Below are 72089 nucleotides of genomic sequence, written 5' to 3' on the forward strand. Positions count from 1 at the left end.
GAACCCATTAATTTAACACAGGTAATATTGACTGTTGTGAAAAAATCTTCAAAAACAAAGGGTGATAATAGACTTTAAAAGACAAATTGGTGCAAATAACAATTAGCATCTCAAAAACATGCATAAAAAAATACAATTTTCCTTCACCCAGTGCATAAAATAAAAAGTGTGTATATAACTGAAACAACCTATATAGCACCAGGTGGAGCGCTTAAAAACAAACAAAGTGCGAATGGAGGAATAAGCTTACCCCTATTTATATATGGATATGTGTACCTTCCAAATACACATGAAACATAAAAAAAGAAAACCATATATAGTGTATTCAGTACCCTAAAAAATTTTCCAAAAAAACCCAAAATTTGGAAACACACTCACATGGAAATATGTATGGCTCAATACAAATGCTGTAGTGCACTTAGGGTCACACTCAACCTTTCTTCCATGATATTCACTCTCCAGTAGAAATAAAAGGTAAATTATGCAATATTGTCAAATCAGATGAATATAAAAGGAAATTATATGGCATCACTCACCTAATTCATAGCCCTTAAATCCTTGACTTTGAAGCAGAAGGCTTGCTGTACAATTAATGTGAGGTGACACTCTCCTAGTCAATGGAACTGGAACTCAATTGATCTGTATGACTCTATATAAAACTTCTATCACAACCAAATTATATTTTACTTACCGTACATACTCGAGTATAAGTCGAGTTTTTCGGCAAATTTTTTGTGCTGAAAACCCCCCACGAGACTGATACGCGAGTCAATGTCTGTATTATGGCAACTTACATTGCTATAATACAGACCAGGACTGCCGGGCTCATTACAAGCCCGGCGGTCCTGTTGGTGACTGGCAGAGAGCTGTAACTTACCGTATATACTCGAGTATAAGCCGACCCGAATATAAGCCGAGGCCCCTAATTTTACCCCAAAAAACTGGGAAAACTTATTGACTCGAGTATAAGACTAGGGTGGGAAATGCAGCAGCTACTGGTAAATTTCTAAATAAAATTAGATCCTAAAAAAATTATATTAATTGAATATTTATTTACAGTGTGTGTATATAATGAATGCAGTGTGTGCGTATGAGTGCAGTGCGTGTATGAATGCAGTGTGTGAGTGCAGTGCGTGTATGACTGCAGTGTGTGTGCGTATATATTAATTGAATATTTATTTCCAATGTGTGTATATAATGAATGCAGTGTCTATGAGTGCAGTGTCTGTGAGTGCAGTGTGTGTGAGTGCAGTGTGTGTGAGTGCAGTGTGTGTATATGAATGAAGTGTGAGTGTGTGTGATGCAGTGTGTATGAATGCAGTGTGTGTATGAATGCAGTGTGTGTGAGTGCAGTGTGTGTGAGTGCAGTGTGTGTGAGTGCAGTGTGTGTGAGTGCAGTGTGTGTATGAGTGCAATGTGTGTGAGTGCAGTGTGTGTGAGTGCAGTGTGTGTGAGTGCAGTGTGTGTTTGTGTATGTGTTGGTGGGGGTGGGCATTTAATATATTATTAATTATTATTTTTTTTATTTTTGTTATATTATTATTTTTTTTTTGTATTATTATTTAGTGTCTATGAGTGCAGTGTCTGTGAGTGCAGTGTGTGTGAGTGCAGTGTGTGTGAGTGCAGTGTGTGTATATGAATGAAGTGTGAGTGTGTGTGATGCAGTGTGTATGAATGCAGTGTGTGTATGAATGCAGTGTGTGTGAGTGCAGTGTGTGTGAGTGCAGTGTGTGAGTGCAGTGTGTGTATGAGTGCAGTGTGTGTGAGTGCAGTGTGTGTGAGTGCAGTGTGTGTTTGTGTATGTGTTGGTGGGGGTGGGCATTTAATATATTATTCATTATTATTTTTTTTTATTTTTTTTTTATTATTATTTTTTTTTTGTATTATTATTTAATTATTATTTTTATTTATTTTTTTTATTATATTTTTTTTCGTCCCCCCTCCCTGCTTGATACATGGCAGGGAGGGGGGCTCTCACTCCCTGGTGGTCCAGTGACATTGGTAGTTCAGTGGGGGGGAGAGGGGGGCTGGCAGAGCTGTACTTACCTTTCCTGCAGCTCCTGTCAGCTCCCTCCTCCTCCGCGCGGTCTGTGCAGCTCCCTCTGTCAGCTCCCAGTGTAAGTCTCGCGAGAGCCGCGGCTCTCGCGAGACTTACACTGGGAGCTGACCGAGGTGCTGAACGGACGGCGCGGAGGAGGAGAGAGCTGACAGGAGCTGCAGGAAAGGTAAGTACAGCTCTGCCAGCCCCCCTCTCCCCCCAGTCTGTATTATGGCAATGCAAATTGCCATAATACAGACTATGACTCGAGTATAAGCCGAGTTGGGGTTTTTCAGCACAAAAAATGTGCTGAAAAACTCGGCTTATACTCGAGTATATACGGTACCTTTCCTGCAGCTCCTGTCAGCAACCTTCTCCTGTGTTCCGGTCAGCTCCCCTGTCAGCTCCCACTGTAAGTCTTGCGAGAGCCGCGGCGTCAGAGCGTTGCCACGGGTTACCGTGGCAACGCTCCGCGCGGCACTCAGACCGCGAGACTTACAGTGGAGGAGAAGGTAGCTGACCGGAATGCAGGAGAAGGGAGCTGACAGGAGCTGCAGGAAAGGTAGGTTACAGCGCCTACACAGCCCATGCCACTGGACCACCAGGGAATGAGAGCCCCCCTCCCTGGCCAGCTAACAAGCAGGGAAGGGGGACGAAAATAAATAAATAAAAAATGTAATAATATTAAAATAAAAAAATATTAATAATATAAAAAATAATAATAATAATAATTTCAAAAATAATAAAAATGCCCACCCCCCAACCAAGGCTCTGCATCACATACACACACTGCACTCATATACACACACTGCATTCATACACACACACACACACTGCATTCACACACACACACTGCATTCATACACACACACTGCATTCATACACAAACACACACTGCACTCATACACACACACACACTGCATTCATACACACACACACTGTATTCATACAAACACTGCATTCATACAAACACACTGCATTATATACACACACACACTGCATTCATTATATACAAACACTGTAAATAAATATTCAATTAATATAATTTTTTTGGTAATCTAATTTTATTTAGAAATTTCCAATAGCTGCTGCATTTCCCATGTACTGTCAAATCTTGGGTGAGAACCTAATTCCCTCAGTCAGGGCATTGAAAATGGGTTGTGGATGGGTATTCCAGCATGCAAATTACCCAAATACACAGCCAAGGCAACAAGGGAGTGGCTCAAGAAGAAGCACATTAAGGTCCTGTAGTAGCTAGTCTCCAGACCTTAATCCAATGGAAAATCTGTGGAGGGAGCTGAAGGTTCGAGTTGCCAAACATCAGCCTCGAAACCTTAATGACTTGGAGAGGATTGGCAAAGAGAAGTGGGACAACATCACTCCTGAGATGTGTGCAAACCTGGTGGCAAACTACAAAAAACATCTGATCTCTATGATTGCCAACAAGGGTTTTGTCACAAAGTACTAAGTCGAAGGGTCAAATACTTATTTCACTCATTTACATGCAAATCAAATTATACATTTTTTTGACATGCATTTTTCTGGATTTTTGTTGTTATTCTGTCTATGTTATTCTGGGGCTAGTCTGAATGGCCCCATACAGACTGCAAAATCTGGATATTTTTCACTCTATTCAACAATGCCCGGAATTTGCAATTCAGATTTCACTGCAAGACTGCTGAAATCTGGACTAAATTTTTCAAATCCAGTTCCGGATTAAAAAAAAAAAAGAAAAAAAATCCAAACTATTTTAAAATAGTTAAAAATACTTGGTGATGCAATAGATAGTTCTGTGGTGGCTACAAGTGTTTGCTAGTCAGCCATCACATTAACAAGGTTTGTGCATATCTGCTACACATTTAAAACAGGTGGCTGTCAGGGTACCTGTAGTCTCTACCTCAGAGGAGGTGAGAGACTTAGACGTTTATCCTCCCAGAGGGGTTGTTTCTTCCGTTCCTCGCGGTTCTCTCGGCCATTTACAAGCCGACCGCGAGGGATCCACTTCCTTATATGACGCGACGCTCAGTAGTTGACGTCATGACGCCAACCCGGGTCGACCTGTCAGTCAAGTCCCGAGCACTAATCAGGACTCATCGGGGGCGTGATTACCCTCTAGAATCAAGGTATAAAGTAAGGCTTTCGGCATCTGCTCATTGCCCTGTCGTGGTTCTAGCCTGTCTAGTCACTCAGTGCTCTTGTATTCTAGTTGTCTCTTTGGTTCTGACCCGGCTTGTTTGTACTACCCTGTTTATCTCTGTTACCCTTTGACTCGGCTTGTCTCTCGCTTACCTGTCCTCTCGTTCCCTCGACCTCGGCTTGTTCCTAGACCATTCTCTACTTACTCCTTACATTAAGTCCGGCCATTCTAAGGTCCGGTATACGTACCTACCACCTGTTTGTACTCTGCGTGTTGGATCCCTGTCCCGATCCTGACATTACGACAGGGCCAATGGATCCTGCAGGTACAAACACTCAGGTTGGTCCTTCTGACTCTAGGTTCGACGCCATGGATCACAGAATGGACCAGATGGCTCTAGCACTACAGGCGTTACTATCTCGTTCTGGTAATCAACCAGAGGAGATGCGTAATACTTCTATCTCTCCTGTGAGTTCAGGTCTAGAGGTAGTCACTGTAGGTGCTTCTTCCCGTATCACTCCACCTGTATGTTATGGTGGTTCTCCAGAGAAGTGTCGTGGTTTCTTAAACCAAATAGGTATCCATTTCGAATTACAACCCCGCTCCTATCCTACAGATAGGGCGAAGGTTGGATTTATTATCACATTACTTGTTGAGAAAGCTTTGAGATGGGCCAATCCATTGTGGGAAAATGATAATCCGTTAGTATATAATTATAATGCCTTTGTAGCTGCTTTCAGAAGAACTTTTGACCCTCCAGGTAGAAAGGTCAATGCAGCTAGATTACTGTTGCGCCTTAGACAAGAAAACAGAACACTTGTGGATTATGCACTAGAGTTCAGGTCCTTGGCGGCAGAGGTTAAGTGGAATGAACAGGCTTATATAGATGTATTTTTAAACGGGTTATCAGACATAATCCTTGACGAGGTTGCTACTAGAGAGCTTCCTGAAAATTTGGAGGATTTAATTTATTTTATTTCTCGCATTGACGAACGTTTAAGAGAGAGGCAGAACACTCGAGAGAGAAACCATAGACCTTCCTTTAAACTAGCTCCTTCATTTCAAAGTTCTGAATCCACAACCTCACTTTTTCCAGAACCTATGCAGATAGGCAATACTCGCCTCTCAGAAGAGGAGAGACAGTACAGGAGAAGGGAGGGGTTGTGTATGTACTGTGGAGTCAGAGGTCATTTACGCCTAAATTGTCCTAATCGCTCGGGAAACGCTTGCACCTAAGTTTCTCTAGAGGACAGGCCTTGGGTGTTTCTATTTTGTTGTCACGTTTAAACATTTCATATGAAGGAACACAACTGCAGATTTCTTATAGTTCGAATATTTATTAGGAGTAATTGGTATTGACTTTAATTCCAATATACAGGTACTGTAGCATTAAGTATTAAACGATAAATGAAGTCCACAGTTATATGCACTGTAGCTTTAAGGAGTAAACGGAACTGAAGCAGCAAGAGTCCTTTAGTAGTATTAATTAATTAGATGATAAGAAGTTACAATAGCTGTTCCATAGACTTTAACTGAAGAAAGATAGATGCAGCTAACTGAGACAAGTATGTGTTGAAGTTAGCTGTAACGGTTGGCTTTAACGAAGGACTTTGGAGACAGGAAATAACAGCTTTAGATGCAACGTTTATCAGAGAAGTTTTACTTAGCTTCCGGCTTATAGAACACTGGTTCCCGAGATTCCTCAGAGGCAGATTATCCTGCATGGATAGAGTTCAGCTTTAGCCGTGGATGAGGAGAGGCGAAGGGAACTTGAAGTCTTCTATTCCGGTCCGGTAACAGCAGGTTTTCACAACTAAGTTGCAGCCGGTTCGTGAGTACAGAACGTAGTTCATTAATCCAGCCTCGATCAGCTGGTGCGGTCAGATTAAATAGGGAGACCGGGTCATGAAGGGGTGTGGCTAAGCTCCGTGGAACCAGGAAGTAAGGGGATATTATAGTTAAGGCATGACATTTGTCCTCTAATCTTAAATATAAAGATCACAGGCTTCTGCTACCCGTTTCTTTAACTTGGGAGAGGGGAGTACTAGAAACTATGGCATTGATAGATTCCGGAGCTGCTGAGAGCTTTATCGACCAAGTTTTTGTTACCAAACACGCTATCCCATCCCAGTTAAGGGAGACACCCTTGGCCGTTGAGGCCATAGATGGTAGACCTTTAGTTGAGCCTGTTATTTTCCGTGAAACCATACCCGTTAAATTAACTGTTGGTATCTTACACGAGGAAGACATATCTTTATTGCTTATTTCTTCTCCTTCTGTTCCCATAGTCCTGGGGTACCCTTGGTTAAAAAAACATAACCTTATTATTGATTGGGAATTAGGGGAGATAATCTCATGGGGTCAGGGTTGTCAGGACAGGTGCTTACGGACAGTGTCACCGCTTTGCGCAGTTAACACACCGATTAATTCTACCTACTCTACAGAGGTACAACTACCGCCCCTGTACCTGGATTTAAAGGCAGTATTTGACAAAAAGAATGCTGATACTTTACCTCCACACAGGTCTTTTGATTGTAAGATTAATCTACTACCTGGTACTATGCCCCCCAGGGGTAATGTATATCCTTTGTCCACTAAAGAGAACTTAGTCTTAGAGGAGTATATTCGTGAGAACCTTGAAAAAGGATTCATTAGGAGATCCTCCTCTCCTGCCGGGGCTGGGTTTTTTTTTGTTAAAAAGAAGGATGGTACACTAAGACCTTGCATTGATTATCGAGGTTTGAACAAAATAACCATTAGAAATGCCTACCCAATTCCTTTGATTACCGAGCTCTTTGATCGTCTAAAAGGCTCCAAGATTTTCACCAAGTTAGATCTCAGAGGGGCGTATAACTTGGTGAGAATTCAGCAGGGACACGAGTGGATGACGGCGTTCAATACCCGTTATGGGCACTATGAATACACAGTAATGCCTTTTGGCCTCTGTAATGCACCGGCAGTATTTCAGGACCTGATCAATGAAGTTCTTAGGGAATTTCAACATGACTGCGTTATTGTATATCTGGATGATATACTTATACACTCTAGAGAGATTGAGACTCACCACAGACAAGTCAGAAGGGTATTGCGCAAGCTTCTTCAACATGGCCTGTACTGCAAATTGGAGAAATGCAGCTTTGACCAATCCCAGATAAACTTTCTTGGTTATGTGATTTCTGGGGAAGGGTTTAAGATGGACCCGGATAAGCTCCAGTCCATTTTGGATTGGCCTTTACCCAGGGGCCTCAAGGCCATACAGAGGTTTATTGGATTCTCCAACTATTATAGGCGCTTCATTAAGGGTTACTCTTCAATTATAGCTCCTATTACCAATATGACCAGACAGGGGGCTGACACTAAGAACTGGTCTACTGAAGCCCTTCTTGCCTTCAAAACACTCAAGGAACTGTTTGCTTCTGCACCAATTTTAGTTCACCCTGATACGACTGCCTTTCCTACTCGAGGTAGACGCCTCAGAGACAGGTATAGGTGCTATCCTGTCCCAAAGGTTAGGTGTGGATAAGCCCTTACATCCATGTGGTTTTTTTTCCAAGAAACTATCAGGCCCTGAGAGCAGATATGACATTGGTGACAGGGAACTACTAGCAGTTATCATGGCTTTAAAGGAGTGGAGACATTTATTGGAGGGCACCTTACATCCTGTTACTATTTTGACAGACCACAAGAACCTGTCCTATATTGGGGAGGCCAAGCACTTGTCCTCCAGGCAAGCTCGTTGGTCTTTATTCCTCACGCATTTCAATTACGTGCTCACTTATAGACCTGGTTCTAAGAATTCTAAAGCCGATGCTTTGTCTCGACAATATGACCCTTCTGCGATATCTGAGCCGGTTTTGTCTTCTATAGTACCCAGGTGCAATATTATCGCCAACACGAGTCTTAAGATTCACTCTCCGTTGCTTGGTCAGATCATGAAGTTGCAGCATCTGGCGCCTAGACAGACTCCTGGGGCAAGGCATTTCGTTCCTCCTGAACTCCAACTGGAACTCTTACAGTGTTTTCACAACAGTAAGGCGGCTGGGCATCCGGGTATTCGCAAGACATGTTCCTTGATCTCTAAAGATTTCTGGTGGCCTTCTTTACGGAAGGATATTAGGGATTTCATCGGAGCATGTGAGGTCTGTATGAAGACTAAGCAACCTCATACGCTTCCATGTGGGTTGTTACATCCCTTGAACATTCCAGAGAGACCATGGTCCTGTTTGGCTATGGACTTCATTGTAGATTTGCCTGTTTCTAAAAAACAGACTGTGATCCTCACGGTGGTTGATAGGTTTACTAAGATGGCTCATTTCGTGCCCTTAACTAAACTCCCGACTTCTCCTGAATTGGCGGAGATATTCGCGAGAGAGATTTTTCGCTTACATGGGATACCTTCCGAAATTGTTTCCGATAGAGGTTCCCAATTTGTTTCACGTTTTTGGAGATCCTTCTGTTCTCAACTAGGCATCAAATTGAATTTTTCTTCTGCCTATCACCCTCAGTCTAACGGAGCTGCTGAACGTACCAATCAAAAGATTGAACAATATTTGCGTTGTTTTGTTTCTGAACACCAGGACGATTGGGTCGGTTTGATTCCTTGGGCGGAGTTTGCACACAATAATCTCGTTTGTGATTCTACTCGTTCCAGTCCCTTCTTCATGAATTATGGCTTTCATCCTTCCATTCTTCCCTCGGTTTCTCCTTCCCAAGGGGTACCGTCGGTTGATGTTCATGTTGCCCATTTGAGGAAGTTGTGGGATCAGACTCGACAAATTCTCCTACATAATTCCATGTTGTTCAAGAAACACGCTGATAAGCACAGAAGGGCGGCTCCGGTTTTTGTTCCAGGTGATAGGGTATGGTTGAGTACTAGAAACATTCGTTTGAAGGTTCCTTCTATGAAATTCGCTCCTCGTTACATTGGCCCTTACAGGGTTCTGACTCGAATTAACCCAGTTGTGTATCGCTTAGCTCTTCCAGCTGCCTTACGCATTCCTAACTCCTTTCATGTTTCTTTACTGAAACCGCTAGTCTGTAACAGATTTTCCTCCACTATATCCTCTCCTCGCTCTGTTCAGGTTGAGGGTCAGGAGGAGTATGAAATCAACTCCATCATCGATTCTCGAATCTCCCGGGGGAAGTTACAATATCTTATTGACTGGAAGGGATATGGTCCTGAGGAGAGGACTTGGGTACCTCAGGAGGATGTACATGCTCCTCGCCTCCGCAGGGCTTTTCACTCCCGTTTTCCATCTCGTCCCGGTTCCTTCCGCCCGGTGGGCGATTCTGAGAGGGGGGGTACTGTCAGGGTACCTGTAGTCTCTACCTCAGAGGAGGTGAGAGACTTAGACGTTTATCCTCCCAGAGGGGTTGTTTCTTCCGTTCCTCGCGGTTCTCTCGGCCATTTACAAACCGACCGCGAGGGATCCACTTCCTTATATGACGCGACGCTCAGTAGTCGACGTCATGACGCCAACCCGGGTCGACCTGTCAGTCAAGTCCCGAGCACTAATCAGGACTCGTCGGGGGCGTGATTACCCTCTAGAATCAAGGTATAAAGTAAGGCTTTCGGCATCTGCTCATTGCCCTGTCGTGGTTCTAGCCTGTCTAGTCACTCAGTGCTCTTGTATTCTAGTTGTCTCTTTGGTTCTGACCCGGCTTGTTTGTACTACCCTGTTTATCTCTGTTACCCTTTGACTCGGCTTGTCTCTCGCTTACCTGTCCTCTCGTTCCCTCGACCTCGGCTTGTTCCTAGACCATGCTCTACTTACTCCTTACGTTAAGTCCGGCCATTCTAAGGTCCGGTATACGTACCTATCACCTGTTTGTACTCTGCGTGTTGGATCCCTGTCCCGATCCTGACAGTGGCTACCCAGTCTCTAAAAAGGCCTCATCCCAGGGGATGTCACCTGTAAAATAACTGAGGGTGATATAGTACGGGAACGGAATGTGTTAGAGAATGTGTGTCAGATGGTTACAGACAAGTCATTCCAAAAGCATTGAGGAGAAAGAGAGTAGAGATATAAAACAGTATGGTGGGTCAAGATTCTTTGATGATTTTTATGATGAGTTTGTTTAAGGGGAGTGGGGCAATGCTAGTAGAAATAGGGCTTTTAAAGATATGCTTTAAGGACAACACAAGGCAAGGGAGAGAGATCTGATAGCATGATATGGAATAGGATCAAGGGGACACGTGGTTGGGAGAAAATAAAAGGAAATAAAAAGTGCAGAGACCTCTTATGCAGTAACTGAGGAAAATACCAAAATCTGGAGAGGAATATTTCAAGTCAGAGAGAGAGAGAGAGGGAGAATTATGTCAATAATATAGCATGCAAAGTTATCAATTTTAAGGTTAGCAATAAGGGTATTCCCATAGAGAGTTGAATGTATCAAATAGATGCCCGAGATTGTGTTTAGCAATAAAGAGGGCTATGCTGTATGAACAGAGCATACATTTGTAATGGAAAAAGTCTGACAAGGTGCAAGACTTCCTCCAGCAGTGTTCAGCTGACCAGGAGCATCTTTAACTTAGTATGCCATGGTTAGACATGTGTCCACTTTGTAAGGTATGTTTTTAACAGGGATGATTTCCCCAGTGGGAGGTGAGGGTAATGTTGGATAGCAAGAAAGGTAAAGGGGAAGTAGAGATGCATGACTGTTTAGAATACAGATCATATGACAGTTGCTGAAGGGCTAGAGAATTAAGATTTCTTCTATGATATGGAGGCTTTGGCTGAGGATGTTGGGAAGGGGATTATCCAGAACAAGATGGTGATCTGACAGAGGAAATGGAATTAAAACAATAAATGATACCGCATTCAATAATTTTGAATATATTATGCTCTATTTAATGCTCTATTTAATAATTCATAAATTTCATAAGTATTTGAATATATACAGAAAAAGAAAAAAATAATTTCATAAGGATAATATATCCTGTAGCAACCAATGTAACTCCATGTATAAAAAATCCGTACAAGAGCCGACTCACTTATGTACAAAAAATGCTGAACTGCATTATATTATTGGAGAGTCCAAATTGTAGTATAGATGATTCTGACAAGAAAATATATATAATAGTGGAAAAAAGTGAAAAAATTTTAAAAGATGTAAAAAAAATTAAAAAAATTAAAAAATTAAAAATGAAAAAAGAAAAAATGTATATACAGTCCCAGTGTGTACACACTATTATTTTTAGGTGGATCTCACTAAAGTATCCTGTTGGAAAAAGTCCTGTTCCAGGTAGAGTATCCACAATGCACTATTCTCACAATGATCCTGTTCTTCCTTGCTGAGTGAGGTGCTGAACATCTTTGTCAGATGTCTGTGAAGTGTTGGGCTCTTGGAGTTTCGGAAGGGTGCTGGGCTGCGCGCTCGGGACCTTAAGAGCCCCTTCGATGGCCCTGTGCAGGTAAGGAAAGAAAAAGTGTCCATATTTATATCCTAACATGGTGCGCCCACTTGATCGCGCGGGTCGCGCCCGGATGACGTCATGATGCACACATCTTGTGATGCTGGCGTGCGGCTCCTAGAATGCGCATGCGTATTAGTCTCTTACTGCGCATGCGTCTCCCTTTGAATGCGTTTGCGTGTGCACCTGCAATAGTCATACACTGGAGGCCAAATATCATGTAGCAGGGATTTAAAGGGATACCGTCCACCCTCTATATGGTCTATTACCGAAATCAGCAATAAAACAATTCCTAATTTACCTAAAGATATTGTACAAAAGAATGCAAAATCACACTTTTCCATCCTATATGTATATAAAATCATAAAAGCAAACATGAAGTGATTAAACTAACCTGCTGATTTAGCAGGATACACAAGAAGGCTAATGAAATATAGGAACACTAACTCCTGTTCCTTCCCAAATGTATCTAAGGTACAGAGATAGGACAAATGAATCGCATAAAGAAATCTAAGATCTCAAATGTAATATTGTATTGTAAGGGGACACTATCTCCAAACAAAATTCATTTAGAGACAAAGATTATACTAGCAATCAAGAAGGGTTTCCATTTATATTAAATGGCTTTTCTCATGATTTTTTATAGAGAAATTTTTAAAAAAGTAGATATTATTATGAAAATGTACTATACTCAACATGACAATTTTAATAAGATGTATTAATGAATAATATTGCAACAGGTAATCAGAAGTTAACCGTTCACTCTTCCAAAAATTATAGATTTAAAGAAAAAGGCATACTCACCAGCAGTGTAATGTGTGAAAGGTGCCCATGGTTTCCCTTACGTTGGACCCCACTGTCAGTCGGGTTACGGACCACAATTGGTCAACTTCTTTAAAAACTTCTTTACTTCTTTAAAAACTTTTGGGGAGTAAATAGCATTCTGTAAGTGTAAAATAAGACATTAGTCTAAAAGGACAAAGAAGGGTACTACCAGACTAATAGTCTATTCATTCCAGGATCAGTTCATAAAAAATGTTTGATGTCATAGTCCTCATTTAGACCATCTGGATGCAATGTCTCCAAAGTGCTAATCCACTTTGTTTCTTTACGTAAAAGCACCTTCTGTCTGTCTCCACCCCTCCGTAGAGGTTTAACACTGTCAATCACTTGAAAACGTCATTGATTGACATTGTGACCTTGTTGTAAAAAATGCCTCGGTACTGGTTTCCCTTTCCCTTTTCTGGATGGCCGCTCTTATGTCCCTCTTATGTTCTCCAATACGTTCTTTCACTGGTCTAATTGTTTCTCCAATATAGAGAAACCCACATGGACATTTCAAGATATAAACCACATATTCTGAGTTGCACGTATAATAATCGAATATTTTAAAAGATTTGCCTGAGCGTGGGTGAACAAAGCACTCACCCCTGATTATGCTGTTGCAACGTATACAATTAAGGCATGGAAAAGTGCCTTTCTTAGGTGCCTTTCTTAGAGGAAATGGAATGTTAAACAGATGAGGGACTGAGCATGTATCTGAAAAAATGTGGTTGAGTGCATTGCCAGCAACATTCCTAGGATAAGGCAGTCCACAGGGATATCCCAACGGAGGAAGTAATAGAATACATTTTGAGGCTATTAATGTAATCGAAGGGTTTATTGGGATGTTGAAGTCCCTAAGAAATAGGGATGGCATAATATATGAAAGAAATGAGGAAAGCAGGAAGCAAAATGGTCTAGATCAAGGAATGTTGTATATAACTGGAATGTTTGCAGCAATGGGTTGGAACAGGTGAATTGAAATTCAAAAGAGAGAGGAGTCTTTGGATGTGAGTTAATTGAAGACCACCAAAGGTAAATAAGTAGGGTCACATGAAGAGGTAGGGGGAAAAGAGAGGCTTGAGGGTTAATGACCCACATGGAGGGTCTGGTGGGGAATGGAATACATTGAGTGGCAGGGGTATTAATGGAACACATGGAGGAGCTCAGGGGGAAATAAGACACATGGAGTGGCTGGGGGGAAATGAGAACACATTGAGGGACGGGGGGGAATGGGAAAAATGAGGAGGCTGGGGGATGAGAACAATGGCTGGGGGGGAATTAAACACATGGAGGGCCTGAGGGAATTACATATATGGAGGGGCTGTAGGGAAAAGAGAAGAATGGAGGGACTGGGGGTGAAATGAGACACCTGGAGGGGCTGGGGGGAATGAGACACCTGGAGGGGCTGGGTGGAAAAAAAAACACACAGAGAGGCTGAGGGGGAGAAAGAGACACAGATGCCATGTGTCTCATGGAGGCACATATGGGGCGATGGGGGAAGGAATGGAACACATGAAGGAGCTGGGGGGGGGAAATGAGACACATGGAGGGACTGTGGGGGGATGGGACACATGGAGAGTCTGGGGGGTGAGAACCATGGCTGGGGAATTAAACACATGGAGGGGTTGGGGGTAATAAAACACATGGAGTGGCTGTGGGGAAAAGAGAAAAATGGAGGGACTGGGGGTGGAATGAGAAACCTGAAGGGGCTGGGGAGAGAAAAACACACAGAGAGGCTGAGGGGGATAAAGAGATACATAGGCACACAAAGGTGATTAGGGGGAGAGAGAGACACAAAGAGGGGCTTAGAAAAGGGAAGAATAGACATACAGAGGGGTTGAGGAAGGCGAACAAGAGAGACACAGAGGCGCTGGGGCGGAGGGAAGAGACACACCAAAGGGTTGGGGAAGGGGAGAAAGAGACAAAGGGCCTTCAGCTAAGCGACACATGAAAGGGGCTTATACTGCTAAATAGTGTCATTGTACATGGTTTTGTGTTATTGGGTTGTTAAGTTGTTTTTCCATTAAATGCTGCTCTTGGTATTAGGCTGCTGGGTTATTTTAGTAGTAATTTTAAGCAGTACATTTAAAAAGGGCAATTTTAGTAAGATACAGGCAGCTTTACAATATATTGACTGGCATAACATCTTTAGTGAAAAGAACACTGATGATAAAAATGGAATATCTTCAAACAAATATTAGAAAGGTACACTTCTCAGTATGTAATAAATATAAAAAAAAAAATGAATCCAATTTGAAGTAGTGGGAAAGTAAACCAAGAGATTTAAATAAGAAAATTGCATCAAAAACATTTAAATCAGACAAATTAGAGGTAACCGATATAAAATATAAGGAACTCAATAATGTTTGCAAAAAGGCTATCAGAGTGGCTAGACTAGAAAATGAGACCAGAAAAGAACAGATATTTTAAATAATAATTTTTCCTTTAAGGTAAATTGTTATTGGAAGTCTCAAACCAAGGCGCTGCAGCAACTGAATAAAGTTAATGAAAACAAAGCTCCAGTACTTAAGAAACTAAGTATGGAAATTTATTTTCTTTCAGGAATTGTACCAGAGTATTGGAGGAAGGTAGATTTGGTATTTATATTCAAAAAGGATTCAAAATCGTTTCCTGGAAATTTTAAATCTGTGAGCTTAATCTGAGGCTGAGAAAGTATTTGGAGTGTTATTAAGGGATACTATTCAGGAATTCATAGGGAAGAACATTGTTATAAGCAATAATCAGCATGGTTTTATGAAGCGCAGGTCATGTCAAACTAACCTAATTGCATTCTATGAAGAAGTAAGTAGAAGTATAGATCAGGGTGTTGCAGTGGATGTGATCTACCTGTATTTTGCCAAGGCATTTGATATGGTTCCTTAAAATAGGTTTGTGTTCAAACTAAAAGTAATCGGTCTAGATGAAAATGTTCTTGCTCTTTGGTAGACCATTGGCTTAAAGACAGAGTACCAGGAGTTTTCATTAATGATACATTTTCAAGCTGGACAAAAATGGTAAGTAGCGTCCCTCAGGAATCTGTCCTGGGATCCCTTCTATTTAACATATTTATAAGTGATCTTGAAATAAGCATTAAAAGTCATGTTTCAGTGTTTACAGATGACACAAAATCCTGTAAAGCAATAAAATGTGAGCAGGATATTGCTTTGCTGCAAATGGATTTAGACAGATTGGGGGACTGGGAACTCAAATGGCAGATGACATTTAATGTAAAATGCAGTTATGCACTTTGGGGTAAAGAATGCACAAGCAACTTACACCCTAACTAGTAGTAAATTAGGGATACAAACTGTGGCGAAACCAGCTTCGCCACTGTGAACTGGAGAGGCCTGGCTGCTAGCCTCCTGCCCTGCGACTATGGCCCCTGGACATATTGTACTGGAAAAACTATATTTGGGCATGTAATAATGTATATTACTGCTACTGGGCCTTTAAGGGCCATCCGTGGATCTATGGGGACTTTTGGGATACTGTACCTTTAAGACTGTGGAGCGTAGTACAGTAATCCTGCCTTTAATACTTTAATGTCATGTATGTATTTTTGTATGCAGTTTAACCTGGGATATGTATGCAGCATTCACCTGATTGTTCGGTAGAATCACTCCATTCATTGTATTGAGGAAACTACCGAACAACCAGACCACCCAGGACTAAGTGTGCCTCCAATTACAATGTTGCAAACGGGTAATTGGCAATCAGTGTAATGTATTCTTTGTCCTCTGGGTGGCCGCCATTCGGGAAACAAACACGTGGCGGCGGCCATCTTAAACTACCGAACAGCGGTGTTTTGCCGTCGAGTGTCTGGAACTAAAATCGGACACTTGACTAGGCAAACACCGCTGAGACCTCCATACTTCCAGAAATTCGTATAAAAACTACCGAATGACCAGCCGAAAGAACCCCACAAACAAGGGAATTCATTCAAACCCTCTCCAGGCTCTATAACACAGGCAATTCGTCTGTTTTCATTCCCTTGTTTGTGACCGACCGCAGGGCCAAAATGCATGGAACTGTTTTCGGATACTTTACCCATGCGGTCGGTCAAATCTTTGGAACCTCATATCTCCCGAACCATTCATCCGAATGACCTGATTCTTGGATATGTTGTCCCCCTGAATAAGGGCTATCAGGGGATACCTGTTTTGGAGGTGTAGCATATGTATTTGGGGTACATCCAGGAATTGGGGAAAAGGGTGTACGGTATAATTATGTTAAGTGCTAATCTAAGGGGAGGAAATGTGGGGGAGGTACATCCATGTGATTGGTTAAATTCATCCTCCCCCTGGGAGTGTCCTGTATGTACTTGTTTGTAATAAAAGCCAGACTGGGTGTCCCAGTCCAGTTCTTGCTTAACCCTCAAAGCGATGTGTCGTCTCGGTCTTTGGGGGAATGGGATTGTATGCTGACTGCCAAGAGTGTAAGCCGATGTCTGCTTTTCTTGTTCAGCTGTTCCAGTGTTCGTGTGGTTCCAGTCGGGAGAATGGTGGTTGCAGTAGCTGCCTGTGCATCTGTAAAGGGGATTATCGCCTAAACTGGGTTTTATCCTCTTGTAAGTGAAACGGTCCGTTACACAAACACACAAGAATGATTTGGGAATTGTTATAGACAACAAACCATGCAACAATATGCAATGTCACTCATCAGTTACAAAGGCCAGTAAGGTATACATAGGGTCATTAATTCTTGGGATGGAAATATATTTTTGCCTCTTTATAAATCACTGGTAAGACCACATCTTGAATATGATGTGCAATTTTGGCCACATGTTCTAAAGAAGCAGATTATGGCACTAGAATACATGCAGAGATGGGCAACAAAATTAATAAAAATGAATGGAGCATTTTAGTTATGAAGAAAGTATAACAAATTTAAATCTCTTTAGTTCAGAAAAACAGTGCGTTTACCAGCAAAAGCAGACATGAGAAAGACCGAACTTGATAGACGCATGTCTCTTTTAGCTACGTAACTATGTTTATGTTTGCAGTTGACATTTTTAACACTTAAGGACCAAACTTCTGGAATAAAAGGGAATCGTGACATGTCACACATGTCATGTGTCCTTAAAGGGAAACTCCAGTGCCAGGAAAACGATCCGTTTTCCTGGCACTGGAGGGTCCCTCTCCCTCCCACCCCCCAATCCCCAGTTACTGAAGGGGTGAAAACCCCTTCAGTGACTTACCAGGGGCAGCGACAGGTCCCACGTCGCTGCTTCCTCCTCCCCCGCCGCTCCTCCTTCTACTTACGTCGGCCGGTGGGCGAGACTGATCTCGCCCGCCGGCCGAGGAGACCTAATGCGCATGCGCGGCAATGCCGCGCATGCGCGCCAATGCCGCGCATGCGCATTAGCGCACCCCATAGGAAAGCATTGAAAATGAATTTCAATGCTTCCCTATGGGGAATAGAGCGACGCTGGAGGTCCTCACACAGCGTGAGGACGTCCAGCGACGCTCTAGCACAGAAAACCTGTGCTATGAAGCAGGAAGTCCCTCTAGTGGCTGTCTAATAGACAGCCACTAGGGGAGGACTTAACCCTGCAAGGTAATTATTGCAGTTTAAAAAAAACTGCAATAATTACACTTGCAGGGTTAAGGGTAGTGGGAGTTGGCACCCAGACCACTCCAATGAGCCGAAGTGGTCTGGGTGCCTGGAGTGTCCCTTTAAGGGGTTAAAGAGTACAATGTTATAATCTTACAATGAGAATTGACAATAGTGGAAACATTTGTATAACCTAGAACAATTGATGTATTATAATATTGACCAACACCCCCAATCAAATTGCTAAAACCTTATTGCATTTTGGGAACTAATAGTTTTATATATGTAAATATCACTCAGCACAGGATTATGTTTTAGTGCTAAATGGTATTCATAGTTTCTAATTCTACAAGGAACAGTTTGATTTCACATTGGAAATGCACTAAATTATGAACATGTAATCATGGTGAAATCCAACCCCTTAATTTATACGAATGTAACTACATTTCAAGAGAAACCATCACTTTTTGCAAATAAAATAGCTATCAAACTTATCAAACACCTGTAATGCCATATACACTGAGCACATATCGCATTTCTGTGTACATGCTCAAGCCAATATTGGTGCTGCATAAGTACACAGAGTTTTTACTTTTATTGCTGCTTTGTTTACTCTGGTAGACCCTGAAATACCATTTATTAGAAATGAAAGAATTTGCTACTTCTAAAAATGTTATGAAATTGTAACCACAACTTGCAAATACATTTTACTACAAATGGGATGTGCTTTACAATTTGTGTAACTAAACCCCACTCCGTTTAGACTGTGAGCACATTTGTGCAGATCCTCAGCTCCTTTTGCTTTTGAATGCCTAACTTTCTTGTTGCAATTGGTTTGTACAGCACTGCAAATATGTTGAGACTTTATACGTAAGAATAATAACAATATGGCAAAAAAATAGAAAACATTAAGAAATTTGCATCTGTTGTGTATCTGTTAATAATGGACAATGCATTAATTTTAATAACTTTTTTTTTAGCAACTAGATGTTAGATATGTTAAGCTCAGCATGATACTACTCATGTAACCTCATTTAAATATCCCCTATGGATATGTACATGCATTTCCCTTTCTTTATCTAAACACAATAATGAGTTCCCTCTTTTCATTAAACTAAATTGTGCACTTACATGGGTGAAAGTACTTATTTTTTAGTGTGTTAATGTGTTTACATGATTGCAGATGTTAAAAATATATACATATTTACATAAAAGAAAATAACAATTACTAAATCCCCTACTGTTTTATGTAAATTGTTGATTAACTTTTGTTATATATATGTTTTCCCTGGGTTTGTATAATTAAAAATACAGATTCTGAGATAATATGAGGAACAGCAGGTGCCTTTAATAATGTAATTTTAGCAATGTAATTGTTTACTACTTGGCTAGTTTTAAAATGCCAATAAATTCAGAAAGTATTAAAGGGAGTAGAATAAGAGAGGGAACTATGCGGGAAGGAATAGGAAGAAAAAGTTTTGCCTCTTGCATCGGAGCACTACAACATGACCTAGAAATGATCCAATATATATATATACCTTTTCTTTTTGAATTAAAAAAAAAAAACTATTCTATTTGTCCACTGACAAGAGTTAGGGTTAAATATGTGGCACCTGGCCAGGTCTTGCCAGCCAGCTGCCACATTGGAAAAGTCTTATTAAAAGAAATTAATAAAAAGCCCTTTGGTGGTCAATAAGCCATGCCGCAGGTGGGTGCATTTCTCCTAAATATTTAAAACTAGCCACTAGGCAACCATTGTTGCCTAGCCACTAGAAAGGCCCCATCTCATTGAGATGTGTCCTGTAAAATAATTGGGGGACAATGTTAAACAAAAATCTGCAAAAATCTGCACAAATTAAGCAAAAATCTGAACACCAGTCAAGCCATAAGACTTGCTTTTCCCACCGAAATCACAAAACTGCAGTGATGTTACTGCTGCAAAGGATTCTGGGTGGGCATTTGCAAATTAGTTTAACAAAGAATCACATTTTTGCCTCATTCCATTTTAAACATGGATTCCTTTGAGTCTGTGTTTGCTGTATACAACAGCTTTGAAACACAACTTAGGAAAAGATGCAAAGCCAGTAAACCACGTATGGACAGCTGTTACATTGTTAATGCAATTTATCAGCATGAGGTTGGTTACTGGTTTGCTTATTGAGGCTTGGTAGTGCTTGGAAAGCAAACATTTTTCCCCACCATAACCTATTTGGATTTTGCTTCCCAAGCATTAACTATATATATATATATATATATATATATATATATATATATATATATATATATATATATGTTGCAGTACACTGATTGCCCCATTTGTGCGCCCTTTGGTACATTTCTTTGCCAAATTATTTTCCGTTAGGGAAATTAAGACACTACGAACTGCCATAGAAATATAGCCAACAAAAAATATATATATTCTATTTTTTTTTTTTATTAAATGGTTCAGCCAAAGCAAATTCCATCTATCTGGTCCATCTATAAAAGTTCATAGTTAATGACTAGAAGAACATTTTGGACTTGATTAAATATTGTTGGATAATCTTTCCAAATGATTGATAATAATATTAATAATTACAATTATTGTAAATGTTTAACCCAAAATTTTAAATAATTTGGAAAGCTTATCTAACAATGTTAAAGCAAGGCATTTGTACCTTATTGGTACAAAATTAAACTAAATGCAAAGTATTTAATATACTATGCTTCTTATAGCATAGATTGCAAGTCAGAGCTGACAAGGCATTTAACTTGTGCTGAGATGCCAATGTACAAAATATAAATATCTATTGCTTAACAGGATATAAAAATATTTTAAAGAACAATTTTGCTGCATGACTGCAAATTACACAAACTTTTTCATGCATTTTAATGATATTTTTTATTATAACATTTTCAGTAAAATTTCCATTTGCAGTATTTTTGCAGTACCGATTAGATAATCACACAATAGCTTGTTGAACTGTATATCTTTTCTGAATTCCTTGCTATTTTTATTTTCCCCATATCTTGAAAAATAATCTATTCTAGCCTTTGGCAAGGTGAAGGCTAGCTGAACATCTTTTCAGTCTGAGTCCTATTAATAGTTAGAGGTGTGCAATAAAATCCACAGTTTTCTTTCTAAAACAAAAATGTGCAATTGTATTTTAACAAATCTCTAACTTATTCATAGTGAGAAACATATTAATATTAACATTCCTGTTAGGAAGTCAGTAAAAAAATGGAATGCAAAAAAACAAAAACAAAAAACCTAGTAAAGAATGCTAGGTAATCTGGGATCTGCCCTGGTAAAACAATTGTTTTGATCTCTTATCAAAGTAGACTGTTGATTTAAGTACAAACAATACAAAGACATGAAATATACAAATAATTGCAGGATATAAAGAAAGAATTGAAAATATATATAAAGGTCAGATTAATTAATGTGACATAACATAAGAACCATCTATAGGGTTTATTCATCAAACCAAGTGATGTGGAGGGTTGGCAATGGATTTCAAAATTCAGGTCAACATAGGAAATTTAGACATAGGACATTATTTCAAAGTGTACTGGTGCAACCCATATTTAATGTAATAAATATTATAAAGACACTTCAGGCCATTTTTGATGTAAATATACTTTAACATAATAATGTCCTCACTGTAGACAATACTAAATTCATCATGTTTGTGTAACTGTATGTAATATAGTGTCCATTATCTGGGTAACTTTATACTCCTGAAAAATAAAATGAACATACAGAGACAGAATGGGGTGGGTTGGGGCCCAATGTATTTTTTTTATAATTTATTTCCTTGGCACATGGTCTTTATTAGGACGAGTACATCTATTCTTTGGACGTACCTTTCTCACACAGTTTTCAGATTGAGAGCATATGCTGACATTCTCAGTCTATCACTGGCACCACAGTTTTTTCTAAAACCATTCAGACATGGTTAAACTTTATAACTCTATAAAGTAACCTATAGGCACTATTACAAATTCATTGAGATGATTTTGTTATGGTGGCCAAAGTGTTTCTTTAATTTATTAATGGTGAATGCATGCTGTAGCATTTATTTTTTATTAGCTCTATTCAAGCCATTTAACTTATTATAAAGCTGTGAAAGATTTTGATCTCTGCTTTTCTTTTAATTATTAATCTAATTTTACCAGGTGTCCACATACCACACACTTATAGGCGCACAATGCCATGCGTAGTTCAGTCTGTCCTTGTTTTGAAACTGATTCTATATAATTCAGTTTTCTTTTTTTATTTAGCAGTCATTAACTCTCCAGTTATGAACATAAAATCTATCCTTTTCTCTAAACTCAAGAAAAACTGCTTTATGATCACAGTCTCTCACGTGGTTAGCTCTAGTCAATATCATGTCCAGTCTTGAAAAGGATTTATGTCAAATTGAAAAGTCAGTGTACTCTTTTGTCCATAGGTCTAATGGTCCTACAAATATCATATGATTTAAATTTACCCATGGTGTTTACAAATGATCTGGCCAGTCTACTTATTGAGGGTGAAATTCTCTTGCCCTAAGCTACCTTCTTGCCCATCTAAACATCTGCGATGCAGTTAAAATCTCCAAATGTATGTCAACCATGAGTTAAAGTCAAATCTTAGGCATGTGGAGTGTGACAAGGAAAAATTGGAAGCTTTATGGGTAGATATCTGCTTAGGGCAAACAAAGAGAAATCAATTATTGGTTGGGATATGTTATTAACCACCTAATGTAAATATTAATGAGGAAGAACAGCTGTTAGAGCAAATTGGGAAAGCGGCAAATCGGAGCAACACGTTAATTATTGGAGATTTTTTTTTTTTTTAAATTCTTTATTTTTGTTGTGCAGGTGATTACAGATTATTGTCATACGCCACAACAGCGTTCATTTTCATACAGTAACAGATGAGTTATACAGTGACATAAGGAACTTGCACAAAATTTTTGTTTTTGTTAAACATGCTAATCTAGACGATTTGTGTATATGTTAGCCAGCTTATTGACAGAGGATTATTTCTAAGTGTTGCTTCCGCTCGATTGAAAGTTTTATAATACTCTCTAGCTATTCTGTTGGCTCTATGCATTTTAAGCGTAGTAAGTTAGGTGCTTCATCTCAAACAGTAAGAGCATGCAATATTACGAATACAATAAACGATTAGCTACACGTAAGTACTAACATGAGTGTCTTAGAGTCACTTCCTCTCTCTGCCCTGACAAAACTACATTGCCCTGTGGCCCAAGAAAGCATACAAATTAAGGCAAACAGCTTAGTTACAAGATGGGATGATCATTTCAGGAACGCAGGTGATTGTCCCCAGGCGCTAGGATTAGCTTGGCGGCATGGCGGGAGCTGGTGGGTATACGTGCTTCCGACGAGTTCTACCGCTTGATTGAGGGTTCCCCCGTCCGGATTGAGGGAGCCCGGTCGACTTTCTAGGGTTTGTGTAGTCCTGGTCGGGATTCCCTCTGCGTGGTGCGTGGTATATGGCGTCGTATCGCAGTGCAGGTCCCCTCTCAGGGGGTCCGTCAGCTGGCTCACCGGTGAATAAGTCGCTTTGGTATGTGCCTGGTGGATTGAGTAGCTGCTGCTTCAGCCTCTCTCCCAGGTGAGGTGGGTAGGGCTGGGTAGGTGGTCCAAGCCCTGAGCAGTAGGCGGCAGGGCAGCGGCCGTCTGTCCCGCTCGCCTCTGGAGTAGGCCTGAAGAAAGTCGGGTAGGGTCCTTCTTCCAGGGGACTGTAGCCCGTAGGGCCAGCCTCGCCCTGGACCCCAGGGCTCTCTGCCCGTCGAGGGTCACCGGTGCCGGCAAGTTTTGTGCCAAAATTTGTTTAAATTTGCCTGTTTCTAAGGCTAGGATGCAGGAGCTGGTCTAACATGCGACCAGCCGGCTCAGCGGTCCGGCCCCGCCCCCGGAGATTTTAATTACTCGGACATAAATTGGGATAGAGTGGCTAGTACTTCAGCAAGGGGAATCAGGTTTTCGAATGTGTTAAATGACACTTTATGTCACAACTGGTACAATCAACAACTAGAAAGAATGCTTGACTGGTTCTTATTATAACAAACAATGTTGATCTTTTGACCAACATTCAAGTAGGGGAGCATTTGGGAAATAGTGATCACAATATAGTAATTTTAAAAAAAAAACTCAAAAAAAGCAAAAGCACGTGGGGTATACTAAAATGTTTAATTTAAAAAAAGCCAATTTCAATAAGATTAGGGCAGCTCTACAACATATCATAAACTCCTTAGTGATAAAAACACTGAGGATAAATGGACTATAAACTATTCAAACAAATATTAGAAAGGTACTTGTTTGGCAACTGGCATAAACTCCTTAGTGATAAAAACACTGAGGATAAATGGACTATAAACTATTCAAACAAATATTAGAAAGGTACATTTCTCAGTATGTACCATTGGGTAATAAATATAAAAGAAACAGATTAAAACCAATGTGGCTTAGTAGAGAAGTAAAACAAGAAATTAAAAATAAGAAAAGGGCATTTAAAGCATTTAAATGGGACAAATCAGAGGCATCCTATATAAGATATAAGGAAGCCAAAAATGCTTGCAGAAAGGCAATTAAAGTGGCTAAACTAGAAAATGAGAAATTGATAGCCAAAGAATGCAAAACCAACCCCCAAATGATTGCTGCAAAAAACTTGCAGATAACTTGTGATTGGATGACTCGAGACAAGGTGCTACAGCAGTTAAAGAAAATTAATGTAAATAAAGCTGATGGTATTCACCCACAAGTACTTAAGGAGCTAATTTCTCAAGATTCTTTTGTTTCAGGTATTGTACCTGAGGATTGGAGGAAGGCAGATGTTGTTCCCATATTTAAAAAGGGTTCAAAATTCTTGCCTGGAAAAGCTTAACTTCTGTGACTGGGAAAATATTTGAAGGGCTATTAAGGGATAATATTCAGGAATTTATTGGGAAGAACTTTGTTATTAGCAATAATCAGCATGGTTTTATGAAACATAGGTCATGCCAAACTAACCTAATTGCATTCTACGAGGAAGTAAGTAGAAGTATAGATCAGGGTGTTGCAGTGGATGTGATCTACTTGGATTTTTCCAAGGCATTTGATACTGTTCCTCACAATAGGTTAGTCTTCAAACTAAAAGAAATTGGTCTAGATGAATATTCTTGTTCTTGGGTAGAACACTGGCTTAAGGATAGAGTACAACGAGTTGTCATTAATGGTAAATTTTCAGGCTGGACAAAAGTGGTAAGTGTGGCAAATCTAGCCACTTATAGATCTAAACTATATCTTTAAACCGAACTGTATAATTATTCTGTTATTCTCTGTATCTTGCAATGTATGCGGCATTTGTGTGTTACAGCACACGAATACCGCTAATATTAAGCCTGGTTATCCACAAACAGTGAATCACCGCACTGTTCGTGGAATAAGCAAAGTACCGAATGGGAGACCACCCATAGCAGGTCGTGTGTCTCCAATTAGGTACTTTGCAACATTGTATCTATGTTAATTGTGGTTTGTTGCGGGTGGCCGCCATTCGTGTACAGAACACGAGGCTGCGGCCATCTTTGTTCACGGAAAGTCAGCAGGGTTTTGTCGTCAAGTGCCTGGAACTAAAATCAGCTACTCGGCAACACAAGCCCCGCTGGACTTCCGAGCCGTTCGGGAGTTTACTGTTTTCGGGACTTTCATTCCCTCTATTCAGGCAATCGGTTAAAAAAAAAGTGGTCCTGATAAGAGAAACTGACTGGGGTTCGGTTATTTGTGCTGGGATCTGAGCGCAAGTTTACTTAACTGCGCGCCCAGGTCCCAGCTATGTAATAAATGGTTAACTAACTGTCTAGCCCAAATATTATGTTGGTTATGGATTTTAATGTGAAAATTGTGTTTCTCTGTACCAAGGGATAATCCCATTGGCAATGCATTCTGGGATAATTATCTCCTTGGTACAGCAATGTATGATGGGTATTATGTGTGTAAAACCCAGTCCTCCATGTAGTCCCATACTTGACAAATCCTGTATTGTGACTTGGGAAAACCCGTACATTTGTAACCACATAAATACTGTGCCAGTAATTAAAAACTTCAGTTGACCTCTGTCAGGGTACCTGAAGCCTCTACCTCCGAAAGAGGTAGAGACTTAGTAGTTTACTCCTCCAGCAGGTCGGCTTCCTCCATCCCTCGCGGCTCTCCTAGACACTCTCACGCCGGCCGCGAGGGATCCGTCTCATTTTATGACATCACGCACGCTGCCCAACGTCATGACGTCAGTCCGGACCGATCTGTCACTCAAGTGACTGGAAGCCACTCAGGACTCGTCGGAGGCGGGTATACTCACTGTAACCAGGGTATTTAAACCTGTTTCTCCCATTCACTTATTGCCCTGTCGTGGTTCTAGCCTGTCTAGTCACACAGTGCTCTGGCGATTTCAGTTATTCCTTTGGTTCCGACCCGGCTAGTTTGACTTACTCTGTTTCCCTCTGGTATCCTTGACCCGGCTTGTTCATCGCTCACCTGTCCTCTCGTTCCCTCGACCTCGGCTTGTTTCTGACCATTCTCTTTACTCTCCGTACGTTAGTCCGGCCATTCTAAGGTCCGGTATACGTACCCTGTCCTGTTTGTACTTTGCGTGTTGGATCCCTGTCCCGATCCTGACATTACGACAGGGCCAATGGATCCTGCAGGTACAAACAGTCAGGTTGGTCCCTCTGATTCCAGGTTTGACGCCATGGAACACAGAATGGACCAGATGGCACTAGCACTACAGGCGCTATTATCTCGTGCCAATAACCCACCTGAGGAGATCCGTACTACTTCCATCTCTCCTGTAAGTTCTGGTCTAGAGGTAGCCACTGTAGGTGCCTCTTCCCGTATTACCCCACCTGTACGTTATGGTGGTTCACCGGAGAAGTGTCGTGGTTTTTTGAACCAGATTAGTATCCACTTCGAACTACAACCTCGCTCCTATCCCACAGATAGGGCGAAAGTTGGATTTATTATCACCCTACTCATTGAGAAAGCTCTGAGATGGGCCAACCCACTATGGGAGAATGATAACCCATTGGTATATAATTATAATGCCTTTGTAGCTGCATTTAGAAGAACTTTTGACCCTCCTGGTAGGAAGGTTAATGCAGCCAGATTACTGTTGCGCCTGAGACAGGAGAACCGAACACTTGTGGATTATGCACTAGAGTTCAGGTCTCTGGCGGCAGAAGTCAAGTGGAATGAGCAGGCTTATATAGATGTATTTTTGAACGGGCTATCAGATATTATCCTTGATGAGGTTGCTACTAGGGAGCTTCCTGAGAATTTAGAGGACTTAATTTCGTTCATTTCTCGTATTGATGAGCGTTTAAGAGAGAGACAGAATACTAGAGAGAGGAACTTCAGACCTGCCTTTAAATTAGCTCCTACATTTCAAAGTCCTGATTCCAATACCTCACTGTATCCTGAACCTATGCAGATAGGCAATACTCGCCTCTCTGAAGACGAGAGGCAGTACAGGAGAAGGGAGGGTTTATGTATGTATTGTGGAGCCAGAGGTCATTTGCGTCTGAATTGTCCTACTCGCTCGGGAAACGCCCGCACCTAAGTTTCTCTAGAGGACAGGCCTTGGGTGTTTCTATTTTGTCCTCTACGCATAATTATAAAGATCACAGGCTTCTGCTACCAATTTCTTTAACGTGGGAGAAGGGAATGCTAAAGACCATGGCCTTGATAGATTCCGGAGCTGCTGAGAATTTTATCGACCAAGTCTTTGCTACTAAACACACTATCCCATCCCAGTTAAGGGATACACCCTTGGCCGTTGAGGCCATAGATGGTAGACCTTTACTTGAGCCTGTTATCTCTCGTGAGACTATACCCATTAACTTAACTATTGGTATCTTACACGAGGAGAACTTATCACTTATGCTCATTTCATCTCCTTCTGTTCCCATAGTTCTGGGCTACCCATGGTTAAAGAGACATAACCCTATTATCGATTGGGAATTAGGGGAGATAATCTCATGGGGCCAGGGTTGTCAGGAGAGGTGTTTACGCAGGGTGTCTCCATTGGCTATGATTAACACACCAGATAGTTCTACCCAGTCTACAGGGAGACAAATACCTCCTCTGTACATAGACTTGAAAGCAGTGTTCGATAAGAAGAACGCTGATACACTACCCCCACACAGGACCTTTGATTGTAAAATTAATCTTTTGCCCGGCACCATGCCCCCCAGGGGTAATGTATATCCTCTATCCATTAAAGAGAATTCTGTTTTAGAGGAATATATTCAGGAGAATTTAGACAAGGGATTCATTAGGAGATCCTCTTCTCCCGCCGGGGCTGGATTTTTTTTTGTTAAAAAGAAGGATGGCTCACTTAGACCATGTATTGATTACCGAAGTTTGAATAAAATAACCATTAGGAATGCCTATCCGATCCCCTTGATTACCGAGCTCTTTGATCGGCTAAAAGGTTCTAAGATTTTCACCAAGTTGGACCTCAGAGGGGCATATAACTTGGTGAGAATTCAACAAGGTCACGAGTGGAAGACGGCGTTTAATACCCGCTACGGGCATTATGAGTACACGGTCATGCCTTTTGGCCTTTGTAACGCACCGGCAGTATTCCAGGATCTAATTAACGAAGTTCTTAGGGAATTTCAACAGGATTGTGTTATTGTATACCTGGATGACATTCTCATACACTCTAGAGAGATTGAGACCCACCATAGACAAGTCAGAAAGGTATTACACAAACTTCTACAACACGGCTTATACTGCAAATTGAAGAAATGCAGCTTTGACCAGACCCAGATAGATTTTCTTGGATACGTGATTTCTGGGGAAGGCTTTAAGATGGATCCTGACAAACTCCAGTCTATTCTAGATTGGCCATTGCCTAAGGGACTCAAGGCTATCCAGAGGTTTATTGGGTTCTCCAATTATTATAGGCGCTTCATTAAGGGTTACTCTTCTATTATTGCACCTATTACCAATATGACCAAACAAGGGGCTGATACTAAGACTTGGTCTACTGAAGCTCTCGTTGCTTTCAAAAATCTCAAATAACTTTTTGCTTCTGCTCCAATATTAGTCCATCCTGATACATCCTTGCCGTTCCTACTTGAGGTCGATGCCTCTGAGACAGGAGTAGGTGCCGTTCTCTCACAAAGGTTGGGGGTGGATAAACCGTTACATCCTTGTGGTTTTTTTTCCAAGAAACTTTCTGGGCCTGAGAGCAGGTATGACATCGGAGACAGGGAATTGTTAGCAGTCATTAAAGCCTTGAAAGAGTGGAGACATCTATTGGAGGGCACCTTACATCCGGTTACTATTTTGACAGACCACAAGAACTTGTCCTATATTGGTGAGGCTAAGCGTTTGTCCTCTAGGCAAGCTCGTTGGTCCTTATTCCTGACTCATTTCAATTATGTACTTACTTACAGACCTGGCTCTAAGAACTCTAAGGCCGATGCTTTGTCTCGACAATATGAACCTCTCACTGTATCTGAACCGATTCTTTCTTCTATAGTTCCTAAATGCAAGATTGTTGCTAATACGAATCTCAGGATTCATTCCCCGTTACTGGCCGAGATCATTAAGCTGCAACATCTAGCACCTAAACAGACTCCTGAGGGTCGACATTTCGTTCCTCCTACTCTTCAACTGGAGCTGTTGCAATGTTTCCATAACAGCAAGATGGCGGGACATCCTGGTATCCGCAAGACGTATGCTTTGATTTCTAAAGATTTCTGGTGGCCTGCTTTATGTAAAGATACTAAAGATTTCATTGCTGCGTGTGAAGTGTGTACTAAGACCAAACAACCTCATACGCTCCCAAGTGGATTCCTGCATCCCTTAGAGGTACCAGAGAAACCATGGTCTTGTTTGGCAATGGACTTTATTGTCGATCTACCTATCTCTAAAAAACAGACTGTTATCCTCACCGTGGTTGACAGATTCACCAAGATGGCCCACTTCATTCCCTTGCCTAAACTTCCATCCTCCCAAGAGTTGGCAGAGATATTCGCGAGGGAGATTTTTCGCTTACATGGGATACCTTCCCAAATCGTATCTGACAGAGGGTCCCAATTTGTTTCCCGTTTTTGGAGATCCTTTTGTTTTCAACTAGGTATTAAATTAAATTTCTCTTCTGCCTATCATCCCCAGTCTAACGGAGCTGCTGAACGTACTAACCAAAAGATTGAGCAATATCTACGTTGTTTTGTTTCCGAACACCAGGACGATTGGGTCGGTTTGATTCCTTGGGCGGAGTTTGCGCACAACAATCTCGTTTGTGACTCTACTCATTCAAGCCCCTTCTTCATGAACTATGGCTTTCATCCATCTATTCTTCCCTCAGTTTCTCCTTCCCAAGGTGTACCGTCGGTTGATGTACATGTTGCCAATTTGAGGAAGTTGTGGGATCAGACTCGACAAATTCTTCTACACAATTCTATGCTGGTTAAGAAACACGCCGATAAACGTAGAAGGGCGGCTCCGATTTTCGTTCCAGGCGATAGAGTATGGTTAAGCACTAGGAATATTCGGCTTAAAGTTCCTTCCATGAAATTCGCTCCTCGATATATTGGCCCTTACAGGATCTTGACTCGAATTAACCCAGTGGCGTATCGTCTAGCTCTCCCAGCTGCCTTACGCATCCCTAACTCCTTTCACGTTTCATTGTTGAAACCCCTAGTTTGTAACAGATTCTCCTCCACGATCGCCCCTCCTCGCTCTGTTCAGGTGGAGGGTCAGGAGGAGTATGAGGTTAACTCCATCACTGATTCTCGTATCTCTCGGGGGAGAGTACAATATTTGGTCGACTGGAAGGGATATGGTCCTGAGGAGAGAAGTTGGGTACCACAAGAGGATGTTCATGCTCCTCGCCTTCGCAGGGCGTTTCACTCACGCTTTCCGTCTCGTCCCGGTTCCTTCCGCCCGGTGGGCGTATCTGAGAGGGGGGGTACTGTCAGGGTACCTGAAGCCTCTACCTCCGAAAGAGGTAGAGACTTAGTAGTTTACTCCTCCAGCAGGTCGGCTTCCTCCATCCCTCGCGGCTCTCCTAGACACTCTCACGCCGGCCGCGAGGGATCTGTCTCATTTTATGACGTCACGCACGCTGCCCGACGTCATGACGTCAGTCCGGACCGATCTGTCACTCAAGTGACTGGAAGCCACTCAGGACTCGTCGGAGGCGGGTATACTCACTGTAACCAGGGTATTTAAACCTGTTTCTCCCATTCACTCATTGCCCTGTCGTGGTTCTAGCCTGTCTAGTCACACAGTGCTCTGGCGATTTCAGTTATTCCTTTGGTTCCGACCCGGCTAGTTTGACTTACTCTGTTTCCCTCTGGTATCCTTGACCCGGCTTGTTCCTCGCTCACCTGTCCTCTCGTTCCCTCGACCTCGGCTTGTTTCTGACCATTCTCTTTACTCTCCGTACGTTAGCCCGGCCATTCTAAGGTCCGGTATACGTACCCTGTCCTGTTTGTACTTTGCGTGTTGGATCCCTGTCCCGATCCTGACAACCTCCAAGCTATGTGTCGTCTAGTTCTTGGGAGGAAGGGATTGTAACTACGCTACCTGCATTTTGCCTGTTTTGTACCTGCTTCATCCTGTCTACCAGCGGAGATACCGTGGATAATACTACTACTCCGCTACAAGTGGTGTCAGTGTACTCTTTTGTCCATATGTCTAATGGTCCTACAAATATCATATGATTTAAATTTACCCATGGTGTTTACAAATGATCTGGCCCTCAGGGCTCCTTTTTGAGACCGCTTTTATTTAACATATTTATAAATGATCTTGTTATAGGCATTGAAAGCCATGTATCAGTGTTTTCAGATGACACAAAACTTTGTAAAGTAATAAAATGTGAGCAGGATATTGCTTTGCTGCAGAGGGATTAGGATAGATTGCGGAAATGGCTACTAAAATGGCAGATGAAATTTAACATAGAGAAATGCAAAGTTATGCACTTCGGAGTTAAGAATGCACAAGCAATTTACACCCTAAATGGGAGTGAACTAGGGATAACCACACACGAGAAGGATTTGGGAATTTTTATAGACAACAAATTAGGCAGCAATATGCAATTCTAATCGGCAGTTGCTAAGGCCAGTAAGGTTTTGTCATGTATAAATAGGGGCATTTATTATCTGGATGAAAATATTATTTTACCTCTTTATAAATCGCTGGTAAGACCACACCTTGAATATGCTGTGCAATTTTGGGCACCTGTTCTAAAGAAAGATATAATGGCACTATTAAAAGTGCAGAGACAAGCTACAAAATTGATCAAAGGAATGGAGCATTTTAGATACAAAGAAAGGTAAACATTTTTTAAACATATGCGAGGAAGGCTGAACATGATGGACGCAAGTCTCTTTTCAGCTATGTAACTATGTAATTAGTTTTAATCTCTTTTGAGAGGAGTTTAGACACTGGACATTTTAGGTTACAAATTTAAGTTTATACATTTTACTCCGAATCAGAACATTTGTACATATTACCAACCATTGCATCATAAACATAAGACAGATAACAAAAAACATATAACCCCGTTATAGAAATACACCAGAAGAAAATTGCCTTCCCCTTGCTCCCTATGTGAGACAGATACCCATACTTCTCTCCTTCCAACATTTCAGGAAGGAAACCATAACCAATTATTTCTGACCCAGGAGAGAAACTATAACCAATCATTTCTTACCCAGGAGAGAAACATGAGAACATCCAGACAGATTCCAATCACTACAAACCAAATCCCAATTGAAAAGAATAAGAACAGAGGAGGGAACAATAACTCAACAGTAGAGGAGAAATATTACCTATTAATGAGACAAGTAAAGGTATATTTCATTTAACAGGAGTTCCCTTGTCTACTCTAGAAATCTCTGTATTACAGAGAGGCCTAAAATTTTCCCCAGAAAAAAATGGTTGATAAATTTCAACTGTTTGTAGACCTTAAGAAATTTGTAAGATCACTAACATTAAAGAGACATTTCTTAAAGAACCCCATAAATAGGGTAGAAATAACTAAGGATAATAATATTCAAGCACAATTCAAACCAAAATCACACTTTTTTCCGATACAGAGTAAAGGCCCTTTCATAGAAAATGCTCACCCAGGAATTTGACAAAATAGAAACAAACACTAGAAAATCATCAAATCTGACTAAAAAATAATATTTATGCTTAAAAACCCTTATAAAAATGGATACTATAACAATAAAAGAGGCAGACAAAGGGGGAGGTATAGTCTTAATGAACAAGGATTCATGGAAATTATGAAATTATTATTCACCACATCACCTGTTATTCCTATATTTTATTTTTTACAGAAAATACAGAAGGATTTTTTTTTTTTACTCCAGGGTGCCAAATTATTAGTGGAATAGACTCCATTGCAGCAAATTTATCAGCCTTTATAGATGCATACCTACAGAGTAATGCACAAAGAGCAATTTCATACCTATAAGATACAACAGCAGTCCTTAAAACCATGGACCTCATTGAATGGAGCGATGAATATAGTTGGGCAACCACATACATTGAGCATGATAATTCTAGCAATAACACTTTCAAACAATTTATATTAACTGGAATTAATTTTATTTTAGAGCACAATTATTTTTTCTTTGATGGTAATTTTTATTTGCAAATCACGGGTACCGCCATGGGGACCAGGTTTGCCCCCAGCTCCAGCTATACCAACATATATATGAGACAATGGGAAGACCTTTTTGTCTGGTATAGGCGTGGCTGGAGGGCCAATTGGTCCTTTGGTGGAGGTTTAAAGATGATGTTATTATTATTTGGAAAGGCACTGTGGATTCCTTTGGAGATTATGTCAACCACCCTAATCAGAATATATTTAATCTTAAACTTACAGCTGAATGGAATAAAAGCACAATACATTTTTTTGATGTTACTTTCTTTATAAAATAAAATAACAAATAAAATAAAACAGCAAATGCTTTTTAAGCAAACTGATGGCAATAGCTATGTCCACCAGAAAAGCAGCCATTATGCACCATGGCTGAAGAGGATACCTAGAAGCCACATGGCACATATAAAATGTAACTGCTCAGATATACAGGATTTTAAAACCCAAGCAAACATATTAAAAATAAACTTATTCAGAAAGGATACAATAAAAATAATGTTGAAAAAGAAATTAGACTGGCAGAAAAGAAAAAAAGAGAAACTCTTTTTGAAAGCAAAGGGAAAGACACCCACAATTATGTTTTCCAATATGCCTTAAAAACTAAATATAATAACATCTTTAAACAAATTTTAAAAAGTTTAAATCAACTGTTGCCAATTCTTTGGGAAGATCCATATTTAGGAGAACAACTACCAGAAAAAAACACAAATTATTTAAAGGAAAGCTCAAAACCTAAAAAGCTTATTATCACCCAGTTACTGATTGCAAGGCCTGTAAAACAATAAATATTAATTCATTCACCCACTTTGAAAGCACAAAAACTGGTGAAAAGTTCTTTGTTAAATCTTCTGTAGATTGCCGCACGGACTTCATGGTATATTTATGGCGATGTCCGTGCGGTTAACAATATGTTGGTAGAACAAAAATAATTTGAAAGTAAGGATATTGGAACACATCAACAATATCAGGAAAGGAATTTTAACCCACTCGGTTCTGTGCCCCTCCTTCAGCTGAAAATAATTTACATGTATAGGTATAGAACAAGTACATGCCAGTTGGATAGGGAAGGGGGGTAAGATTAAAACAACTATCTCAACGAGAAACCTTTTGGATCTACAGACTGGGAACGCTGGAACCAAGTGGTTTGAATATAGATATAGAATTGGCATGTTTTGTATTATTGTTATTTTTAAATGTTTCTTACAAAGAGGTAGAATGTGGATTGGAATACATTTTCATTCAATTCATGTAATTCCATTAAAATTAATATTTTATTATTTACTTATTTTTTATTTCTTTTTTTATATATATTTTATATATTTTTCATATTTTATATTTTTTATCTTTATATTTTTACTTCATTATTTTTTCTAATATATATATATATATATATATATATATATATATATATATAATTTTCTGATTTATTCTTATTTTTATTACATTTTATAATTTTTTATTATCTATTATTACAATTTTGTTACATAATACTGTATCTATATAAATCCATTTCATAGTTTCAATTAAGTCATTTTCTTAGAATAAATATTTCATACACAATCCTCTTTTTTCATACTCAAGAGAAACTTGAAACAGCTGAGAAAACAGGAAAACTAAGATTATCCAATCTCAACAAGAGAAAGAGCCAGCACCCACTGAATCACCAATGACTGTCAGGGAATAGCCCTATTTAAAGGACTTGGGGTTTAGGGGGGGTAGGCAGCTTGACACCTAAGGGTGTACTGATGCAGTTTTATACTTTTGTATAATTGTATTACTAATTTTGACCCTGAAGAAGACCACTTAAAGTGGAAGAAACGTGTTAGACAACTATTTTATATTGTTTTTATCATTACTTTTGTACCAAATCAATTTTTCACGGAGCTGAATTTCCTGACTCTCTGAAATTTATTGTGGACCAGTCCTGCACCTGGAGGAACCTAAATAAGGTGATAGCCCTCCAGCCTTTACCAAGGGAGGAACCCCAAGGCACATTTTCCTCAACCACTTTGAGTGCATTTAAAAAAGTGCAGATACATTCTATCCAACTGCATTGCACTATGTTCAGTTTATTTATTCTTTTTTAGATAGTTTCAATTAAGTCATTTTCTTAGATTATATATTTCATACACAATCCTCTTTTATCATACCAAGTACACAATCATCTTTTCAGTATTTTTATACTGTACGGTACTGTACTGTACGGCCAACGCATACATGTACGGTTTTGAACAATTATATATCTTCACACAGTTTAAAGAACAGATAGTGAAATACTATAGATATATCGATGACATCTTGATCTTATGGAAAGGAACTAAAGATGAAGCTCAGTCGTTGGTCGAATATATCAACAATTTACCTACCCCAATAAAAGTGACCTCACAGATTGAAGAAGAATGTATACAATTTTTGGATGTCGAACTGATGGTTGTTAACCATAAATTGGAATACAGATTATATACGAAGACAACAGACCGTAATACTTTACTACACCATGATAGTTTCGATCCTAAATCACTCAAAAATTCGCTTCCTTTCTCTCAATTTTTACGGGTGTGTCGGAATAATTCCCAGAGTGATCAATGTGAAAAACAATTGAAGACTATGTATTCAAAATTTTCAACAAGAGGCTACAAACATCAAGATCTAGACAAAGCCTTACAGAAGGCCAGGTCACATCATAACAGGCAGACCATAAGTCCTAAGAAAGAAGGCAATAAGAGACTGGTGTTTCCAATGAAATTACATACAGCGAGTCAAGAAATTACGAAATCAATCAAACGTAATTGGAATATTTTGCGACAAGACCAAACATTACCAGAACAATTTAAACAATCACCCATGTTCTGTTTCAAGAGAAATAAGAACTTGAGAGATATACTGGTAAAAACAGATCCGGTTCATTGTTACAATCCGAGAACATCAAAGTTTAAGAACAACGGCTGTGTGAGATGCTTGGGGTGTGTGACCTGTGGCCACATTATTCCGGCTAAAACCTTTTCCCACCCACACACGGGTAAAATATACAAAATAGCCCATAGGATACACTGTCGCACAGAATTTGTGATCTATAAGCTTACATGTCCATGTGGACTAAGCTATATAGGAAAAACAGAGACAGCTCTGTGCGAGAGAATCAGAGGCCACAGGTCAAGCATCCGCCTAGCCTACCGTGATGGCAAGACGGACAAACCTGTGGCCAGACATTTTCTTGAGAAACAACACCAACTCTCCACTTTAAGATGTCTGGACATTGATCATGTCCCAGAGATTGCTAGAGGTGGGGACAGAGCAAGACTCTTACTACAGCGAGAAACATATTGGACAGTGGAACTGGATACATTGTCCCCTAAAGGATTGAATGAAAAATGTTCATTTACCCCATTCTTATGAGCCCCATTCAATCAGCCTTAGAAAGTAGTGAAATATAATCCCCTCTTTTGTGAAAGTTTCTTTTTAATGTAAATATTTTCAATATATTTTATGTGATGCAATTATGTACAAGTTATCCACTTATAACGCTTGCCCAGCTGATTCACAAGATAATCGTGACCATATATTACCAACATTTAAAAATCATATTATTACTAGGGATTAATAACCTGGTTTTCTAGTTATACTATTCAAAATTTTGTTCTATATTCATAGCTGAACCCTTATAGTGCACCTTCACATTGCTTATGAAATTTTTCTATGTATACTTAGTATATTCTCACTTCTAAGAGATATGTATAGTACATTACTACACTAAACACTCCAGCCAGTAACATCTTAGATATTTTTTATATTAGTCAACGAGTCTCTTTACACATATTTAGTGACTCATATATATATTTTTTCTTTGTATTCACTGACTTAGGTTTATTCACACTTACACTGTGTATTTTACATTTTGTTATTCACTTGTACACATTTTGTTCATATATTTTCGTCAGTGGCTATATATATCCACATCTTATATTATACACTTCTCACATATTCTACACTTATTCGATTTACAATACACTCCACATTGACTTGATTTTGTAGATTTAATTTTGAATATGGATTTAGCCACTTGGGAAATAATAATATTGTTCCTTTGTTTATAAGGGGAACACAGAACGAAAAAAAGCACCATGGTAGAACATTTGTTTAAACATCTATTTAATGGTAGACTTCAGGCTTTCTCCCCCCAGGACACCCTGCTGATATGATAAAACCACGGACGAGAGGGGAATTTCTCCCGACGGCACACGTAACACGATAGCCCCGCCCATATCCGCAATGTTATTTCGGCTGCCGGGGCAACGTGACGTGTCCACGTCACGTGATACGCACAGCTGGGTAATGACGAGGAGGGAATCCCTGACGTCACACGCATGCGCATAGATGCAGGGAGTGATTCCGGTTTTTCATGCACGATTAGGAACAGCTGATTAGGTAAGCATTTAGTGTGATATACAGTCCTATATAAGCTTGTCATTTTGTAATATGCTTTTTGTGTGTCCTGATGAAAGCCCTGAACCAGGGCTGAAACGTTGACATTGGATTGAAAATTAAACTACAATCATTGGAAGACCTAGAGTGCCGGTATTTTTCTTCATTATATATATATATATATATATATATATATATATATATATATATAAATAATTTATATATATATATATAGATAGATATATAGATATATATAATTTTCTGATTTATTCTTATTTTTATTACATTTTATAATTTTTTATTATCTATTATTACAATTTTGTTACATAATACTGTATCTATATAAATCCATTTCATAGTTTCAATTAAGTCATTTTCTTAGATTATATATTTCATACACAATCCTCTTTTTTCATACTCAAGAGAAACTTGAAACAGCTGAGAAAACAGGAAAACTAAGATTATCCAATCTCAACAAGAGAAAGAGCCAGCACCCACTGAATCACCAATGACTGTCAGGGAATAGCCCTATTTAAAGGACTTGGGGTTTAGGGGGGGTAGGCAGCTTGACACCTAAGGGTGTACTGATGCAGTTTTATACTTTTGTATAATTGTATTACTAATTTTGACCCTGAAGAAGACCACTTAAAGTGGAAGAAACGTGTTAGACAACTATTTTATATTGTTTTTATCATTACTTTTGTACCAAATCAATTTTTCACGGAGCTGAATTTCCTGACTCTCTGAAATTTATTGTGGACCAGTCCTGCACCTGGAGGAACCTAAATAAGGTGATAGCCCTCCAGCCTTTACCAAGGGAGGAACCCCAAGGCACATTTTCCTCAAAACACTGTGAGTGCATTTAAAAAAGTGCAGATACATTCTATCCAACTGCATTGCACTATGTTCAGTTTATTTATTCTTTTTTAGATAGTTTCAATTAAGTCATTTTCTTAGATTATATATTTCATACACAATCCTCTTTTATCATACCAAGTACACAATCATCTTTTCAGTATTTTTATCATTTAAATCCCCAATCTACCTCTTTCTAAATTATGGTTATTTTGCAGACATTGTACCCCCCCAACACCTAAGCAAATTATAACTAGAGCCTTTTTAAGTATTGTTTTAGCAAGATCGATCGTTATTCCAATATGGCGCTGGAAGTTAAAGACAACCCGGGAATTATGTAGTTACGCTGAATGCAAGCCGACACGGAATACTCAAGAGAATCGTTTGTTCTGTTTATTTATTCTTTTTTAGATGTTTAACTAAGAACTATTTTCCCTCCTACACATCAGTATTAATAGTGATGAAATATTATTTTCTTCAAACAAAATTAGGTGCTATTTCAGTTAACATTTTAACATATAAACCCCTCTATCCAGTCATCAAAACCAACCTAACCTCTATTGCGTAAATTTAACAAGTGCAATGCGTTAATACTACTAATATTATACTATCTTATGCTTAAAACTAATTCAGTGCATGGGTGATCACATAATTATGTTAAAAGATTATTTAAATATACACATAGAATTTTAATATATATGCATCTATAGGTATTTAAATTCTACATGTATACTAATGTAATCTTTTATGCAATTATATGTATTTATCTATATATATATATTTGTGGTTATTTGTATTTTATATATAGATAGATATATATAGAATGTCATTCTAAGTGTATTTTGTTACCAATATATATATATATATATATATATATATATATATATATATATATATATATATATATATATATAAATATATATATACATACATATATATATATATATATATATATATATATTAATAACAAAATACAGTTAGAATGAAATTACATATGAATATATAATTGATATTAAATTTTGTTTCATTATTTTATTTATTTATTATTGTAATTATATGTATATATATATATATATATATATATATATATATATGTATATATATATATATATATATATATATATATGTATATATATATATATATATATATATATATATATATATATATAAACAAAAAAGAACCTCTTGCACTCTTACTTAGATAATGTAACCAGGTGCCAGGTGCCAATAGTATATAGATCAAAAAAGAATTACCGGCACTCTTGGAATAAATTCATCCAGTTTATTTGTAGGTAGAACCAGTCCACGTTTCAGCTCCCGGTCGGAGCTTTCATCAGGACACACAAGGCATAAAATATTGCAAAAGACAAACATATATAAGACATCTCTTCCAATAAGCACTCACCAAATCAGCTGTAGCTCATCACTCCTCCTGCACGGCGTGTACCCGGCATCACAGCGCATGTGCCTCAGTAATCCAAAACTTCTGCATCACGTGATGGAGGGGGGGCCATGTGTTAACCCCGGAAGCATCACAGTTTCCAAGCAACTCCTACTACTTAAACTGAATGAGGAGTTGCTAAAATATAAAAATCAGTTGATAAAGTTCAAAAGACAGAAAATGGAACGTATACAGCAAGACTACTCTGAGCACACTGTCTACAGATGGTTGTCAGGAGAACAACGCACTCACCCAAGAAGATTCAGAAAGCGAATAATTAAACCTAATGTTATGACAATAGATGTCACCTCAGGCGAATCAGGGTCAGAAAATGAAGGACGTCATTCAACTCAGCCAGGGGATTTTTTAGAAATGGAGGTACGTTCGGAAAACATACTACCACAGAGAATTTCCACAAGGAACAAAAACAAAAACGAAAAAAGATCTGCCACTAGAAGGGGACAAAAAGGACGGACCCACTGGACTCAGAGGGAAACCACCAGTGCGGAAATAATCCCTGTCTTTAATTTATCAGATAGACCACTTAATCATCAGGAATTGGACATTCTTAATAAGGGACTTTCATTTATACCTACTAAGGCTCCAAATCATTTCCAGTGGAACGTGGAACTATATAAATTTGGCCGCTAACTTAGGTTGAAAGATTTCTTTAATAAAAATCAAAAACCTGGGGATCAAAATCTGAAACCTAACCAACAATTTTTTCGAAAACCTAGCCAATTTGATCCTCCGGCAAACCAACCCACGATCAGAACATTCTTATCTACTGTGAAGAATGAGACATTGGACGCCTTAAAAAAACACAGACCACAATATTGGAATTTCACAAAGGAACAACATACATTGGTACGTCGATTGGTGTCAGATCCAACAATCGTAATTCGACCCGCAGACAAGGGCGGGGGTATAGTGGTACTCAATTACTCTTATTATGAGAGTGAGATCCATAAATAACTGGCAGTAGAAACAACCTACCAACCGCTGGATAGAGATCCGACTAGCGATATTGCACAGAAAATTGAGGAAAAACTTCTATTTGGATTGAGGGCAGGATCTGTTTGAATATCTGCAGAAAACCCACCCTCGTACTCCTGTGCTATATACGCTTCCGAAGATCCATAAAAACCCAACTAACCCACCAGGTAGACCAATTGTGTCGGCAGTGGATGGCATCTTGGAACCCATAGCCAAGTACCTTGATCATCTTTTTAAACAACCAGTCACTGCGATCCCTACTTGCATTAAGGACACAAATAGCCTTTTACATAATCTCAGACAAATAGAAGAATTTGATGGGTTATTTATCACTATGGATGTCAACAGTTTATATACTGTTATCTCGCACGAAGAGGGCATTGAGGCCATGAGGCAATTATTGTCCACCTCTACACATTATTGTGGACCTCCCATAGAGTACACTATGGAATTGCTATCGTTGGCATTACGAAACAACTATTTTAGGTTCGAGACTCAATCGTTCCTACAAGTCTCAGGCACATCTATGGGGGCAGCGATGGCCCCCATGTATGCCAACACGTTCATGTTTGATTTTGAGCAAAAATACATATTGACACGATACCAGAACCAAATAGTACGATATTATTGATTCATCGATGACATCTTAGTACTCTGGAATGGAACACGTGAAGAAGCGGACACACTGATTGAATATGTCAATAACTTACCGACACCAATTAAAGTGACCTCACATATTGACTCGAAAAATGTCCAATTCCTTGACATAGAACTATCTATTATCAATCACAAACTTGAGTACAAATTGTACACTAAACCCACGGACCGGAACACCATTTTGCACGCCAATAGTTTCCACCCGCCACATTTGAAAAGATCACTACCACTCTCTCAATTCTTGAGAGTATATAGGAACAACTCTCAAGAAGAACAACGGGACGAACAATTGAGAATGATGTACTCTAAGTTTGTAAAGAGGGGGTACATGCGCCCTATATTGGAAAATGCTCTATGTCAAGCTAAAGAACAATATTTTAATAAGGGAAGAACCTCTCCAAAGGAAACAGTAACAAGAGTAGTATTTCCCATGAAATTACATTCCGCAAGTAAGGAAATAACGGAGTCCATCAGCCGGAATTGGAACATGATACAACAAGATCCGACGCTTCCAAAAGAACTAACATCTAAACCTATGTTCTGCTACAAGAGAAATAGGAATTTAAGGGATTTATTAGTTAAAACGGATCCTATCCATTGTTATAATCCCTCGCAAAGAGGGAAGACAAACAATGGATGCATTAGATGCCTAGGGTGTGTAACCTGTAGGCATATAATTCCATCGAAGACACTTTCTCACCCACATACGGGGAAATTGTATAAGATTGCTCATAGGATACACTGTCGCACAGAATTTGTCATATATAAACTCACATGTCCTTGTGGACTGAGTTATATAGGAAAGACAGAGACAGCTCTGTGCGAGAGAATCAGAGGCCACAGGTCAAGTATCCGTCTTGCCTATGGTGATGGCAGATCGGACAAACCTGTGGCCAGACATTTCTTTGAAAAGAAACACCCACTTTCTACTCTGCGGTGTGTGGCGTTTGATCATATTCCGCCGTCTGTTAGAGGGGGAAATCGAGGAAAACTTCTCTTACAGAGAGAGACTTATTGGATATTGGAATTGGACACTCTGGCTCCGAAAGGCCTAAATGAAAAATGTTTCTTTATTTCATTTCTATAATCATTTAATTACTGCTGCACTGCAATATCCTTCTAATTCAATTGGAGCTTATGAAAAAAAATGTTTTTCCAAAGGGACCTCACTAGGGAAGATTACCCCTGGTGATGATCCCCTGGAGAAACTCTTCTTACGTTTTTTAAACAATAATGTTATTAATTTAGTTTATGCATTTAATAATATTGTAAAGTATGGCACTTTAACACTCATCAACAGCTATATACATAAACATCAGGACAGACAGGGGTATTGACACTTATATCATATTTAGAATATTTAGATTGCACTATATGAGGGTTTTTACTAAAAATTAAATAGCCCTTCCTTAACCATTGACACATTATCACAAGGGTAATAATTCATTACACTTATCAATTATAGGGATATACACCATGTAATTTTTATTAGGTTTGTATATATTTTTTTTATTTTTATGTACTATGGATTACCTTTTTTAGATACTATAAAATATATATATATATATATATATATTGATAATTAAGATAAAACCCATAACACTACACTGTAGCACAGTAGATTCACTTATGACTACATTGTAGTGGCACATTTGATAAATTTGTGATAATTTCACTCTATGATTGTTAGTTTAATTTGTATGTGTTCACTTATTCATTAACCATTTTAATTTTAATGTTTACACTTATTTATTTATTTGTCACTTATTTAGTGATTGATCCCCTGAGTCTGAAGCACATTCTATTTGTGTGCTCTGTTTATTCTCATCTACCCCTGCTTGCACGGTTGTTGCCGGCTGCCATAGCAACCGATCGCTACATTATGGAGTGGGTGGCCTCGTTCATGAAAGGAGATTTTCTCCTACCGGTGGCTGTTTACACATTAGCAACCATAGCCGATCGTATCGGCGGTTGCTTGGAAACTGTGACGCTTCCGGGGTTAACACATGGCCCCCCTCCATCACGTGATGAGGAAGTTTTGGATTACTGAGGCACATGCGCTGTGATGCCGGGTACACGCCGTGCAGGAGGAGTGATGAGCTACAGCTGATTTGGTGAGTGCTTATTGGAAGAGATGTCTTGTATATGTTTGTCTTTTGCAATATTTTATGCCTTGTGTGTCCTGATGAAAGCTCCGGACGGGAGCTGAAACGTGGACTGGTTCTACCTACAAATAAACTGGATGAATTTATTCCAAGAGTGCTGGTAATTCTTTTTTGATCTATATATATATATATATATATATATACAGGGAGTGCAGAATTATTAGGCAAGTTGTATTTTTGAGGATTCATTTTATTATTGAACAACAACCATGTTCTCAATGAACCCAAAAAACTCATTAATATCAAAGCTGAATATTTTTGGAAGTAGTTTTTAGTTTGTTTTTAGTTATAGCTATTTTAGGGGGATATCTGTGTGTGCAGGTGACTATTACTGTGCATAATTATTAGGCAACTTAACAAAAAACAAATATATACCCATTTCAATTATTTATTTTTACCAGTGAAACCAATATAACATCTCAACATTCACAAATATACATTTCTGACATTCAAAAACATAACAAAAACAAATCAGTGACCAATATAGCCACCTTTTTTTGCAAGGACACTCAAAAGCCTGCCATCCATGGATTCTGTCAGTGTTTTGATCTGTTCACCATCAACATTGCGTGCAGAAGCAACCACAGCCTCCCAGACACTGTTCAGAGAGGTGTACTGTTTTCCCTCCTTGTAAATCTCACATTTGATGATGGACCACAGGTTCTCAATGGGGTTCAGATCAGGTGAACAAGGAGGCCATGTCATTAGATTTTCTTCTTTTATACCCTTTCTTGCCAGCCACGCTGTGGAGTACTTGGACGCGTGTGATGGAGCATTGTCCTGCATGAAAATCATGTTTTTCTTGAAGGATGCAGACTTCTTCCTGTACCACTGCTTGAAGAAGGTGTCTTCCAGAAACTGGCAGTAGGACTGGGAGTTGAGCTTGACTCCATCCTCAACCCGAAAAGGCCCCACAAGCTCATCTTTGATGATACCAGCCCAAACCAGTACTCCACCTCCACCTTGCTGGCGTCTGAGTCGGACTGGAGCTCTCTGCCCTTTACCAATCCAGCCACGGGCCCATCCATCTGGCCCATCAAGACTCACTCTCATTTCATCAGTCCATAAAACCTTAGAAAAATCAATCTTGAGATATTTCTTGGCCCAGTCTTGACGTTTCAGCTTGTGTGTCTTGTTCAGTGGTGGTCATCTTTCAGCCTTTCTTACCTTGGCCATGTCTCTGAGTATTGCACACCTTGTGCTTTTGGGCACTCCAGTGATGTTGCAGCTCTGAAATATGGCCAAACTGGTGGCAAGTGGCATCTTGGCAGCTGCACGCTTGACTTTTCTCAGTTCATGGGCAGTTATTTTGCGCCTTGGTTTCTCCACACGCTTCTTGCGACCCTGTTGACTATTTTGAATGAAACGCTTGATTGTTCGATGAACACGCTTCAGAAGCTTTCAATTTAAAGAGTGCTGCATCCCTCTGCAAGATATCTCACTATTTTTGACTTTTCTGAGCCTGTCAAGTCCTTCTTTTGACCCATTTTGCCAAAGGAAAGGAAGTTGCCTAATAATTATGCCCACCTGATATAGGGTGTTGATGTCATTAGACCACACCCCTTATCATTACAGAGATGCACATCACCTAATATGCTTAATTGGTAGTAGGCTTTCGAGCCTATACAGCTTGGAGTAAGACAACATGCATAAAGAGGATGATGTGGTCAAAATACTCATTTGCCTAATAATTCTGCACTCCCTGTATATATATATGATATATGTGTATATATCTATTATATATATATAATATATATACATATTATATATATATGTAAAGTCATTCTAAGTGTGTTTTAATATTAATATATATACTAATATTAAAATACACTTTGTATGACGTTACATATATATAATATATTATATGTATAAAAATACTTTTAATTGAATTTTACACTTGTCTAATTTTTTTTTCACTACCTACCAGCAGGGGGACTGTCTGACATTTCAGACAGTCCCCCTGCTGGCAGATCAACAGGCAGCTATAGGGGGCCATGTGATCGCTCTTTGAAAGCGATCACATGGCCCCCGGGGGCCTGATTTGCCGGGGGAGGGCTGCCTGGGCTGTGAGGGAGCCCTCCAGAAGAGGATCGCGAGAGGTGAGTACATCTCACCTCCTGGGGGCTTAAGCCGTTACGGCGTTCTATGCTGCCGCAACGGCTTTAAAGCCCTTTAAAGCCGGGATGGCATAGAACGCAGTAACGGCGTTAAGGGGTTAACTCTATACGTATTCTCAGTTATTTTTTCATGTAAACCTCTCCTCTCTTCCTTAAATTCACATAATTGTGTTTTTAATTCTTCTTTAAATTGCATTAGTTGGTTATTGAGTCATAACTGCAGATGATCTGTTTTGACATACAACTTTGGGGTTGGAGAGATGCTCTCTTTGTCACCACCATTTGTTTCTATATCAGTTACATTCATGGAGGATATCTCCAGAGTTGGCAATACAAAAGAAAAAAAGTTACCTGCGCTCTCTCCTGAATCCCTATGTATATTTAGACAAATGGAGGTCATTTAGTTACTCCAATGGCCATTGGAGGGAATGCCCACCTGCCAACGTCAAGGCAGACCCCCCTAAGCGGGACCTACACTGACCCTTTACCTTGCTTCCTTGAGCTTCTGGCAAAGATATCTCCAATGAGACAGAAAGGGATATTTTTATATACTTATTAACACTCAATAGGGAACACATGGGATGGGCAGCAGCAGCAGCATTGTAACAAAGCTGTGTGATACAAAAAGTGAATACAAATACAAAAAGATAAATCCTGCGCTCACTCCCATCACTTCTGGGCAGCAGCAATGACCACATTACACATCAGCCCCAATTAGTGATGTCGCGAACATAAAATCTTCGGTTCGCGAACGGCGAACGCGAACTTCCGCAAATGTTCGTGAACGGGCAAACCGGGCAAACCGGGCGAACCGCCATAGACTTCAATAGGCAGGCGAATTTTAAAATCCACAGGGACTCTTTCTGGCCACAATAGTGATGGAAAAGTTGTTTCAAGGGGACTAACACCTGGACTGTGGAATGCCGGAGGGGGATCCATGGCAAAACTCCCATGGAAAATTACATAGTTGATGCAGAGTCTGGTTTTAATACATAAAGGGCATAAATCACCTAACATTCCTAAATTGTTTGGAATAATGTGCTTTAAAACATCAAGCACAACCACAAACTCCCCATTTGCACAAGGTTGGATACCAAGCTAGCCATGTCCCGTTCCTTGTCCTCACTGATGTCATTGAAGGTCTCTCTTCCTCCACCCAGCCACGTACAACACCAAGGGTCCCCGAAAGGTGACAACAAGCCCCCTGGGATGCCTGCTGTGTTTGGTCTTCCACCTCCTCAAAGCCACCTTCCTCCTCTGACTCCTCTGCTTCAGACTTCCTCTCTCTGCGTTGCCTCTCTCTGCGTTATTATAAGGTGTGTTAAGTAGTACTATTCCTATCAGTTTAATCCCTGTTACGTCCCCTATCAGGGGATGTGTATATAAGGCATCGATTTTAGGAACTGGGAGATGGAAAAAGATGCTTGGTCGGTCCTCCTACTTCAAATTTGGGGCACTGCGCGTGCAGTCTAATGTGCCACCAGATAGGAGTGGTGTGTTAAGTAGTACTATTCCTATCAGTTTAATCCCTGTTACGTCCCCTATCAGGGGACGTGTATATAAGGCATCGATTTTAGGAACTGGGAGATGGAAAAAGATGCTTGGTCGGTCCTCCTACTTCAAATTTGGGGCACTGCGCATGCAATCTAATGTGCCACCAGATAGGAGTGGTGTGTTAAGTAGTACTAGTCTTATCAGTTTAATCCCTGTTACGTCCCCTATCAAGGGACGTGTATATAAGGCATCGATTTTAGGAACCGGGAGATGGAAAAAGATGCTTGGTTGGTCCTCCTAGTTCAAATTTGGGGCACTGTGCGTTCAATCTAATGTGCCACCAGATAGGAGTGGTGTGTTAAGTAGTACTATTCTTATCAGTTTAATCGCAATGTCACGGCTACTAGTGTGGTCCAGCACGCAGAAACTATGTAAACATATACATAGGCAAGAAAAGGAAAATAAAAGGACAGAGCGTAGACCGGACCTTAGAATGGCTGAACTAATACGCTAGAGACAGAGAATGGTCAAAGGGAAAGCCAAGGTCAAGGAAGCCAGAAAATACACAATACCGTTTACACAAGCCAAGTCAGGGAAACCAGAATTTAGAATAACCAGGGAAAAGCCAAGATCAGGATACCAGGAAATCAGATTCACAATGATAAAGCACTCTCAGGAAACCAGGAACAGGAAACCACGACAGGGCAAGGTACTGGGGTGAGCTAGGGATTTAAATATCACACGGCGGGTCGGCAGCTGCGACACCCTGTTACGTCCCCCTCATCCGGCCTTTTTTAGTTGAATGTATCGCCCGCTGTCAGTCCCTTCGGGATCCATCCCTCATTCATCTTAATAAAGGTGAGATAATCTAGACTTTTTTGACCTAGGCGACTTCTCTTCTCAGTGACAATACCTCCTGCTGCATTGAAGGTCCTTTCTGACAGGACACTTGAAGCGGGGCAGGCCAGAAGTTCTATCGCAAATTGGGATAGCTCAGACCACAGGTCAAGCCTGCACACCCAGTAGTCAAGGGGTTCATCGCTCCTCAGAGTGTCGATGTCTGCAGTTAAGGCGAGGTAGTCTGCTACCTGTCGGTCGAGTCGTTCTCTGAGGGTGGACCCCGAAGGGCTGTGGCGATGCGTAGGACTTAAAAAGCTCCACATGTCCTCCATCAACAACAAGTCTGTAAAGCATCCTGTCCTTGCCGGATTACTTTCACCTCTTCCCCTGTTAGATTCCCGTTGTGCTGTGACATCACCCTTAAACGCTGTGTAAAGCATACTTTTTATTTGATTTTGGAACTGCTGCATCCTTTCCGACTTGCCGTAATTCGGCAACATTTCAGGCACTTTCTGCTTATACCGGGGGTCTAGTAGCATGGACACCCAGTACAGGTCATTCTCCTTCAGCCTTTTTATACGAGGGCCCCTCAACAGGCACGACAGCATAAAAGACACCATTTGCACAATGTTGGATGCCGAGCTACTTATGTCCTGTTCCTTGTCCTCAGTGATCTCTGAAGGTATGTTCTTCCCCCCATCCACGTACAACACCACGGGTACCAGATAGGTGACAACGAGCACCCTGGGATGCCTGTTGTGGTTGGTCTTCCTCCTCCTCCTCAAGCCACATTCCTCCTCTGACTCCTCTTCCTCACAATCCTCTTCCAGCGTTGCCGCAGGTCCAGCAAGCGATGCTGATAAGGCTGTTTCTGGTGGTGATGGTGACCACAACTCTTCACGCTCATCTACGGCCTGATCCAGCACTCTTCGCAGGGCACGCTCCAGGAAGAAAACAAATGGTATGATGTCGCTGATGGTGCCTTCGGTGCGACTGACTAGGTTTGTCACCTCCTCAAAAGGACGCATGAGCCTACAGGCATTGCGCATGAGCGTCCAGTAACGTGGCAAAAAAATTCCCAGCTCTGCAGAGGCTGTCCTAGCACCCCGGTCATACAAATACTCGTTAACGGCTTTTTCTTGTTGGAGCAGCGGTCGAACATTAGGAGTGTTGAATTCCAACGTGTGGGGCTGTCGCAAATCAAGCGCCTCACTGGCATGTTGTTTCGTCGCTGGATATCGGAAAAGTGCGCCATGGGCATGTAGGAACGCCTGAAATGGCCACACACCTTCCTGGCCTGCTTAAGGACGTCCTGTGCACGAAGCATTGTACAATCAAATTACACACATGTGCCGATCTCCAGTTGGTGCGGAATCAGCCACTGATCCATCTGTGCATTCAGGGCGGACAGGAGTGCTGGTCCGTTGTGACTCTCTGCTTTCAGGCAAGTCAACCCCAAGACAGCGTGACACTGCCGTACCCGGGATGTGGAACAGTACCTGGGGAGCTGGGGGGGTGCCGTTGATGTGGAGCAAGACACAGCAGCAGAAGAGGACTCAGCCGAGGAGGATATGGAAGAGGATGGAGTAGGAGGAGAAGAGGAGGTAGCAGCAGGCCTGCCTGCAAGTCGTGGCGGTGTCACCAACTCCTCTGCAGAGCCACACATTCCATGCTTGGCAGCCGTCAGCAGGTTTACCCAATGCGCAGTGTAGGTGACATACCTGCCCTGACCATGCTTTGCAGACCAGGTATCAGTGGTCAGATGGACCCTTGCCCCAACACTGTGTGCCAGACATGCCATTACTTCCTTTTGCACAATCGAGTACAGGTTGGGGATTGCCTTTTGTGCAAAGAAATTTCGGCCGGGTACCTTCCACTGCGGTGTCCAAATAGCTACAAATTTTTTGAACGCCTCAGACTCCACCAGCTTGTATGGTAAAAGCTGGTGGGCTAAGAGTTCAGTCAAGACAGCTGTCAGACGCCAGGCAAGGGGGTGACATTGGCTTCTTACGCTCAAACATGTCCTTGACAGACACAGGAACTGCTCAAGGCGAGAGACGGAGGGGCGGATGGTTGAGAGGGGGCAAGGAGGACAGCAGTGGTTAACAGAGCTGAAGATGCTGGACCAGGAGGAGGATGGCAGCTTTGAGTTTGTGTGCTGCTTGTACTCATGTGTTGATCCCATAGGCATTTGTGATGTGCGATCATGTGCCTTCGCAAAGCAGTTGTACCTAGGTGGGTGTTGGACTTCCCACGACTCAGTTTCTTTTGGCACAGGTTGCAAATGGCATCGCTGTTGTCAGAGGCAGACACACAAAAAAAATATGCCACACTGCTGAGCTCTGCAATGACGGCATTCTGGTGGTGGCAACAGCATGCGTTGATTGGCGTGCTGTCTGGCTGACCCCGGGTGCCGATGCATGCTGTCTGACTGTGCCACTAGCTCCTTGCGACGACCTCCCCCTGCTTCCAACTCGTCTCCTCCTCCTCCTCTCCGTCTCCCCATCTGAACTTTTCCCATGTTCTTCTTCTCTTCTAGCGGGCACCCACGTGACATCCACGGACGCATCGTGATCAGCAACTGCTTCACTTGTATCTGACAACTCAGCAAAGGAAGCAGCAGCGGGTACAACATCATCATCATCACACCGTACGTGTGTAATGCTGCCTGACTGAGACATATCCCTGTTATCTACATCCTCTGGCAATAATGGTTGCGCATCACTCATTTCTTCCAACTGATGTGTAAATAACTCCTCTGACATATCAAGTGAAGCGGCTGTGGTGCTAGTGTTGGTGGTGGCGGCAGGCGGGCGAGTGGTAACTTGAGAGGTGCCCGAAGCTAAGCTGGAGGAGGATGGTGCGTCAAAGTTCCGAGCGGAAGCTGTAGAAGATTGGGTGTCCTGTGTTAGCCAGTCAACTATGTCCTCAGAACTTTTCAAGTTCAGGGTACGTGGCCTCTGAACACTGGGCATTATTCTAGGGCCAAAGCGAATCACAGCACCATGACCACGACGGCCCCTGCGGGGTGGCCTGCCTCTGCCTGTCATTTTTTTTTCGATTAGTGGTACTATGCGTGCAAGCTACTGTTACACCAGATATGAGTTGCACTGGTGTGACACTGTGCCCTGGCAGGCCCTGAAACGCACACTCGTGAAGGAAACTGACTGCTATTATATTACAGGGCAAAAAGTTTAGTTTTTTTTAAATGCAAGCTATTGGGACACCAGTGAGTGAGTGGTGACACTGGGCAGGCCCTGAAACGCACACACATGAAGGAAACTTACTGCTATTATTTTACAGTCAAAAAAGTTTTTGTTTTTTTTTAAATGCAAGCTTTTGGGACACCAGTGAGTGAGTGGTGGCACTGGGCAGGCCCTGCAATGCACACTCGTGAAGGAAACTGACTGCTATTATATTAGAGTCAAAAAAGTTTAGTTTTTTTTAAATGCAAGCTATTGTGACACTAGTGAGTGAGTGGTGGCACTGGGCAGGCCCTGAAATGCACACTAGTGATGGAAACTGACTGCTATTATATTAGAGTCAAAAAAGTTTTGTTTTTTTTAAATGCAAGCTAGTGTGACACCAGTGAGTGAGTGGTGGAACTGGGCAAGTGGGCACAGTATATGCTGTGAGCCTGACACACAGGCTGGCAGGCAGGCAACTGCAATTACATTACACAGAAAAAAAAAGCAGACTGATGTTCTAGCCATAAAAAGGGCTTTTTTGTGGTGCTGTCCTTACAGCAGAGATCAGATGAGTCCTTCAGGACTGTAGTGGACACTGAATACACTAGCCTAGCTATCAATTTCCCTATCAAATCAGCAGCAGCTACACTGTCCCTCCTCTCACTAAGAATGCAGCTTCACAATGAATGTAAAATGGATGCTGTCCAGGAGGTGGGAGGGTCTGGGAGGGAGGGTCTGCTCCTGATTGACTGGAATGTGTCTGCTGTCTGTGAGGTACAGGGTCAAAGTTTACTCAATGATGACGAATAGGGGCGGACCGAACAGTGCATTTGTTCGCCATCCGTGGCGAACACGAACAAGCGATGTTCGCCAGGAACTATTCGCCAGCGAACAGTTCAGGACATCACTAGCCCCAATATATGGTAAAAACCAAAGAAAAAAAAGTAACCTGGCTCTCTCCTGAATCCCTATGTATATTTAGACAAATAGAGGTAATTTAGTTACTCCAATGGCCATTGGAGGGAATGCCCGCCTGCCAACATCAAGGCAGACCCCCCTAAGCGGGTCCTACACTGACCCTTTACCTTGCTTCCTTGAGCTTCTGGCAAAGATATCTCCAATTGACATTGGCAGGTGGGCATTCCCTCCAATGGCCATTGGAGTAACTAAATGACCTCCATTTGTCTAAATATACATAGGGATTAAGATGAGAGCGCAGGTAACTTTTTATTCTTTGGCTTTTACCATGTATTGGGCATGATGTGTACTGTGGTCATTGCTGCCACCCAGGAGTGATGGAAGTGAGCGCAGGACTTATCTTTTTGTATTTGTATTCACTTTTGGCAATACAAAAGTTAAATTTTTTATAAATTGGGGAGAAAACATAGAGGATATTTTCTTCTCCTTTTTTTCCTCTGAATTCTATTTCCTATCCCTATTCTTTAATTTCAGACCCTTTTTTACTTTCACTTTAAGTTTAACAACCTTCTCCTTGTATATAGCTATGTCTACTTGTTTTGGTGCCCACAAATTTTGAGTCGTTGAAAAAAATAATCCTGAAGAATTTTATTCAGTAGAATGCAGAGTGTCCATCCAGACAGCCTCAGTAATCAGGAGGATTTTGATTGCCACACCTAAAAATTTAACTTGTGAGTTAAGGGGACCTCATAGCCAGCGATATAATTAAATAATTAAATCTCTGGTAAACTCCCATAGACCATATGTAATAATACTAAATCCATGTGTACAATGAGTTATTTCCGAAAGCTTGAATTTTAAAGATTTCCCCACAGAGAAAGGGTCTTTTGCAAAAGGGACTATAAAAACCTTTGGTGTCCCAGGTATTAGCTCCTCTGTATTGCAATCAACAAACAACAGTCCTCATTAAAGAAAGATCTACTCACAAATCAGTTTTTATTGTAGATACCCTTAATAAACATATAGGTAAGTAATATAGTTTTAATTATAAAGGAGTAAAGTATTCTGTACCTTTCTCAGAGGTCAGCTGTTAAAGCCTCTTATTAATCCTGTAACGGGGTATAAAAGGTAATTCTGTACGGTAGATACAATTGGTCTAACTCGGTTAGCTGCACAGATCAGTCATCAGTCATAAATATGTGGATGCATTGCTAGCATATAAACAGTCATTTTCTTTTTAGATTGCAGTTCAGAAACACCAAACAAGTTGAAATAATGTAATTTGTTCATCCTTAAGGGACACTGTAGGCACCCAGACCACTTCAACTCATTGAAGTGGTCTGGGTGCTAACTCCCATCACCCTTTTTATAAACTGCAATAATAAACTCCTCCTTTAGTGGCTGTCTACCAGACAGCCACTAGAGGGACTTCCAGATAAATTGGCGACTTTTGGTCACCTGACACTGTACATCCTCACGCTCTGCATGAGGACTTCCAGTGTCATTGGAATCCCCATAGGAAAGCATTTAATTTAGCTTCTCTATGGGAAAATCATAATGCGAGCGTTGCCTTTGCCACGCATATGCATTAGGTCTCACCCACCTATGTCCTAGGTCAGGGGTAGGCAACCTTTTAGCAGCACTGTGCCGATATAGGATTGTGATGTCCCGTAGCGTGCCGGTCCTATTTTTTTTTTTTTAATCGAGGTGTGTATGCTGCTGTATTCTGCTTGTGTTATTTTTACTGTAATTGCTTTGTATCGTTGTATTTGTGCGTATATGCAGGGCCGTCTTTAATAGTGACTGGACCCTGGGCAAAGCATTTGCTTGGGGCCCCCTGGAACCTGTCCCCCCTCCCCAGGCATGCAATCACGTCCTCCACCTCAACGCAGTGTCGGACCTAAAGTAGAGAGGTGCAAGAATTTTTGGGGGTCTCCCTGTTGCATGGGTGATTAAAAGGTGGGGATCTGTCGTGCAACTCCAGAATGCATTGACAGCTGGGGCTCTACCATTTACCCATGTTTGCAGGTCTGTATTTAGCACTAAGCAGTTTTTGTGTGTTTAACCCCTTAAGGACACATGACATGTGTGACATGTCATGATTCCCTTTTATTCCAGAAGTTTGGTCCTTAAGGGGTTAAATGTAAACAGGTTTTTGTATGGAATATGTTTGTATGTGGTGTTGGCGTGATTGCAAGCATGTATTTGTGTAGTGTTGGTTTTTGAATGCAGGGGTGTATTTACATATAACACAGACATGTGTTTGTACGTAGTGTTGAAATTTGAATGCAGGGGTGTATTTGTGTGTAGTGTTAGTGTGTGAATGCTGAGATGTATGCACATATATACACACACACACACATACATACTGACGCACACACACAGATATACTGACATACAAACATACTGGCACACACACACAGATATACTGACACACACACACAGACATACTGACACACACACACAGACATACTGACACACATACTGACGTACACAAAGACATACTGACACATACTGAAATACAGACATGCTGACACACACAGATATACTGACACACAAACATACTGACACACACAGACTGACAGACATACTGACACAGACATACACTTTAAAACCCACCCTCCAGTTTCCTACCTTTCCTGCTGGTGGCCTAAAGGTGTTGAAAGTTGGGGTCTAGCGCTCTCGACCAGCCCCCCTCCAATCTGCCTACTCTTCTTACCCGCACACTCCTCTCTTTGTGGGAGGAAGTGATGCGTGGCCGTCACTTCCTCCCAGCCTGCTGCCGAAAAGCAAGGGGCCCACTCGCGCTGTTAAAGCGCCTCAGCGTGCGACCGGGTCCCTGCTGACAGAAGCCCACCGGGTGGTCCTTTGTGCATGGGCCACCCGGTGGGCCTCCTTATTATTATTATTATTATTATTATTGCAATTTATATAGCGCCAACAGATTCCGTAGCGCTTTACAATATTAAGAAGGGGATTTAACTATAAATAGGACAATTACAAATAAACTTACAGGAACAATAGGTTGAAGAGGACCCTGCTCGATCGAGCTTACATTCTATAGGAGGTGGGGTGTAAAACACATTAGGACAGGAATTTGCAATCAAATAAGGTGGACTGCCCTTTAGGAAAGGGCAAGAGACAGGTATGTGAGGTATTGCTTAGTCTTGGAGGTCATAAGCTTTCCTAAAGAGATGGGTTTTAAGGCACTTCTTAAAAGATGCAAGACTAGGAGAGAGTCTGATGGCGGTAGGCAGGCTATTCCATAGGAAGGGAGCCGCCCGCGAGAAGTCCTGCAAGCGCGAGTTGGCCGTACGAGTGCGGACAACGGACAGGAGGTGGTCACGGGCAGAGCGGAGAGACTGAGAAGGGACATACCTATGGATCCGTGAGGAGATATAAGAGGGGCTAGAGTTGTTCAGTGCTTTATAGGTGTGAGTAAGTACCTTGAATTGACTCCTATAGCATACAGGAAGCCAATGTAAGGACTGGCAGAGGGGTGAGGTGTGAGAGAAATGACTAGACAGGAAAATCAGTCTAGCAGCAACGTTCATTACGGACTGTAGGGGTGCAGTACGGCTTTTGGGAAGACCAATCAGGAGAGGGTTACAGTAATCCATGCGGGAAATTACTAGAGCATGGACAAGCTCCTTGGTAGTATCTGGTGCAAGAAAGGGGTGGATGCGGGCTATGTTTTTAAGATGAAATCTACAGGATTTGGCAACATGCTGGATGTGAGGCTCAAAGGTGAGACCAGAGTCAAGTATGATGCCAAGACAGCGCGCTTGCAAGGATGGACTGATGTTGGTACCACAAACTTGAAGGGAGAGCGAAAGAGGAGGATCAGTATTAGGAGGAGGAAAGACAAGGAGCTCAGTTTTTGAGAGATTGAGTTTCAGAAAGCGGGAGGACATCCAGTCAGAGATGGAAGAAAGGCAAGCAGTGACACGTTGCAGGACGGCAGGGGAGAGGTCCGGGGAGGAGAGATATAGCTGGGTGTCATCAGCGTACAGGTGGTAGCGGAATCCAAAAGAGGTAATAAGTTTGCCAAGAGAGGCAGTATAAAGAGAAAATAGAAGGGGACCAAGGACGGAGCCTTGGGGGACACCAACCGAGACAGGGCGAGGGGAGGAGGTATCATTAGAGAAGGAGACACTGAATGAGCGTTGGGAGAGATAAGAGGAAAACCACGAGAGGACAGAGTCACAGAGACCAAGCGATTGTAGAGTTTGAAGAAGGAGAGCATGATCAACGGTGTCAAAGGCCGCTGAGAGGTCAAGAAGAATTAGTATGGAGTAGTGTCCTTTGGATTTAGCTGTGATTAGGTCGTTAGTGACTTTGATAAGGGCAGTCTCTGTAGAGTGGAGAGGGCGGAAGCCAGATTGAAGGGGGTCAAGGAGAGAGTTGGAATTGAGGAAATGAGACACACGGGTAAAGACAAGTCTTTCCAGAAGCTTTGAGGAAAAAGGGAGCAGGGATATGGGACGGTAGTTAGAGAGGGTGGATGGGTCGAGGGGTGGTTTTTTTAGTATAGGCACTACAGTGGCATGTTTAATGTCAGCAGGGACGATGCCAGAAGAGAGCGAGCAGTTGAAGATGTGTGTTAGAGAAGGCACGAGACAAGTGGAGAGAGATCTGATAAGGTGAGATGGGACAGGATCGAGTGGGCAAGTGGTGGGGCGAGAGGAGCAAAGAAGAGCAGCCACCTCTTGGTCAGTAGCTGGGGAGAATGTCTGAAGGGTAGGAAAGGCATGATCTATGTGTGATTGAGAAACAGAAAGGCAAGGAGGGGAGAATTCTTTCCTTAGCTGTTCAATCTTGTCAGTGAAGTAACATGCAAAGTTATCAGAAGTAAGGTTAGTTTTGGGGGTGGCCACAGCAGGGCGAAGAAGAGAATTAAAGGTGTCAAAGAGACGCCTGGGGTTGCGGGAACTTGAACTAATGAGAGAGGAAAAATAGGACTGTTTGGCAAGGGCAAGGGCTGCACTGTATGAACACAACATGAATCTATAATGGAGAAAGTCTGATTGGGTACGAGACTTCCTCCAGGAGCGTTCAGCACAACGGGAGCATCTTTGCAGGTAGCGCGTTAATTTAGTATGCCATGGTTGGGGGCGGGTCCTCCTCGAGGTGCTTGTTTGTAGTGGCGCTGCAGTGTTCAAGGCAGATGTAAGAGTAGAGTTATATATGGAGATGGCCAGTGAAGGACAGGAGAGCGAAGGGATGGACAGCAGTTGTGAATCAATGTCAGCTGACAACTGTTGGAGATCAAGAGAATTAAGGTCCCTCCTGAGTTGAGGGGGGTTAGGCTGAGGTTGTTGGGTGAGGGGGTACGCAAGAGCAAATGATAAGAGGTGGTGATCAGAGAGTGGATATGGAGTGTTGCAGATATTAGTTACTGTACATGCATAAGTGAAGATTAGGTCAAGGGTATTGCCAGCTACATGGGTGGGAGAATTTGCCCACTGCGATAGCCCGAGGGAGGAAGTCATTGAAAGTAGTTTATTGGCTGCAGAGGTCAAAGGTGGGTTTATAGGAATATTGAAGTCCCCGAGAATTAGGGATGTAATGTTAGAAGAGAGGAAATAGGGTAGCCAGGCAGCAAAGTGGTCAAGGAAGAGAAGAGGGGAACCAGGGGGACGGTAAATAACAGCAATGTTAGCAGAGAAGGGTTTGAAAAGGCGAATTGAATGTATTTCAAATGACGGGAAAGAGAGGGAAGGGGGGGTGGGAAGAGGTTTAAAAGAGCAGTGAGGGGAGAGGAGAAACCCAACACCACCACCTTTACATTCAGAGTTTCTTGGGTTGTGGGTAAGTTGTAGACCACCGAAGGACAAAGATGCAGGGGTGGCAGTGTCAGAGGGGGAGAGACAGGTTTCTGTTAAGGCTAGTAAATCTATTGAACGAGAGATGAAGAAGTCATGGACAGCAGTGGATTTAGTTATATTGCAAACAGAGCGTGCGTTCCAGAGGGCAGTATTGAAGGAGGATCTAGAGGAACATGAGATGGGTATGAGATTAGTGTGGGTCCTTGGGTTAGTATGTGCTGTGTTTGTTGAGAGGGGACCGGGGTTTGGAGAAACATCACCAGCTGCTAGGAGCAGAAGGATAGAAAGAAAGTGAAGGTGGGAGTAGGATTTGAAAGTTTTGTAGGAGGGTATGTATGTAGAGGGTTTGGGAGGAGTTGGTGGAGATAGGCTGGAAAGGTATGTGTAGAGTGCATGGGATGAATAGAGAGGGGAGGGGAGTAAGGTGGAAGTAATGATGATTGTGTTGCCAGGGACAGGTGAGTGAAAGGATAGGGATATTTTAGTGATCAGAGAAGTTAGTGTTAAAGTGAAAAATAGAAGGGAGAACATTAGGGAAAATGTGTATTATATATATAGGTGGATCATATATACAAACACACACAAATATCAATGAGTGTTTAAACCAATGTAAGGATGCAGTGTGTTAAATGAATTCAGGTGAGGAGAGGTTTAGTGACTTGATTGGTGTGTTAAGGAAACCAGCTGATGTGCACTATCTATAAGTAAGCTGTTGACCATGGGGTGGCATGGGCAATCTTCCAGAGATGATACCTCTGCTCAGAAGATTCTGCAGGACTTGGTTGCTTGGGAGTGCTGGGTGTTAATGCTGTTTTAAGGGGCCCAATCTCTGCTCAGAAGATTCTGCAGGACTTGGTTGCTTGGGAGTGCTGGGTGTTAATGCTGTTTTAAGGGGCCCAGTCTCTGCTCAGAAGATTCTGCAGGACTTGGTTGCTTGGGAGTGCTGGGTGTTAATGCTGTTTTAAGGGGCCCAGTCTCTGCTCAGAAGATTCTGCAGGACTTGGTTGCTTGGGAGTGCTGGGTGTTAATGCTGTTTTAAGGGGCCCAGTCTCTGCTCAGAAGATTCTGCAGGACTTGGTTGCTTGGGAGTGCTGGGTGTTATGCGGATTACCGTCCAGAGGGTTAGAAATAGTTGAGGCCAGCAGGGCTCACGGTGCAGCTGGCCAGTTTGCCCCGCGTTAAAGACGGCCCTGCGTATATGAGCTATTATATTGTATATGTTCATGAGTAGTTTATGGTATTGTGTATGATACATATGAATGTGGGCTGTGTATGGGGGCTGCTTGTGGAATTGTGTGTGTGGATGGATATGTCAGTGTGTGTTTGGTAGTGTTTGGGGTATTGGATGTGGGGTTGTGTGCATGTATGTGGATTGTTAGTGGTGTTTCATTTGTGCGGATTGTGTGCATGTTTGTGTGTGGGCTGTCCGTATTATTTGTATCAGGGGAGGGTTATTCTGCATTTCTGTGTATATCGAGCAGTGTGGGTGGCTTCCAGTAGGGACCAGGCCAGCCAGGTACATGTCAAGGACAGGAGCTGCAACAGCAACTGCGAGCTGCTCTACTACAGTGTGGATTCCTATTCACAAGTGCTGGGAGGAAGTGATCTGAGATCACTACCTCTACGTGCTGCAATGCATAAATTGAGGATTGTCCTTCACCACCTTTTCGGATTAGCAGATATCTGAAGTTTTACTGCGACTCCTGATAGGCCAGAGCCTGTTTGGCTCTAGCAGCCTTGAGTGCCGTGCAAATACACCTCGAGTGCTGTGCATGGCACTAGTGCCGTAGGTTGCCTACCCCTGTCCTAGGTTAATGTAATTCCCCAAGTCAGGGAATTTCCCCTGTCATGTGCATACTTACGTTTTAATCTAAATATATATATACAATGTACCCATGTGAAATGACCATGTTATGGTCTTGTATCTTTTCCAAGTTAATCCTAAAATGACCTAATTGAACATCTAAGGTATAAATATGTGTACTTATTAATTAGGACACAGAGAAGAGATTTTAGAGACAGATACGCTTGTCCATTTTATTATGACTGAGAGGTTGACATGTTCAGGATGGCATGCTATTCTATTTTACTGATAGTTTAAGCATATACTTTAATCTTATAAACTATGCTATAAATTATTGTAATGGATTATTAAGGTTTTATATGTCTATATTTTTATTTAATAAAATATTTAAAAAGACAAAACTTTATTGCTTCCAAGACAATCCCTATTTTATATTGTATTCTCAATTCTTTATGCATTTTAAATAGAGGAATTCTTGCTAACTATTATGGCTAAGATATCTGTATGGTTAGCCCTGCTAAATTCTATGCTTTAAGACTTTATAGTGGTAAATAGGGGAACTGGCTGAGCTTACAACAGAAGGGGTTATCAACCCCTTCTGTACCACGGAGTGGGGGACCTTGACAAAGTGGGAAGCTATAGTGCCAGGAAAACGGGTTTGTTGTGTTGTGAGACCCAGTCAAGAGGCACCCTTTGCAAAATGGTTTGCCTTTGTACCAATAAATGGTACAGTGGCTGCAGTGGTTATGAACCTTTAAAGGTTATGAACCTTTACTTTTAGGATGTCACTTTGCAAACTTGAAATGCTAATTTAAATGTTTAGAGTGATAAACTGTGACATGGGTGAAGCAGTTCTCTGTGGCTTTAATGGGACAGATTTTTTTGTTCTCACAAAAGACCACTCACCCCTCTCGCCATAACAAGAACAAAGCTTTCTTTCACATCCAGTGTTTAGCATCCTTTAATATGGAAACAACACAATGCTCTATCAGCTTTCCCAAATACATCTGCTGAACAGCCAGACAGGACAAAATTGCAACAATTAAAGGCAGTTGTAAAAAAAAAAAAAGGGAGCAGCAGGAATCATTTTATTAATTTATTTATTTTTAATGAGGTGGGATAACAATGGGATGACCTGGCCCACACTGGTATTACTGTGGCTCAAAGTTTCTGTCATATCCCTAAATGGAATAAGAACTAAAACTAGGCCCTATTATTGTCCACTAATGGAGTCGTGGGAAAATAGACTATGGATTGCCTTCTGTTGTTCCAAAATTCTTTCCACCATGTCTAAAGTGGTGTTCCACAATATGCTGATATCTACGCAGGGCAAAAGCACAATAATAAAAAGGCATTAAAAAGGGGGGAATAATAGCATCATCAGCAACAGTATAATTATTATTTTTTTATGGTAACAAAAAAGTGAGTAGCCATTTGAATCTCAGCTATCAGATGATGATACCTCAAGTATTAAACTTAAGATAAGGGTAAACCAAGTTGAGGAGATTGAACCTGAGATATTGAGATATTTTCAGGTATGCGTGTAAACAATGGGGATTCAGAATGTTCACAATACCAGAGAGCACTCACTCACTTTGGACATTGGTCAGGGTACATGACAGTTGCTCCTGGGCAACTTGACTGAGAGTAGGCCACACACTGTTTTTCTCATTACAGTAGCTCAGAGACAGTTCAGTAGGTGGCAAAATAGGTTCAAACGGCTAAATTCTGATCATGTCCAAGTGTGGCAATACTTACCTTATCCAGGGGCCGGCCAGGATCCCATTAGCCCGCGTCACTCCGGCACCCCCACACACAAAACTCTGGTTTTTTTTTTATTCGTTTACTAAAACTTAAACTAAAGCCCTACAAACAAAATACAAACTAAATAAAAGGGCAAATGCCGAATGCATTACCTTTTCATTTTGTTTCATTCGTTTAATAGACTCTATGCTGCAGGGGAATTAACTCCCACAGCATGGAGAAATAACAGTGCGCATGAGTGAAAAAAACAAACAACGGAGCTGGCAGCGCTACCAGCTCCCTCCTTGTAATAAATATTAATTCCACCCCTCCTCCCCACCCCTACACTAAAACCTATGGGGTCATTATGACCCCCATATTTATAAAAGGGAGGGTAAATCCTCCCGCAGGCCACTGCTCACGGCATGCTGCGAGTAGGGGCATGTCGCCTAAATTGTGAGCAGCCAGTGGCTGCTCGCTGTCATTTCAAACTAAATATAAATCAGTATAGGGGTCACTATGGGGGTCATTTCAAACTAAATATAAACCAGTATGGGGGTCACCATGACCCTAATATTAATAAAAGGGAGGTTAATTCCTCCTGCATGCCCCTATATGCGGATTGCCGTGAGTAGGGGCATGTCACCTATACAAATTTAAAACTACTAGTGACTGGGCAGCTATATACTACTATTACCAAAATATATTTGATTCTACATAAAAAAATATGTATATACAAATCTATAGGACTCCACACTTGACAAGTTAACAATATAGGTAACTGGATTTCACAGCCAAACATAATTTCCAAGAAAAGAGCACTCACAGTTTTGTTAGAGAAGATTATTTGTACTTTTTTTCACATTACAGGCACAATTGCTTCAATCTACACATGGACGTCAATAAGGAATGAAGATAACCAATTAGAAAACATAAAAAAAGGGTTGAAATTTTGAAAAAGAGAATGAGATGATGTGAGATGATGACATCATCTCAGCTGGATGGCAAAATTGTGTTAGTAGTTACCTCAGAAGTTATTGGAATACTAAAATAACTATTGACCATGCCAAAAGAGTTGAAAAGAGTGAGAAAAAGATGGGTTAAATTATGGCGTTACTGACAGAGCAATACAGTGAGTGTCTGGTTGTTTCCATACATAAAATTTGAACTTTCATAAGAACAAGGTCAAGTATTAGATATTGGGGCCAACAAAGCTACAGATGGGCAGAGGGCAAAAATGGCTCTCCACTGACCAGGATGACTGCCAACTGATATGAATGTCTATCAACAACCATACAATGACAAGTGACCTACATAAAAAATGGCAAATTGTAGCTTGGGTGACGTACATGGCAGGGATGGTTCAAAACAGTATTTTAAAGCAGGTCTCAAATAGTAAAAGACCATAAGTATTAAATTGAACAGTACTGGGGTTATCTTCTTTGGTGAGTTCAATTTTCAGCTTTGCCCTATACGTGGCCATCTAATATTAGATGGAGACCTGGAGAGGTTTACAAGCCACAGTGCCTCATACCTACTGTGAAATATGGTAGAGAATTGGTCATGATCTGCTTCAGAAAGGCTGGAATAATGAATATTCATCCATGCCAAGGATGCATGATTCAGCCAGGTACAAGCTTATCTTGGAAGAAAACGTGCTTCAGTCACCTCTGATAATGTTCTCCAAGTCTGAGGATTGTTGTTTTCTTCAGCATGACAATGATCCATGCCATACTGCTAGGCCAATCAAGGTGTTGATGGTGGATCACCAGATCAAGGCTATATCATAGCCAGCTGATTCTCCAGACATGAACCCCATTGACTACCTCTAGAATGTTATATAGAGAAAGATGAATGGTCAAACACAATCAAACAAAGTCAAACTGCTTTAATTTTTGTGCCAAGGGTGGCATAAAATCACTTAACATAAATGTGAAAGATTGGTGTAGATGCACAGAAGCTGTGATTAAAATCAGGATTATTCCACCAAATATTGATTTCTGAACTCTTCCTATGTTAAAACATTAGTGTTATATATATTTTTTTTTAATTTTTTTTTATTTCGTTTTTGCAGGTTAAACTTTACAAGTTTCATATTTTGGTTAGACGTAGATATAAAGATATAAGTATAAAGATAGAACAGAACAGTATACATAAAGCTTACATACATTTCGCTTACATTACAACTTTGGTTACAAGTTTCGTATTAATGATGCATATAATATCTCATTAATGTTGAAGGAATGACATGACTCTCCTACGTGTACGTTTAGGTATAAATTTCTTAGGTTGAATAGAGATTGTCGGTGTATTTGTCTGTTTATCGGTTCATCCCTTATGTACCAATATGTGTACCTGACCAGACATTTTATCCTGGCATGTTTATAAATTATTTTGAGCTTAGTAAAAAGGAGTTCCATGAGTGCCATATTGATTTATATAATTGGGATTTGCCTAATGAGGACTTTCTCAGTTCCTCCATTCTGTGAATTGCTTCAATTTTCTGAAACCATTCCCTCCTAGATGGTCTTATGTTTGTTTTCCAAAGTCCTGCTACAACAAGTTTAGCTGCAGTTAGCAGGTAGAATATTAGAGAATTTTTGAATTTGGGAATAGAGATAGGGGTGTGGTAGAATAGGAGTGACTCGGGGGCGAAAGGTAGACGGATACCGCTGGTTAGTTCTGTGATTCTCTGCACTTCTCTCCAAAATCCCTCCACCCTACTGCATTCCCACCAAATGTGTCTATAGGTGCCCTGTACTTTTACACATCTCCAGCATAATGGTGAAGCGGTTGGGTCAAATTTGTTGATATCTACCGGAGTGGTGTACCATTGGGACAGGAATTTGTAATTTATTTCTTGTAGTGTTATACTAGAGTGAGACTTCAACATTTTATTGAAGATCAGTGTTCATTGATTCTCTTCAATTGGGGAAGGGAACCATTTGTTATTTCGTATTGTATACCATGGGAGACTACCGTTCGTGTTTTTCTGTATCAAGTGGTAGCATGTAGATATTATTTTCGTTTTGGGTGGGAATGAGCAAAGATTTTCAAAGCGTGTAATCTCTCTAGGTTGCCAGTTTAGGAGCCCTTCTTTAGATAGGAAGTGTTTTATCTGAAAATATTGGAGAGTTTGTGTCATCGTGGGGTATTTCAACTCTGAGAAAGTCTTTAGCGGTATGAGACCGTCTGAAGACACTAGGTCTTGTAGTGTTAGACCTCTATCTCTAGAGTTGGGTCTAATATTAGCCAGAATCGTGTTGTCTTTTCCCGGGGGGAATCTAGGGTTATGAGATATTGGGTAGTATGGGGAAGGTGTTGGTGAAAAGTCTGCGTGCAGATAGAGTTTTTTCCATGTTTGAAGAGTGGTAGATACAGTAGGCAGGTCTCGTGCCAACCCCTCCTCGCCCGTGGATATAAGCCAGGGAAGAGATTTTAGGGGAGTCTGTAGTTGAGATTGTTCTAAATTGACCCACGCTTTTGTTTGCCCTTCTCTAGACCATTCCAAAATCCTTCCTAGATGTATAGCTTTATGGTAGGTTTGTATGTTAGGGCATCCCAGTCCTCCGCCCGCCTTAGGTTTGGTTAGTAAACTGAAGGCAATTCGTGGTCTTTTATGGGCCCATATAAACGAGGTGAGCATAGTCTGGATAGTCCTAAAGAAAATACTTGGGATGTGTATTGGAATAGTGTTTAAGAGGTATAGGATATGTGGAAGAATATTCATAGATATGATATTTATCCTCCCCATCCATCTGAAATGAGGTTTATCCCACCTATCCAAGTCCTTCCGGATTGCTGTTATTAGATCTGGGAAATTTTCTTTATAAAGTGTTTTGTGTGTGTTGGTAATTTTAATCCCTAGATATTTGATGGAATGAGGAGCCCACTGGAATGGATACATTTGTTTTAATTTCTTGACTTGATTTAAGGGTGTGGTAACGTTAAGAATTTCGCATTTGTCTGTGTTAATTTTGAAGTTGGAAAATTTGCTATATTCCTCTAGTGTTTTTGTTAGATGAGGTAGGCTGAGTATGGAGTGATCTATGGTAAAAAGTAAGTCATCTGCAAAGGCCGAGACTTTATATTCGTGTTGTTGCACTTTAATGCCTCTAATATCTGGTTGGTGTCTAACTGCTTGTAGTAGGGGTCCTAGCGACAGTATAAATAGCAGTGGGGAGAGCGGACACCCTTGTCATGTGCCGTTACTTATCATGAAAGGTCTAGATAATTGACCATTCACTTTAAGTCTGGCTGTGGGGAGGGAGTAGATTGCCCTTATCCATTGAATCCATCTCGTGCCAAATCCCAGCGCCTCTAGAGTGTTGAACATAAAAGCCCAGTCTACCCTGTCAAATGCCTTTTCGGCATCGATTGCCAGGAGTAGCGTTGGGTTGTTCGTGTTTTTTGTAGCGTATATTAAATTTGATTTTAGATGTGTTATCTTTTGCTTCTCTAGCTGGGACAAAACCTGCTTGGTCTGGGTGTATTAGGTCTTGGAGAAAAGGCTTAAGTCTGGTCGCTAGCATTTTAGTAAATATTTTTATGTCCACATTTATCAGGGATATTGGCCTGTAACTTGCACACCTCTCCGTGTCTTTTCCTGGTTTGGGCAGGAGTGTGATAGTCGCCTCCAGAGCTTGGCTCGGAATGCGTTCATGATGAGGGATGGAATTAATTGCTTCAAGTAGGTGGGGGATGAGCTCCTGTTGGAACATCTTGTAATAAGATGCTGAAAATCCATCAGGACCTGGGCTTTTGTTGTGTGGAGTTTGTTTTACTGCCATTTTAATTTCATCAATAGTAAAGGGCTCTTCTAAAGATCTTGTTGCAGCTAGGGGAAGGATTTTGTCAAATTTGTTTTCTAAGTATTTTTTAATATCATTCGTGTTGTTCCCTTTCTCCCTTAAATTATATAGTGAGGTGTAGTATTCATGGAAAGTGTCAGCTATGTCTTCTGTGGTGTGGGCGTATGATTCGTCTGTTCGTTTGATTTTAGGGATATACGTAAGTGTTTGTTTTTGCTTCAAGGCTTGTGCAAGAAATTTCCCGCATCTGTCTCCTTGAGCATAGTGCAATTGTTTAGTCCAAAGAATTGTTCTTTTTGCATTCTCTTGTAGAAGTGATTTAAGGTCAGTTCTAAGGGCTAGGAGCTTGCAATATACCGTGTCTGTCATATTTGCTTTATGGGAATTTTCTAGTTGTGATATTTTGTTTTGTAAGTCATCGATTTGTTTCTGTTTTTCACGTTTGAGTTGTGATCCCCATTTTATCAGTTCCCCTCCACTGCTTTATGAACTTCCGATTGTGTGAAGGCAGAAGTATCAGGGGGTTTGTTTTCTTTGAAATAGAGTTTTATCACCTCATTAACTGAGTCTTTGACTTTTTTGTTTGTAGCAATGTGGGGTTTAATTTCCATGTCCTTTTAGGGCGGGGGAGAGATGGTATGGTTAACGTGAGATATATTGGTGAGTGATCAGACCATGTCATTGGACCTATGGATGTGTCGGATACTAGGCCCAGGTCTCTATGCCCGACCAGGAAGAAATCAATTCTAGAATAGGATTTATTGGGGATGGAGTAGTGTGTATAGTCTTTTGTTGATGGGTGGAAGACCCTCCATATCATAGTTGAGTTCTTATGATATGTTGCATTTGAATTCTGGAGGCATTGAGGTGTGAGCTATGCGTTGAGGTACTATCCCTTTTGGCGTCTAGGGAGACATTGAAATCCCCACCTATCATAAGTATACCATTTGTGTGTTGTTTAATTTTGGCCATGATTTTTCTTAGCGCCCCACATTGATGTTTGTTGGGGAGATAAATGGACACCAGGGTGACATGTTCCGTCCCTACCATTCCCTGTACAATAATGAATCTTCCTGATTCATCTGTCACGTGAGAGGAATATGTGAACGGGACATGCTTTCCTATTAATATTGCTACTCCTTGTGATTTGCTTAGATTGTAATTGTTATAGTATATGTGGGGGAAGTTTGGATGTTTAAGTTTAGGAGCGTCTGGGCCCCTTAGATGCGTTTCCTCGAGAAATGCTATGTCTGTTCTATTTTTCGCTAAATCAGTCAATACCATTTTTCTTTTCTCAGGAGTATTTAGCCCTCTGACATTTATGGAGCATATGCGGAGAGAACCCATGTTTGGGTGGGATTCTAGGCTTGGCTTTTAGTGATGAATGAATTTGTGCCGGGAAATCAGATATGTTGGTACCACGTGTAGTGAACACAAGTTTCAGGAACATTTTTGTATGTGTGTGTATGTAAGCGTAAGGTAGCCGAGATACGGCCAAACAAAACAGAATATTATGAACGTATACAAACAAATAGCAATAACTATTTACAAATCAATTTCCAAAAAAGTATCGAGTTTGATGTACTACGAGGAGAGGTTCAGTAAGGGATCTGAACCCTCTCGTGTGGGTATAGAGGTCTACTGTTTCTTGCTGACAGTGAAAATAAGGGTTAAATCTTGTGATAGACCTCTATAAAGGAGACGGTACTATAACCTGAGTGTGTCCAGCGATAGTCGCTGGCTCAGGAGATGATTGACTTTATGATACGAATATTGTTTAGTTGGTTTGTACCGCTCACTGCCCTACTGGGCACTTATCTGTGTCCTGTGGGAGCGTGGACACTTCTTATTTTTATCGATGCGTTCTGAGTGAGTTTGCGTTGCTATGACGCCTCAACTGCTAAGCAGCATCCCTGGAGGCGAAATATTGACGCTTCACATTTTCAACTGGTCTATAGGATTTTAGAGGATCAAATTATAATATAAATGGGCATTTTTGTGTAAGATGAGCTGCAGGTGTTATGCCTCTTGTAACATAAATTTAAACAACCTGGTGGGGCTATGTGTAATCTCTGATTTACCAACTAACAACACATTATTTACACATTCTTATGTCAGTACAATCAAGCATTAGTTGTTGTTTATAGTTACCCCTTCCACTAACGGAGGTTTAGGCATGTGAATATATAAAGTTCTACTGTAAATGATTCTTATAATTTAGAGTCTGTTGTCCCTTTCTTTGTTCAGTTTTGTCAGTTTATTTTCCTCGGGGTCATCGGGTGTTTCCTCGATCGTAGAAAAGGCGATGCTGGTGGAGTCTTCCACGACATTCTCTTCCGTGTGTCTATAGCTTGGCTGGTTTGTTTTTGGTGCTGTGGCCTAGTCCTTTCTGGTTCGGACATTTCATACCAGTCTGGTATATCCATAGTGGGTAATCCTAATCGTTGCGTGAAGGCCTCCACGTCTGCAGCTGATGTTAAGGTAGCTTGGATGCCTTGGTGAGATGCTGTTAGAGAGAAGGGGAAACCCCATCTGTATTTAATATTAGCCTGTTGCAAGGCCATTGTAAGCGGTCTCAGGATTCTTCTACCCCTTAGAGTCAGCCATGCTAGGTCTGGTAAGATCAATATTTTGGTGTTATTAAAAATTATGTCAGCAGTGTCTCTGGCAATTCTCATTATAGCTTCTTTTTCAGTGTAGAAGTGCACTCTGCATATTATGTCTCTGGGGGATTCATGTGGCAAGCCTTTAGTCCTTAGCGCCCTGTGAGCTCTGTCCAAGAGAATTGGCGTGTCTTCAGGCCTTTGCAAGATTTTATTAAACAGGGATTAGAGTAATTGTAGTAGATTTTCAGGGTTGCCCTGCGGTTCTGGGAGCCCCCTGATTCTAATGTTATTCCTCCTCCCCCTGTTGTCTAAGTCCTCTGTATTCCTCATTGCATACATAATTTTAGTGCCATTGCTCTTATGGTTTTGCTCTAGATGAAGGAGTCTGTCTAAGATCTAGTCTCTGTCTTCTTCCAGGTCCCCTACCCTCGTGTTCACTTGCCTGATATCCGCCGTCAGCGTGGAGATTTGGTCTTGTACGGAGGATTCTAGCTTTGAGATCATTCCAGCTAGTTCTTCTCTGGATGGTAAGTGTTTGAGAGATTCTCTTATGCTTGCTAATCCGTCCGTTATTTCTTTTGCTGCAGGGGGAGCTTCCCCTTCTGTGCTGGGGTGGGGTGTGTCGCGTGGGGAGGCAGACGCCGCCATTTTGTCAGCTAGGCATTCTCCGAGGATTTTTACTGTGTCTCGGAAGTATTTATCGAGGCCGCCGGATTTTTTGGAGTGCCCGAGTCTTGGGTGTTCATGGACGGGTAAGTCTTCTTTTTATTGCCCATTTAATGATTTTATGTGCGGTTTTTAGCCAGTTTTGTTGCCGCCGGTCGGGAGCTCCGAGCAAGTGCGACCGCTCACATCGGGTATCAGGCCACGCCCCTTAGTGTTATATTTTTAAGACATGAATATGTACTTGTTTTCTTTGTATTATTTGAAGTCTGAAAGAAAACCGCATCTACAGTATTTGTTATTTTGACCAGTTGTCATTTTCTCAGAATAAATGCTCAACAAGTTCGAGGGTCCATGAAGATCTTCTCTAGAGTCTGGGAGCTGTGGGAAAACTATACAGATAATAGTCAATCCCCTCAGTGCTACAACCAAGGCTAATCTCAGACCCCTCCTCTTCCCCTCTACTCCTAAAACTAGAAGATCTTTCCTCTGCCATTGCCAACCAGAGGCGACCTGACCTCTCACTACTTCCCTTCTTTCTCCTCTTTCTCTATCTCTATCTCTTCCTATTTCTTCTTTCTTGAAACCCCTTTTTTGGGTTCCTTCCAAAGAGTATAAAATCTTTAGGACCCAAGACAGAGTATCACATCTAACTAATACTTGGCATTTAGTCTTTATATAAACCAGTTTACTACAAAGTGGAGAGAAGCGTTTATTACAAACACTGCATTTTTTAAATATTTGGTAACCGTTTTGTCATGAACATCCCGAATAGTTACTTACCTTTAAATGCCGTTACTCTAACCTCATCTATATTATTTGTACATTCCTCTCTGCTATGCGACATATTACTGAAGTTCAATGCAATTTTGTCTGTTGATTAATGTTTGTGCCATATTGTAAACCAAATGTCTCCTGTTTTTATGAGAAAAATAAATAATGTAAAAAAAAAAGAAATGCTCAAAATGAAACGCTGGTAGTAGTGTATAAACATTAATGTTTATTTTACTCAAATACATATTATATAAACAGTAAACCAGAGAAACTGATTATTTTGCAGTGGTCTCTTAATTTGTTCAAGAGCTATATATACACATTTTTCTTCTTTTTATAGTTATTTCTTTTTACATTTTACATATGAGCTTGTACTCACCAATTTTACAAGCATACAAAACATAATTGTAGATTTTTTTTCAATTCCTCCTCAAAACCCAGTTTTGTATCATACCTAGTTTTGTTTCTACCTTATAAAGTTGACTTTATATTATTTTACTAATTTATTCATATTTTCGGTTAAATAATCATTTCATTTCTTGACCTTTAATTCTCACTCAAAACAGCAAATCCTAAAATTTATGATATCAAGATATTTGGCATGTAATGAAAATTGCCATAGATTTAATTAAACTGTAAGCTATTGTTAGAAAGAAAGGTCATACTAAGAAAATGTCATTTTAGAAGTATATTAGTAGTTACCTTCCAGTGTTATTTGCATTTAAAATGTATATTTTGTATTTGACATTTAGAGAGGAAATTAGAACTGCTTATTATGGATGATTAAGCACTTTCTTTTCTCCTGATTGTTTTGTTCCCTTTTTATATACAGTAATCAGTGGGATCTTACACACAGTGCAATTTACGCTTGAATAGGCTACTTATCTGAGGATCCTTAAAAACAAAACAATTGTGAGTCTTAAAAATAAATAGAGTAATATCACAACATGTCTCCAGTGATATATTCTGTTTTGTGAATAATTTCATATGTTAAGCTCACACACAATTGCATTGACTTCATTTTAAAATTAAACACATACATGAACCTTAAGCATCTTTAATTTATACAAGGTTGTATGCATCTATATATACCTAAATGCTCTGTCTATCTGTCTGTCTGTCCATCCATGCGTCTGTCCGTCTGT

Source organism: Pelobates fuscus, chromosome 6 (genome assembly GCF_036172605.1).
Source record: "Pelobates fuscus isolate aPelFus1 chromosome 6, aPelFus1.pri, whole genome shotgun sequence".
Taxonomy (NCBI): Eukaryota; Metazoa; Chordata; class Amphibia; order Anura; family Pelobatidae; genus Pelobates; species Pelobates fuscus.